Source organism: Pelodiscus sinensis, chromosome 2 (assembly GCF_052426305.1).
Source record: "Pelodiscus sinensis isolate ZL-2025 chromosome 2, ASM5242630v1, whole genome shotgun sequence".
NCBI lineage: Eukaryota > Metazoa > Chordata > Testudines > Trionychidae > Pelodiscus > Pelodiscus sinensis.
The window spans coordinates 84,696,030-84,768,118 of NC_143053.1; the positions used below are offsets into that span (position 1 = coordinate 84,696,030).

The 72,089-nt window shown below is 42.1% G+C and overlaps 1 protein-coding gene across 2 annotated transcripts; it reads left to right on the forward strand.

The window, feature by feature from the left end:
* The first annotated feature begins 5,932 nt into the window (after window positions 1–5,932).
* On the forward strand, window positions 5,933–56,426 carry LOC142827113 (uncharacterized). 2 transcript variants are annotated; one of them, XM_075920942.2, is made up of 7 exons: window positions 5,933–6,099; window positions 23,195–23,272; window positions 26,876–27,891; window positions 34,288–34,424; window positions 41,226–41,383; window positions 46,502–46,614; window positions 53,302–56,426. In XM_075920942.2, exons 1-7 carry the CDS (start codon window positions 6,009–6,011, stop codon window positions 53,869–53,871), a joined length of 2,163 nt encoding a protein of 720 aa, XP_075777057.2. In that variant the 5' UTR covers window positions 5,933–6,008; the 3' UTR covers window positions 53,872–56,426. The 2 variants fall into 2 exon arrangements, with proteins under 2 accessions (XP_075777057.2, XP_075777058.2); XM_075920943.2 differs by lacking the exon at window positions 23,195–23,272.
* The last annotated feature ends 15,663 nt before the right edge of the window (window positions 56,427–72,089 follow it).

Consider the following 72,089-nt stretch of genomic DNA (forward strand, 5'->3'; position numbering starts at 1 on the left):
AGAAAGGGCTGGGTCAGTGCTGACCGGATCATGCCATATCCCCCTCTGGCCCAGGGCTCTAGTTGCCATAGTATCAGTGGCAGCCTGGAGCCCTGGGCCTTTTTCAATTGCTGGGCCCCAGGGAAGTTGCCTCTTCTCTCATTGGCAGGCTTGGTTCTAAGCCCACAGATGCCTATTTCCTGTCTAAGACCCAGAGCAATGTGTGAAGCAGGGGAACATGAGCTGTTCAGCCACCTGAGTTCTAGGTGGGGCTTGATCTAGTTGATATGCACAGAGGCCGCCTAGCTTGACACAATTAGCTGGGAAGGAGGAGACCATGGCAGTTCACCCCCCTTGTAACTTTAGCCAAGTGGCTAGGGCATTCATCTAAGATCTGGGAAACCTCCTTGCTTCAAAGCCCCCACCCCTTCTATGGAAGAAAAGGAATATGAATGGGGATTTTCTACTTCTTAGGTTACTGCCCAGGCTATGGTAGGAGTTTTTAAACTGGAGATTGGACCACTCCTCCAATGGGATTACCAGGGCAATTATTAGACCTGCTGGGGCTGAAGCCAAAGCCCAAACCGCATGACCCAAGGCTAAAGCTGAAATCAGAGGCTGTGTCTACATTGGCACCCTTTTCCGGAAAAGGGATGCTAATGAGACACTTTGGAATTGCAAATGCCGCGGGGGATTTAAATATCCCCTGTGGCATTTGCATGAACATGGCTGCTGCTTTTTTCTGGCTCGGGGTTTTGCCGGAGAAAAGCGCCAGTCTAGACGGGATCTTTCGGAAAATAAAGCCTTTTCCGGAGGATCCCTTATTCCTGATTTTGAGAGGAATAAGGGATCTTCAGGAAAAGGCTTTATTTTCCGAAAGATCCCGTCTAGACTGGCGCTTTTCTCCGGCAAAACCCCGAGCTGGAAAAAAGCAGCAGCCATGTTCATGCAAATTCCGTGGGGGATATTTAAATCCCCCGCGGCATTTGCAATTCCGAAGTGTCTCATTAGCATCCCTTTTCCGGAAAAGGGTGCCAATGTAGACACAGCCAGAGAGTTTCTGCTTTGATTGGAAAGGCTCAGATTACACTCCCCTTGCTTGAGATTGAAGCCCTAGAGCTTCATCTCCCCCCTGAGGGCAATGGGGCTCCAGCAGGCTCAAGCTTTGGTTCCCCTCCTGGGGTCATGTAGCAATTTTTATTATGAGAAGGTGATAGTGTAATGCCAACAGGCAGACTCAAACCAGGCATCTCTAGAGCTTAGGGCATGAGCCTCTATTACATGAATTGAAAACCAGCTTACTACCAGCGAAAGCTGTAGAGCAGACTCATTATTCTTTCTCTCTGTAAGTGGTTTGGGTGCCACACCCGGAAGGTGCATGCATTACAGTTGCAATGCACCAAAGCTTGAGAACCCCTGGGCTAAGTCATATTCTGAGGTGGGGCTCCCTCAACCTCGGATACAGAAGTAGTTCCATATTAACTGGGCCAGAGACAATTGGAAGGACACCCTAGGCTAAAGCGCTTGCCTATGAGGCGGCAGATCCCAGTTCAAATCTCTTCTTGTCAGGCAGAAGTGGGGGTTTCTCATAGATCAGGTGAGTAGCCAAACTGCTGAGCTAAAGGAGGATGAGCTCACCTTTCACCCCAGGGCTATGTCTACACTCACGGCTTCTTGCACGAGTAATATGCAAATGAGGCTAAGCATGGAATATCGCCGAGCCTCATTTGCATACCTAATGAGCCACCATTTTTTTCAGAAGAGGCTCTTGCGCGAGAAGGAGCGTCTACACTGCCCCTTCTTGTGCAAGAAAAACCCTCTTGGGCAGTGCCATTCTTCCTGAAAAGTAATAGGTGTAACGGCATTGCGCAAGAGGGTTTTTCTTGTGCAAGAAAGGGCAGTGTAGATACTCCTTCTCGCGCAAGAGCCTCTTCTGAAAAAAATGGTGGCTCATTAGGTATGCAAATGAGGCTTGGAGATATTCCATGCTTAGCCTCATTTGCATATTACTCGCACAAGAAGCCGCGAGTGTAGACATAGCCCAGCTGTTTTGTGTGGGGTTAGATGGCCACTGATTAAGCCCCACATGTGACTCAGGCAGCCAGATGCCTCTCCTCCCAGTTTGTGAATTACAAAAAAGAAATAAGGTTCTCTCTACAAACCAGTCACCATACTTCAAGAGAGAGTCAAAGTTTAGCATACACCCCTCTTTCTGGCATCTCCCATTGGCTATGCTAAGCAGTACAACCATTCCCCCTGTAACCCCCCCCCCACATGTAATCTTGCATGTTGGCTTTGTAGATCATGCTCTGAGGTGCTTCTCTCTCTGTCCATTAATTGCATAGAGGTCTAGGCACCTTATTCGGGCTTTGTGAATTGCAGTGTTCCCTCTGTGATTTTCTAGATATTTTTAATGGCATTGTGACTCTCAGTGATGCAATAATTAAGCCCTTTTAGGGAGGGTGTACCATTATATTTTAACTTTTGTCTAAAAACCAGCACAGATATTTTGTAAATAAGTTATTTACCTCTTAAATGTTTAATAACACTGTATGTGTTTGAAAAGTTAATATGCCTGAAACTAAATGTCTGTTATGGTATTTGTAAGGACATTTATAAAGAGAACATAGTAGTCATACACAGAGAGAAACAAGAAATGCTTTGAAAACATATCACTGAGGTGAGGATTATTCACACAAAAAACTCTGAATCTCAGTTTGGGTTTCCAGAGGAAATTCTGCACAACCAGTTAAAGTTTGAGACAGAGCAGTCATATTTTTTTTCAAACACTAGTACATTGTTTTTTTTTAAATCCTACATTTTTGCAAATGTCATTGAGTCAGCTGTTTAAATGGCAGCATTCAAGATGGAGGAGCAGATGAGGCATTAGTGACTGATTAAATTCTGGAGCAATGCATTTGGATAGCCACAAATAATTTACTGAGACCATTCCAAAGCAGGAATATTGTTCCTATTACAGGAGAAGACAAAAGAAGCCACAATTAACCTCAGCTTTTGTAAGGAATGTTGTTTTTCGTGCCTTGTGAAAGAGTTGGGCTACTGCTTTCTGAGACTTTTTGTTGATATCACATTGGCTATAAAATGATTTTTGAAAGGTGGAACCTAGGAAGAAACCATATTGTCACAGGACATGCTCGCATCTCCCCCTGATTTCCTTGTGTTTGGGACTAGTTCTCCATTCTTCTGTGCTAGTTCTATATTATATAAATTCTGTAAGTCAGTGGAGTCATACTAGTGTAAAATGATGTCATAGAGGGGAGACTCAGGCCTATGGACTCCAGTGGAGTTACTTTTGCTTAATACCAGTGCAGCTGAGATCAGTACCATGTTCCTAGCATCAGTAAGTATTTTCATATGAGAACGTTTCAGGATCTTTCCTGTGTTATGAGGCAGTCCTTTCAGGAAGTCTTCCTGTAATGATAATTTTAATGTGATACTTTTGATGCAATGGCTCCCACTGGTATCACATAGAAACATTATGGCTACATCTACACTGGTAGCTTCTTGTGGAAGAACAGCCGTTCTGCAAAAACTTGCCGGCTGTCTACACTGCACGAGCGTTCTTCCAGAAGTAAATTTACAGTATAGCGTTGTAAAACAGGGCTTCTTCCAGAAGAGTTATTCCTCTCCCCACAAGGAATAAGCCCTCTTGTACAAGAGTTCTTTCAGAAGAGGGCAGTGTAGACAGGCAACATGAATTTCTTGAGCAAGAAGCCCCCATGGTTAAAATGGCCATCAGAGCTTTCTTGCGGAAGAGAGTGTCTACACTGCCATAGATGCTCTTGAGCAAAAGCACATCTCTTATGCAAAAACACATGGAAGTGTAGACACTATCTTGTGGAAGAGTTTTTGCACAAGAACTCTTCCGCAAAAGAGTTCTTCTGCAAGAAGCTGCCAGTGTAGATGTAGCCTACTACATTAAAATATGCTAGTGCATCATCACAACAAAAAAATTATAACCCTTCTTGATACACTGGCCACAGCAGCTTGCTATAATGTTTGATTTTTCTGGGACCAGTCATCTGTATTCCATCTCTTGTGGTATACTTAGAGTAAGGACACAACCCAACCAACTGTGAAATGTCATAATGCAATGCATCATCTTTACTATGCTGCTTTCCTTCCCAAAAGGTCAATCTACTTGTGTAGTAATTGTTGCCCAGACCCTCTTTGCTTTGGCCAGTCATGTGGCTGGCTGAGGGAAAGATGTTGTACTGCCAATATGCTAACCTCTCAAAATGCTGGGAAAGTCTTATAAACCATTCTGATCTGCTGTGATAATTTTCTCCCTTTTGAAAAAAAAATCCCAAAACAAACCCTAAATACCACTAACCTTTTTCCTGTATTTTTCTACAGCATCTGTTTTCTCCTGACATCTCTTTGCTCAGTTCCACTTCACATCCAAAGGCTGCTTGAGCCTTTTCTAGGACATTAAACAAATGAGTATCAAGTAAAAAAAATCAGTGTGGGAGAGATTTTTCTGGAAGTGGATCAAAACTGGCCCAAAGCACCACTGCATTAACACTTGTCTGACAATAGGGTTGTGAGCCCAAAGCTTCCATTCAATGACTATTATCAGACTATATCCAGTAGTGTTTGCAAGATCTGATCAAGAGAGCAAAACAGAGTGTCTACGTCTAGACTGGCATGATTTTCCGCAAATGCTTTTAATGGAAAAGTTTGCGGAAAAGAGCGTCTAGATTGGCATGGATGCTTTTCCGCAAAAGCACTTTTTGCGGAAAAGCGTCCGTGCCAATCTAGATGCGCTTTTGCGCAAAAAAAGCCCCGATCGCCATTTTCGCATTTTCTGAGTTGTCTACACTGGCCCTTTTGCGCAAAAGCTTTTGCTCAAAAGGACTTTTGCCCGAACGGGAGCAGCATAGTATTTCCGCAAGAAGCATTGATTTCTTACATGAGATTGTCAGTGTTCTTGCGGAAATTCAAGTGGCCAGTGTAGACAGCTGGCAGGTTTTTCAGCAAAAGCAGTTGCTTTTGCAGAAAAACTTGCAGTCTAGACACAGCCAATGGGAACTGCTTTGTAATGAGAGCTTGTATATAAATTGATAGAGATGCAGCTGTGTTAGTCTGGTGTAGCTGAAACAAAAGACAGAACTATGTAGCACTTTAAAGACTAACAAGATGGTTTATTAGGTGATGAGCTTTCATGGGCCAGACCCACTTCCTCAGATCAATATGTAGAAGAAAATCAGCACAACCATATATACCAAAGTGATACAATCAAAAAAAAGGTGAACGCATGTGAAATTGACAAATCAAATTTTAGAACAGAGTGGGGGTGAGAGAGGAAGGTAAGTTTCTGTGAGGTAGTGACATAGGGGTGATAATAGAACAGAGTGGGGGTGAGAGAGGAAAGTAAGTTTCTGTGAGGTAGTGACATAGGGGTGATAATAGGGGAAGTTTCTGTGAGGTAATGACATTAGGGGTGATAACATTAGGGGTGATAATTGGGGATAACTTCCCCAATTATCACCCCTAATGTCATTACCTCACAGAAACTTACCTTCCCCCCTCACCCCTACTCTGTTCTAAAATTTGATTTGTCAATTTCACATGCGTTCACTTTTTTTTGATTGTATCACTTTGGTATATATGGTTGTACCGATTTTCTTCCACATATTGATCTGAGGAAGTGGGTCTGGCCCACGAAAGCTCATCACCTAATAAACCATTTTGTTAGTCTTTAAAGTGCTACATAGTTCTGTCTTTTGTATATAAATTGGTGCAGGGCGTTCTGAATGCTATAGCCTTCAGAGTGATCCAGATGTGTCAATCAGTAATTTGTGCTCTCCCTCAGTATCCAAATAGAGGATAGCCTGCTCAGTTCTAGAATCTTTCCCTGACTGAGTGGTTCATTCCTTACAGGTGCAGATAGGTTATGATTACTGAAGGATGAGATCATCTGTGGGAATGTGCTTGGTATAAAATTTACCTCCTGGCACCCACTCTTCCTGTTTGTGACTGTAAGAGTCATCTGCCAACTTGAGGCAATGTTTGTGTGCCCTGCTGGGGTGATTGACAGAAATGTTCACATCAGTGCAAAGACTTCCTGCAGTGAAAACATAACACCACTACTAGCAGGTAGGTAGTTAAGCAAACACTTAGCTAGCTTTATAATCTCTGTGTTATGCCCTTATCCCTAGAGAATTGCTGTGTGGTTTTACAAACATACTGTAGAAAAAAACCTGTAACTTGCAACATGAGTTACTTTTTTCATTATTTGGGAAAGGGTCAAGATTGCTACCATTTCATTGAAAAAATGGTGTGGTCTAATAATTGACATGCTATCTAGAAGCGAGTGGACCTTTTATACCTGAAAGCTCTTATAATTTGGTCAGTGGTTGGTTTTGAGTTCAGCAGTGTGAGCTATGCTAAATGATGTGGTGTGCTTCTCCAGATCCCCTGAGAGCTGAAATACATAGTAATGCTGGCCTTTAGTGTTAAACTAGATTGGAATAATCAGTGTTTGTATTACCAATGTAGATTTTTATAGAGCTTAATTCTGCTGAGGTTAAGCACTCCATTCAACTGGAATACACAGAGCTAAGGCAGTGCCTCTTTTTGAAGAGGGCTGCAATGTAGAAATAGGTGTTTTAGTTAAACAGTAATTGTTCCTCAGCAAATAGGAAAGCAGATATTATAGGAGTTGTGCAAGTAGCTTGGAAAAGTGGCTATAAAGGGGTCTAGAACCTTGATTTATACTTGCAAACAGAGATTGGTCAATGCTCTTAAACTTTGAAATGCTCACTGAAAAATAAGTCATCATTTTTTGCCATCACTTCTTTTACCAGCTCTAATAACAAATCTTGTACTCAGTGTATCAAAACATACTGCAAGTGAGTTGTTTGAAAAGATACTTTGTGCTGAGCTCCTGATAATGTAGATGAAAGTGCTCTTTATTTTGGGACACTTCATGTGATAAATCTACCTTTGGTCAAATCATGGTCTGCTATACACATGCAAGCCCTGCACTAAATTGGATCACCATTCCTGCTAAGACCATCACAGGAGAAAGCAAGGGTGATCAGACAATTACCAGCACTTTATTTAGTCTTGAATAATTTCTCGTAAACTGTCAACTGTAGCCCCTGCAATAGAGTGTCAATGAAGTTGGCATTAAGCAGATTCCAAACCAAGATATAAAATCTATCACTGATAACAATGAATGGGGAAATCTCAGGAAGGACTCTACCTTCAAAAAGCAATGATTTAACTGAAGCCTCTGATATAAAGTATACTTATAGTTTCTAGAACAATTTTAATGAAATTAATATTTTAAGTAACCTTTAATGTCATACAAACTGGGAAAAGAAAGAGTATCTCTACAGTACAATATTAACAGAATAGCAATATAAGAACATAAGAACAGCCGTACTGGGTCAGACCAAAGGTCCATCTAGCCCAGTAGCTTGTCTGCTGACAGTGGCCAGCAACAGGTGCCCCAGAGAGGGTGGACCGAAGACAATGATCAAGCAATTTGTCTCCTGCCATCCTTCTCCAGCCTCTGACAAACTGAGACCAGAGACACCATTTCTATCCCCTTGCTAATAGCCTTTTATGGAACTAACTTCCATGAAATTATCTAGCTTCTCTTTAAACTTTGTTATAGTCCTAGCCTTCACAGGCTTCTCTGGCAAGGAGTTCCACAGGTTGACTACACGCTGTGTGAAGAAGTTTATTTTATTCGTTTTAAACCTGCTACCCATTAATATAGCAAACTACAGCCCAGATCTATGGTTGGAAATGTGCAAAGATTGTTTTAGGCTACTTCTGCCTTACACTGTCCTGCCCCTGGGGTAAAGTGGATACCAAAATATATCCTGTGTTGAATGTTCAAAGACCATTCCATTAATGATGATATATTTTTCTTAAGGGTAACTTTCTGGTTATCACCACATGGTAAAAGGTGAGTTCAGGATATATGTTGAAGTCATTCAATTAAATATATTATAGCAGTCTTCATTCACAGAGGAAGAGCAGCAGCAGCATGAACCTCCCCATATTGTCCTTAATATTTTTGCTAGATTGAAAATACATTTTAGGGAAAACTAGCAGGCTGTGCCTTGGGCTCGCTACACTTGCCAACTCCCCTCTCTGGCCACTTTCACAGCCAGAGAGCTGAGAGTATGATGATGATATTCTGTCGCCTGTCAGGAAAAACTTTTTTTATTTATAGAGGGAGATAAGAGACATAGCAAAACAGAAGAAGACAGTAAATAGAGTTACTTAAATCCATCTGCAAAAATTAAGCAGAGGTTACTGCTTATGCTGAGTTGTCCCAAAACTCTCCAATAGTTTTGTGGTCTGCACATACAATTGTGTTCTCATCTGATCTTGCTTCATATAAGGTTTACTCAGGAAAGCTCATCTCAAATAACTAAATGTGTGAATTTAAAGTGGATTAGTTGAACAGCATTACATCGCTGAGTGGATGTTCTGCTCCAGAATTCAAGTGGCTAGTTCTAAAATGTCACTGAAGTAAGGCAACTTCAATTTTGAATGACTTCTCACAAACAGATTTATTGTGGTTTAACGAATCCACTTTGAATTCACTCCTTGTTTTCACTCATTTATTTTCTTGAGTTTCTCGATGTAGACGTGCCCGTAGTTTTATAGAGTTGAAGGACTAATGCACTAAATCCCTTTGTTTTCTTGGCTGTTCTTCAAATGTTTAGGAGTATAGTGGTTGTGCGATGTATGCCAGTGTATTGTTTCTGAAAGTTTTGACTGTTAAAAAGTTGCTATCCTAATGATAGTAGAAAGCTTTAAATTGGTCTGTCTCACTCCCATGCCCTTTGCTAGATTTAATTTGAGTGTTCTGCTCTTTGGTTATTGCAAATGAAACCTCTACTCTCACCTTAGCTTTTCACCATCTCAGTGACTATTCGTCATATGATCTTTTTGGGGTTCATATTCAATCAGTTCTAGAACACAGTCCTAGTCAATGCCAATGTCTTTTCTTCAGTCTCTTCCAACAGCAGTAGCAGAAGCTGTTTATAATTTAATTATGATTGGGTGCTTCATTTTTCTTACAACTGCCAGCTGCTCTTCCCTTGTACTATATCATTCTGATTAGAGAGATTTCAGAAGATCTTATGTGTGGAAAAATGTATTAATCTTTGTATATGGCTTTAAAACTTTTGCCTTGTTGGTAGTCTTTGTGCATTTTCTACTAAAATTCATGTAAGAGATAATGTGTGAGGAATTCTCTGACCATTATCAGAACCAGTGAATTTAGTGTACTATGGAAAAGTTTGGCTCACATCAGCTGATGGATGTAAATAATATTTACTATGAATCTCTTTTGAGGCCTGCACTTATAATTTTTGAACCATACTCTTATTACGAGTCAAGTTGTCTTTATTTCAACATATCTGTTGTTCAAGTGTTAGTTGAAATGCAGTTTTTACTTTTCTTCCACGAATTACTTAAGGTTTCCTTATTAAATGTTAGGTTAATTAAAACATTATGATCCCTTTGCATTGGACTGGTTGGTTGTATACACAGAGGTATCAAAACATTGCCTTGAAATGTTGAATACAGAACACATGCCACACATGACTCACCCAGTTTTTTCAATGTAACAAATTCGTATTCTTGTATTTTTAGTTTTCCATGTCTCCCAGTCCTATCACACACGTTAAAAATTCAGCTCAAGGTGATGAATGCCTCTGTCGTAGATCTCTTGTGGGGGCTACTGAAACTGCTGATCCTTTGTAGTTCTGCCCTTCATCTGGGTTTGCGTGATTATTCCATGCCCATAATCTGTTGAATTCATGCTTCAGTTGCATCAAAAATCAATGGAGGTTTCTTTAGAGCTCAGATCTAATCCAGGGTAGGCTGTTGATGGAAAGGTTTAATTTTCCGATCTCAATAAATTTACACAAATTAATAATTGTCACAACGGAGACAGGATGGGTTATTCCTTTTAATCCCATATTCTTCAATTAATAACACAAATAGCCTTATGTGACCATGCTATTGTGTCCCAGATAAATTCTCTCAGAAAGCTGAATTCTACCTACCATATCCTAAAGCATGCACTGCCTTTAAAAAAAAATCTTCTAATAAGGCCATATAAATTTTTGTAAGTAACTGTTTTTGTCATGCATTTGAGTGACTTGTTGAGAGCATTCTATTCAAAACTTCACTTCAATTGGACACTTCGGAAGTATTGCTAGAATTTTTATTAAAAAAACCCTGGCTTTCTATTTCAAAGATCTAGGCCATTGTCAGGCACACGTCCAAAGGGAGAGGTCAAAATACCCAAAATAGATGACTCTCATAGCCCACTGGTTATCCCTACACTGCAATCACTTCTGCAAGTAGGGTGGAGCTTCCCATATTTTCCTTTTGATAGCATTCTCATTTGTGTACCCAACAGTGTATGTGGATGGAAGTTCATATCAGATGGGGAGGAGCTGGCTGAGGTGCAAATGGATTTTTCTTATGCGGCTCTCTGATCTGCCTCTTCAACTGCATTAGGAGGATTTTAGGCATAGTAAACGGAAAAAGAACTCTATGATGTCTTTCTTTTATTATCTAAGCTTATCCAGGCCAATGCCTCTGAGCATTCTAGAAGTACATTGTAAGCCAAAACATGTATGAATTGCTTGTATAAACAGACACAAAAGAACTTTTTCCATAGCTGAAATTGACCTGAACTTACCTTTGAACTGCACTCAACTAACTTTGTCAACGTCACAGTTATCCTGAGTGGAAAATATTTCCCATACTATGACTGTTACCAATGGTGGAGAAAAAATATATAAATATTGTCCTTTGGCCAAGTGCTGTACCTCCTCCTCCCCCCCCGAGCATCTTCTCTGATTCTGGTTGTGGTGAAGTCCTTTTGACAACTTTTCAGAAAGAGACCTGCTTTCGTCTAATGGTGAACAAATAATAATAAATGAACAAAGACATCAGCCAGATGCCCGTCAGCCTAAATCCACTTGGCATCCTTTTCATTGCTGAGCTCCTGTACAGATCTTTCGTGGCCTTCCTCTCATAGATTTAAAGAAAGTGCACACGTGTTATACTTAAATGAAGCACATGAGATCTTTTATAGGGGAAAAGACAGTATGCCGCATTTATTGAGAATACAACAGTTGTATATGCTTTACACACACACACCCCCACACACCCTCTCCAGACGATGTTATAGTTACCAGTCCAGCATCTGAATCAATTTAGTGGCCAGCTAGATCGAATACAGGGGGAGGGCAGGGCCTTTTGTCGGCTGCAATCCGATGCTCTCCTGGAGTTGGTGGCAGGACGAATCCAAAGTTCCATAGCAAGGCACCCTGCTGTAATAATCCTCTCTTCTATGGATTTCACTGTGTCAGTCTGTGACCGGTTACTGTTATCTTGTTGATGTCCCAAAACATCTCCAAGAGGCTCATCCTGTCCTGGATTGTTAATCAGTTGTTTTTAGGGATGCCTTCATCTTTAGAGTTGTCAATCTGCCAATCTGCTCAATTCTTGACTGTGGGTACACGCTGATGGTTTCTCTGATGCCGATATGTTTCTTCACAGTCTGTCTTTTACAGTTTGTCTTCTGCCACATTCTCCCCCTTTTCTCTTGACCATCTGGCTCTAACAATGACCTTCACGCTGTATCTCATTCATACAAAGTCTTTCACAGAGTTACAAACAGCAAAGTTTTATATTGAACACAAGAAAACCCATTGTAAATTGCCTTACTAAATTTTGTAATTGAAAAAATTCACATTGAAGGCTCGGGCTTTCAACACTCCTCTAATCTCATTGACATAGTCACAATATGAGATCCTGTCTCTCTACTTACTACATTTTAAATATCTTTATATATCTTACTAAAGGGATTAGTTTAATAAAATATTAAATGTGATGTTACCTTACATTGCTATAGTATTAATCCTAAAATATGAATATAAAAATAAAACTTTCAATTCCAACACACATCCATAATGATTATAAAGGAAATAAGCTTCACCGAAGGCAGAATTTGTATGGACTATAGCTTAATATGGCTAATGAGGACAACAATGAGCAATACTGTGGGGCCATATTTTAAAATGATCTCATCACTAGGGCTGTTTGCCATCAGAAATTTTTCAGTCACATCTAACAAGGGCAATTAGTTGAATCAAAAGTTTCTCCTGAAAGTGAGTTGGTTTGATGAACTTTTACCCAATCAAAGGCAGGATTCCACCTGCCAGAGTTCTGTGGGAACCCTGCCAGTTCAGCTGGCAAGCTGCTGGTGAGTGTGTTGTGGTCTTTGCCTGGCCAAGGACTTAACTGCTAGAGCCCGTGACTTGGGGCATTCCTGCCATGGAGCTAGGAGACCAACAATCCAGGTTAGAGGTGGAGTTCACAAGGCTTCCAGCTCCTCAGCATGGAACCTGGGAGCCCTGACTCTGAGGTTCAGCTCCTGAGGTTATAGCAGGTAGCCCAGTTCCCCCTGGCTTCTTGGTACACTGCTGCAGACCTGGAATACTGGAAGTCTTAGGCTGGTTTCCAGGACCGGGTGCTCTGGGGCAGCCCCACCATGTGAATTGTGGCAGGGCAGCCAGTTGGCCCATGAGTCTGGAAGCCTGGAGGTCCTGAGTCTTGGAGCAGACATCATGGCAGGACCCCCAGAAACTGCTGGCTGACTCCACATTCTTTCAAAGACAAGATGGGTGAAGTAATATCTTTTTTTGGACCATCTTCTATTATAATTGGGAGTGGTGTTGTGAAAGAATTCTTTGCAATGACATTAGTGGAAGAATTCATCTAACTCTTGGAATACTAGGGTATCAGGTTCTATGGTGGACCAGAAGTTCAGTCATTTAGGGAGTACAGGTAATCCAACTCTAGTTATGAGTAGTCTTGAGACATGGATGATGATAGATTCTCATGTAGTAATCATGTGGTGGATACAGGTGCCAAGGGTTTCTCCCAGAGATGGTATTCCATGGGTTGTGGAGTAGTTGTAGCTGGATAGATGTCATGAGATTTGGTTTTTTTGTTCTTTGGATTTCTTGCATGTTTTCCAGACAGCTTTCCACATTTTTTCCCTTCTAGTATGTGGGAGCACATAATGATGGTCCCTTCTGGAATTTGAGGAGCAGTAAGTAATTCTTCATTTTTTTCCTGAAGCCTGGCTGCAGAGCTTTTCAGCATATTTAGGGTTGTATGTAGTGGTCAGAGGGTTATGGGTGTGAGACCTCTGAAGATTTGTTTCTTGCATTTGTTCAGGGAGTCGCTGCTGCTGCTAAATTTTGCTTCTCTTTTCTTCATTTTGTGGAGTTTCCATTTCAGATGGCAAAATTCAGTATCTCATATGGTTGTATTTAATATGGTTACAGCTGTGTTGATCCTAGGATATTAGACACACAAAGTAGGTGAGGTACTGTCTCTTATTGGATGGACTTCTGGTGTGTTTCTAGTGTTCTGGGACCAACATAGCTAGACCACCACCTTGGACATTAGTGACTGTATCATAGATGCAATGAGACTGCCAATTACTGTCAGCTGGAGCACATTTTGTTTAGGAAATGCCATGCAAATTTCTGAAACTATTTTTTTTTGGTAGAGAGGTGGGGCGGGGAGAAGAGAAGTTCTGGTTGTAAGAAACTGGTTACATTTTCAAAATAGCTCAGTGCCCAATGTGTGTTGATTCTCCTGGAAAAAAATCTAACAATTTAGGTGTCTCAGTAAGAGCTGAGCTCTTCCTGAAAACCTGGCCCAGTGTTCAGAGCACTCATGTACATATACACACATACCAGTCTCCCTATGTCCATATTTTGGTTATGTAGTAAAACTATTTGTATCTGAATAAAAAAATTATATGCAACAAATTCTAAATAAGATATGGATCATTTCCCATTATGTAAACACATGCAATTCTGCACTGCTGTCATTTTGAACAGTTCAATATCTTCTGTGTAGATTGTGGGGGCTACTACTTTTCAATAGATAAGCCCACACTCACTCTTCTTTTCCCCCAAGCTAATGCTGCTCATATGAGAAATATTGATACAAAGTTTTCAGATGGATTATTGAAGTGTAACTGCTTCTGTTTTGATAAAGAGGGGTAGATAGTTTTTTGTGTCTTTTATCTTGCTTTTTCCAAAGTAATAGTCTTGCTTTTTCCAAATAAAAGCAGATAAAACCCCCATAACAGACAGTGTAATGGAAACATGATGTGCACAGAATCAGTGGGGAAATAAGAACAATGAATCTTAACCTTTTCAGCCATAGTTACTGGCAAACTTCATGTGTAAATACATACTCTCCAAATCTCTTGCAGGAAACCACACAGGAAGGTCTGACAAATGTTCTAAGCAGCTTTCCACAGTTAAGCAAAGAGAAAGTAGCTTTAGGGATAATGCTGTTTTCCTTATTTCTGCTAACATTACTTGTTTGGTGTCAGAAGAAACTCACTTTATTTTTTGTATCCATTGTCAAAAAACACTTTTATTTGCTCACTTCCCCATTTATATGATCATGGGGCACAAAGACTACATTGAAATTGAACATCAAAGCTTCTAATTTACACTTATGGTGTTCTACAATTGTAGTACATAATCATGTACTTTCATTGCAGTCTGGAGTCTTTTGTCACTTGTTTTGGCTTTGCACCAAAAATGGAAAGGTTTATTTTTAGTTTACTATAGAAAACCGTTCATTGTGTTGCACAGTCTTTAAAAGATACTACTATAATAACATCACATTGTAGAGGAGAATAAAACAGTAGCTTTTGGTGTTTAATTTTAGTTGTATTCTTTGTACCCTGATAGATACAAATGTGAAATTGAACAAAGCAAAGTTTCCCAGTTGCTTTTGCTGATGGTTAGAGACCAATTGTTTTTTTTTGCCTCACCTGCATTTGTCTTTCGCATGATATATCCATCACTCTCTGCTCATAGTGCAGATATTTTTATTTGGAAAAAGAGCTCTGTTCCTTTAATAATAACACAACCCATGAATACTGAGCCGTGTCTACAGTATTCCTGTTTCTCAAACCAGAAGCAATTACTTGAATCATAAATTTGAAATAAGAAATCTTTGCATTAATTTCTCTAGTCTCTATTAGCAGCACAGGGCATGGGTGATGGCATATGAAGGTTGGGGAGATTGTCAGTTTCTGTAGGAAAGCAGTAACTTACATAATTGCCACTGGAGAGACATTGGCCTGGTCAGGATGAGTTGCAGCAGAAGTGTGGCACTGTGGAAGCTTTTGTTTACATGGTGTGGAAAAAATGTCCAAGTAGTGACTTAAATTTGTGTCTATGTTCTACACTGCTACAAACTAATATCTCTCTATACACGTCTAAAACATTCACAAGGAAGTGTGTGTGTGTGTGTGTGTGTGTGTGTGTGTGTGTGTGTGTGTGTGTGTAATGCATACACAGTGCTGATGAAACATGTCTTTATGAATGTTTGCTTTAGTTGATGCATATTCTGCCCTGTTTAGATTACTGACTGTGGAATGCAAAGTTTCTAAAGGGTTGCATCCATTGATGTATATTTAATCTTCCTTTTGTGCTCTCTGCAAAAAAAAAAAAAAAAAAAATCTGAGGTACAGACTTTTTTTTTTTTTTTTTTTTTTTTTTTTAATAAACATTATCCCTTGGCTACCTTGATATCTCATGTCTAATCTAACTTCTTAAATTCAGCATGATTAATTTTTATCTGGGATTATTTTTATTTTTGGTTAGGCAAATAGTTAACATGTCTTTGATTATCTGATGAGAAAATGCCTAATACCTCAAACAAACAATTCTTACTTTGTAGGATTTATTTAAGAAACATACAGGTTTCAAAATTGGACTTGAGTTGGCCGAAGGGATAATTCTTTTTTAGGTATGCGTAAGATAGTGAGGTAATTCTGCAGAAATAAAATTGCAGTTACCAGCATAAATAAAGACAAACAAGCTGATCAAGAAATTGGCCCATCCTGAGACTCATTTGGCACCTGGCTAGGGAGCACAGCTGTCTACCACATCAGGAGTTTTCCCTTTTCTGTGTGTCGATCTGCCTTCATCACAACTCTTCCCTTGAGTACATGTACAAAGGGAGATGAAAGTGAAGCTTCAGTGAACCCCTAGGGCCCTAAGGATCAGCTACACTCCATGCAGTTTCACTGTTATCTGTAAAGCTCTCGGGATTGGCTGAAGAGAGATGCTTTAAAAAGAAAATCCTTTTAGTCACCATGTGTAAATTTAAACATGTATATAAAGCTTTGCAAGATTAGAACCTAAGACTGTGAACTTTTTTTTAGAGTGAGGATTGACTTCTATTGTGTTTGTACAACACTCAGCATGTTGAGGTCCCGATGCAACATAGTTTATGTGCTACTTTAATACAAAGTAATAAAATAAGTAAAAAAAATCTTGTCTCTACGAAAATAATGTATGCTAATCATTGGGCAAGAGTCCCCCTTCTGTTTACTTCTCACTTGTTTTAATTGTGCCCATAGATCACAAGTTGTAAGTTATTTTCTTTGCTTGCAAGTTCCTCCCTTTGCCAGATACGACCCAAGAATAAGATTTGAAATGTTCACTTGCATTTTGTTAGAAGTGGCAGATATTAATCTAGAGAAATGTTGCACATTTTAGCTCTCTCCCCAAAACAAGATTAAATACTGTATCCAAATTGGGAAATTCATTTTATCTGGTGCATCAACCAGAGGACACTGAGGGCAGGAGGCAGTTCTGCAAGCCCCTGGAATAAGGACAGGAGAGAGAAATTCTGTCAGTGCAGAAGATGTAAGGGCAAGAGGTGACAGCTTCCTGTCAATTTGCTCTGTGATGGCCCTGGTGGACAACGCCCATGATCTACCAAGGGGGGAATGTGATGCCAGCAGCGGAGACCAGGGCAGGAGTGGTATCCAGGCGTGCAGACTCACTTGCTTCCTGGAGACTAGGCAGATGAACCTAGTGAGCAAGTATATGTGACATGGTGTGGCTTGGTGATACTGGTGTGGATCTCGCTGCTCTGGTGTATGCTCTTTTAATGGCAGCCGGGCAAGCTGCTCCAGGATAGCCAGGGCCACTTCTTCCTCAATCACAACAGCTCGCCAAAGGGTTTTAGTGGATTGTTTCGTCCTCTGCTGCCTGTGAGTTGCCCATCTCTGCAGTAGGTTAATGGACTAGATGTATCAGCTGGATTGACTGTAAGCAATGCATGCTTTTTGAGGCACAGATAATTGCAGACACACATGCTAGAAATCAGAATTCTACCTGTTGGTTCTTGTAAGTCAAAAGTTAAACTAATACATTTTAATATTTATACCTACCTGAATCGGAGGCCAGTTTGAGGGCCTCTTAGGAAATTTTGCCTAATAAATCTTTTCTATCTTTGTAGCCTTTTTGTTGACTTTTGAGTATGTACATATCGAGGAAAATTATCCAAGGAAAACTTCATCAGCCTTTTTTCTGTTGGCAGCTGATAATGATATCCTTTAACCAGTTAAGTACACATTTAGGGAAATATTTTCAAAAGTGTCCATGTCCTGTTTCAAAAGTAACTAGCACTTTGGCCCCTGAATTTCTTTATGCTTAATTCCAAATCCTTCAATGAGATTAGTGTGGGTGGACCCTGAATGAAATTAATGAGTTTCCAGGCAGGTACAGTCTGTGAAGCAGTTTGCAATACATGGACCTTTGTATTTATGCTAGTTTTGGAAATACCTATTTATTAAATCATAGTGATTCCTTAGCTGTTACATGTTTAAATATACTGTGCATTCTAACATATGGCGATATGCACCCAGAGTAAATGGGGGATTCTTAGACATTTTTATAACATATGAAGAATTAAATATATAAAATGAACAAGTAATCCTTTGCAGAGAGGATATTTGGTACTTATGAGGAACCATTAGAGTAAATCCTTTAGATTGCAGATTACTGTTGCAGCCAGTTAAAAAAATAGACCATAAATGTGTCACTTCAATTACTACTCAAGCTTTATTTCTGCTTTAAGGTCATGTCTTTAAAAGACAGCATGAAATGAAGCACCTATAGCAGTAATAATATTGGTTTGAAAAACTACAAACATAATGGAATCCTTAAAATTGTAAGAGTATGTGTCTGAAATAGAGCATCTAGCAGATGTTGTCTGGATTATACCATTGCCTGCTTAAAAAAGACAGGCTTTCTATGGTGTGGAACTATGTGCTGGGCTCGCTTTTATCTTCAAGTATAAAATAAAGGCAGAAATCTCTGAAGAATGTATCCTCTGTACAGTGGATCACATTTCCATTTTCTGGCAATTTCTGAATTTTGAATTTGTTTTCATTTAGCATTGGAACAAAATCCAAGTCTTTCACATCTCGTGAAAATGGGGATTTTTCAAGTGAGAGGTGTGTGTCAGTCAGTTATGTTTTATAGCCTGGGATTAAAATACTGACCTGGGATGTAGCACACTCAGTTTCAAGTCTCTGCTCTGCCCTATTCAGAACAGTTTTTCATCTCTGATGACACCAAATCAGACAGGGCAGGACTGTTCATCTGTGTTTTCCACTTCTCAGGCAAGTACCCTAACCAAACAGCTATCTTGTGTGTGTGTCTTTTTCCCCTGGGCCCAGAAATGTTCTTGATAAAAGTTTTCTGGAAACCAGTACAATGCTGTAAAGCTTTTTGACTCTGAGGAAAGAGCATTCTGTTCTGTTGACTTCTAATCATATGAGCTCGGTAGCTGATTTTTAAATCTCCAGAATGTAGTTATTGTTTTAATTCCTTAAAATATCAGAAGTGTTCAAATCTCAATGTGTCTTTCTCGGAATAATGCTGAGTTACATAATTGTCTTTAAATATAGAATATTAGTGTCATCTCAAGTGTGCATAAGCTGACTTATGCAAATAGTCCTAAATATCTCTTGGGCTAAGACTGTCCTCTTAGAGCATGTCTAAAGATATTTCTAAAACTCAGATGAACAATAGTATATCAGTTATAACTGTAACCAAGGAGTGCCATTTTATTTTTAAAATGCAATAACAAAGGAATAGATGGTTCATAGGATCAGTGATGAAATATAGAGTCTTTGCCTTAGTCATGCCTTAAAGTCCAGCCTAGTTCCAAAGATAATTGCTGTGTAATAGCTGTTCAGTGGCCTGTATGAAGGGAGCTAGTGCCTACACTGCACTATGCTTTTCAGTGGAAAGGGGTACCACTTTTACTAAAAGAGAAACACAATAGGCATTGGGTTATATGATTTAATTTGTAGAAAGAAACTCTGACAAAAACCATATAATTAAACTACATAGTTGTACTGTAAGTCAAAAAGGAGTATGAACAGGCTGAGTCAAGACAAGTGTTCTGGTATAGCCAACAACTCTTTGTGTTGAAAAAATCGTTGACAAACTAAGTTGCCATCTCTTAAAAGCTAATAATTGAATTGCTCATCCAGCTTCAAGAGGATATGGATTTTCTTCACATCATGTCATAAAATGTTCTGCTTTATTATAATAATGACAACAGGTTTTTTATGTTCACTGTATCAACATAAAACTGCTAAAATTCTGCCCACCTAATATGTTACATGGTCCATTATTGAATACAAGTCAAGCTTTGTATATCTTTAAAATGCACTCAGTGATCAGCTCATTCAGTGTGGTCTAATAATGCATTGCATTATAGCATGTCACTGAGGAAAAAATGGCTTTGTAAAGTACTTGTTGCCCTTGCAGTGGGCCATGTATTTGATTTTAATACTTTTTGACCAAGCATAATTAATTACTGTACAGAATCTTCATTCTGTATCACTTCTATTTCTTTATATTAAAAAACACATTTTCATTTGGGCTCCTATTAAACAGGAGACAACAAACTTTATAAATTGGCTGTCATTGTAATGAATTGGTGGCCTTACATTAAATAGACACCTAGAACACATTACGCATTTATGAGTCCAAGTAACAATCTGGCAAATATAGATGTTCTCCAGTACAATATAGATTTGAGAATAAGAGTAAGTCAGTATGTGTTACTATTCCTCTTACAGTGAGATGAAACTAAACTTAAAATGAAAATGTCAAGAACCTCTTTGCAGTATCTCCTGATTATCACATAACTGTACATAGAGAAGACATTGGATGGAATGTCTTTGTACTGAAATGGTTTGGCTTAGACCTTGAATACATCTCTTTATTAGATACAAATTTGGGAGCTTGAGTTTTACATAGATTGAGCTGGATTCTTTCATTGTGGTTATTTGTCAGGGACAAAGGACTAGAAAGCATTAGGAGTGGCAAAACAAATTTTAAATTTCCATTATGTATAAATGACTTGCTAGCTTATTTTGGTAAACTTAATTCCCTAGTTCCTCTCTCCTATACCATCTCTTATTTATCAGTGACATATTCTCACTCTTTGCAGGATGCAATAAACTAGTAAATATTAACAGCTGTCACAAATGTTCTACATTCACATCTGCTGATGGACCTTCTATTTAGTTTTAAATAGAAACCAAATGGAAGATATTTTGTACCTACTGTGGTGATTTAGAGAAGACTACAGAACTCTATCCTGAATACATGCAATTTAAAAAACCTTTAACAATTGGTTCTGTTAACCTTTCCCCTCCCCCACCTCACCTTTTTAGTACAGGAGGATATGATCATCAAAATTGTAATATTATGTGGGTGCTACTAGACTCCCAATCTAATGTAAAACTGTACAATTCTTTGAAAAACTACAGCCTATCTATACAAATACAGAAAAAAGTATTTTAAATTAATTGGTGTTAATGTCCCTAACATCTGTAAGTACCATATGATTCATACCAACGCTACATGATTTGGACCATCCACAAGGGACACAGTGTAGCAAAGATGGCTTATTTTCCTGCATTCCATGATTTCATTATCTCCTGTCCTGGGCTTTGCTAAGAGTCCTCAAATTGTTTTCACTATTTCAGCTCCACTAGTGGTGGCTATTACTACTTGGCTACGTCTAGACTGGCATGATTTTCTGGAAATGCTTTTAACGGAAAAGTTTTCCATTAAAAGCATTTTCGGAAAAGAGCATCTAGATTGGCAGGACGCTTTTCCACAAAAGCACTTTTTGCGGAAAAGCGTCTGTGGCCAATCTAGACGCGCTTTTCCGCAAAAAAGCCCCGATCGCCGTTTTCGCGATCGGGGCTTTTTTGCGGAAAACAAATCTCTGTTGTCTACACTGGCCCATTTGTGCAAAAGTTTTTCGGAAAAAGACTTTTGCCTGAACGGGAGCAGTATAGTATTTCCGCAAAAGCACTGACAATCTTACATGAGATCGTCAGTGCTTTTGCGGAAATTCAAGCGGCCAGTGTAGACAGCTGGCAAGTTTTTTCCGGAAAAGCGGCCAGTCTAGACACAGCCGCTAGCATGTTTAGTATAGCAGTGCTTAAGGACAAACCAAAAATGAGGCCCTATTGTGTTAGGCGCTGTATAAACACAGACTAGCAGACAGTCCCTGCCTTTCTTACATTCTAAATGGACAATACAAATGCAGAAAGGAGCGTAATAAGCAAACAGAGAACAATGCAATGGTGGCAGATATCATGTTGATGCTGTAACTTTTTTGACGGGGGGAAGGGTCTTAGTTGACCACTGGCTGAACCCCTCAGGAGGGTGTCAGTGTGCACATTGCCTTCTTTCTTGGAGATGACTTCCCTCCTACATGTCGTCATTACTGGCACAGTGGATGTAGTTAATCAGCCAAAAGTATGGGGATGAATTTAGCACTAAACAAACTTAAGCTCAGAGTGGCAAAGTTTAATAGTCTATGTATTTAACCTACATGATTTATACTGAAGCACTGGATTATTTTCAAGCCCAAAGAAATGGGGAGCAACAGTAGGGAGGAGAGAGACTTTTTTTAGTTAATAGTCAGTGTCTGTGCACACAAACATGGTGGCTTGGCTGGAAGGGCCCAGAAGCAGAAGTAGAATGTGTAGCAGTTTCTGAAGTTAAGCAAGGGATTACATTGAGGGCAAGCAGTCCCACTCATGCACCCCCTGAGAGAAGAACCTATCAAAATGAAGTGTGGGGGAGGTTTAAGAATTAAAGGCAGCCTTAGGGACTGAGCAGCTGGATTGTTGTGAAGGCTGGGTAGCAGTACCTACAGCCTGTTGGATACAAGTGAGTGCTATTCCAGCTTTACTTACTGGGGAAGCTCTCCATTGGTCTGTTTGATCCACTGTGGTGAATTTGATGGAACTAGAGGAAGATCCAAGACATAAACATGTGTTTTCACTAAAGGCTGCTGAGCCTATAGAACTTGAAGAGCTGACAGGGAACAGGAAGTGTTCAGAAAAGAATTGAGGTGCTGTCTTTCTTCTGAAGCTCTAGCGAGTCCAGATGATGCACGCAACAAATTATGGTCACTCTACAGAGACTGAGAAATGATCTCTGAAGGAAGGTTCCAGGGAAATGCTTTTTATACATATGCTAACATACAGAATTGTAAATTTTATATTGGAACTACAGTGGCAGCTTTGTTATACAGCACTCGAGGGGAGTGGGGCTTATTGATTAATTGAATGTGCTGGATAGCAAAGCTCATTGCTCTGCTCCTGCCACCCCTAACAGAAGATCAGGTTCCCAGCAGCCCAAGGCAGGCTGAGGGGAAAGGAAGTGCCTGTTGATGATATCAGCTGGCAGTGTTAGCTGTCAGAAGCCCAGCAATAGCTGGCCTGACAGGTGAGAGTCAGGCATGCACACCTGAAGACATCGCGATATTGTGGCTGGGGGCAATGCTGGTTAACAAAATTTTCTAATTAACAGAGTGCCAGATAACAAAGTTTTCACTGTACATATAAAATATATGTATGTAAAACAACAACAAAGTGGGAAAATTTGTATAAGAAGATGTTTCTACTGGCGTGGTAAATCTGTTACCTAATAGCTTTATTTAGTTTTATTTAAGAAGTTATTCATAAAAGAATTTGGAATGTTTACAAAATATTTGTATGTACATCATGTGTATTTATTCTCCCTGAAACTGACTTACACAAAAACTCAGGGCTGAACTCTGTTTTTTTAAGATAGAACTGTGGCTTGTTGAGCAGAGGTACAGGAAGAAAAGGGGTGTAATAGTTTGACATAGTTCACCATTTCCTTGCCCTGTTACATGGCTGCATATGTGTATTATACAGCAGTTGCATGCACATAACTGGCAGGTTTCTGGCTTTGTAGGCTGTAATATTGTTTTGTGTCTCTTCCAGTTAATCACATAAATGAGGAGTGTATTCTAATGGCAGAGCTTCCCTTTTCTAAAGTTGACATCAGAGAAATATTTGAAAGTAAGTAAACAGGTTTCTTTAGCTCTGAGATACCATGCTAGTTCTTTGCCTTTTCATTATAAGCAATCTACTATCCAGCTTAGCACATCTTTGATTTAATACTCTTTTAGAAAGCCTTACTGTTTGATAAAGACCGGACACAAATGTCATTGGTAAAACCTGACTTGAAATGAGTTTATGGTCACAATATGTCCTCTCTCTGAAAGCACCATTATTCTTTTATTCCTGGAAGAATGTGTTGTCTTGCATTTTTAAATATCTGCTAGAAGGGTTAAGGAATACATTTTTCTCAGGCTGCTAGTTTTAACATTTAAACTATATAAACACACTTCTGGAAAGTATAGTTATCTGTATGAGCTTTTGCTCTTTTATCCATCTTCATTCAAAGTGAAAAGGAATTATGTTCCTCTTGCAAATAAATCAGAATAGTTGATGTCTGTGACCTCTCAATTCGCTTCCATTAAGGAATGAAGCCATTCTATGGAACAACTCCTCCACTTCTTGAACTCTTGGAAATTAGGACAATATTTTCATATCCAACCAGGGCAAATTTAATGTGTCTCACTTGTGGAACAGTGTAACACATAGATACTAGTAAATGCTGTTTTTTTTTCTTATTTATAGCAAGAGTTGGCCAGAATGTCATACAATTCAGGCATATCTTTGCCAAACTTTTACCATTCAGGTTGAAATATTCTATTCTAGGTGTCTTTCTCAGGCTGATTTGTTTTAAACATCTCTTCCCTCCTCAGGAAAAAAAAAACATCCATTTTGGAGAAAGAGGTTGGAAGAAAAAATACATTGTTCTGCTAAGGTTAATTTTTTGAATATTCTATTGAGAAGCTCCAGCATCTTAATGTACTGAAGCAAATGCTTGAAATTGGGATAGGGAAAATGCCAGAGTGACAGAGGCCACAGGGACAGAGAGCAGTTTTTTTTTTTTTTTTTACTGTCCCCATGAAAGTACAACCAAATGCAGCCAAGATATAAGCCTCTGGAAATTTCTATTTAATGAGAAGCAGATTTAGAAACTGGTAGCTAACTCTTAGAATCATAGAATCCTAGGGCTGGAAGAGACCTCAGGAGGTCATCGAGTCTAGCCCCCTACCCAAAACAGAACCAACCCTAATTAAATCATCACAGCCAGGGCTTTGTCAAGTGGGGATTAAAAAAACCTCTAGGGATGAAGATTCCTCCATCTCCCTAGGTAACCCATTCCAGTACTTGGCCACCTCCTAGTGAAATAGTTTTCCCTAATATCCAACCTAGACCTACCCCACAGTAACTTGAGACCATTGCTCCTCGTTCTGCCATCCATCACTACTGAGAACCATCTCGCTCCATTCTCTTTGGAACCTTCAGGAAGTTGAAGGCTGCTATCAAATTCCTCCTCACTCTTGTCTTCTGCAGATTAAATAAGCCCAGATCCTCAGCCTTTCCTCATAGGTCCTGTGCTTTAGCCCCCTAATCATTTTAGTTGCCTTCCACTGGACCCTCTCTAATGTGTTCACATCCTTTCTATAGTGGGGAGTGGCAGAGGCAGAACTGTATGCAGTATCCTAGATGTGGCCTCACCAGTGCCAAATAAAAGGGAATAATCACTTCTCTAGATCTGCTGGAAATGCTCCTCCTAATGCACCTTAATATTCCATTAGCCTTCTTGGCTACAAGGGCACGCTGTTGACTCGTATCAGTTTCTCATCCCTTGTAATCCCCAGAACATTCCTTCTGCATTGAGTATGATACATTTTGAAGATCCCATTACTGAACGGGACTTTTCCTAAAATTGCTCTTAATGACTGCTGTGGTTGTCACTTGAACGTAAAGCAGAGAGACGATCTCTCTTGTGCTGTCAATTCTGAGCCTTCTGGTGTCCAGGCGCAGGAGAGAGGAAAGAATGCAGAGGGATGGGTGAAAGAGGGGTAGGTAAGATGAGGAAGGGATAAAAGACAGGAGATGGTACTAGTGAGGGGAATGATAAAGGAGGGCTACGTAGAAAAGAGAGTTATGATCAAGTCGCTAAAGGCGATCATAATGCACACAAGGGGCAGAATTAAGGCTGCACAGACAACCGTAATTCTGGTATTTCCCTGTTTGAGTATTTTACAACCAAAACCTTCTTTTAAGGTTCCCCCCCCATATAGTCATTTATACTACTGTGTTTACAGGCCTCAAATTAAATTTGGCTGCCATCACATTGCGTACACGTGCTGTAGGAGACCATCCCTGTCCTGCAGAAATTGTAGTCTAAGTAGACAAAACAGGCAAAATATGGGAGGAGAAACTGGCAGAAAACAAATGACTTGCCCAAGGCTACACAGCAGATCGGTGGCAGAGCTGGATGTAGAATTTGTCTCCTGCCTCCTAGCCCAGTACCCTACCCACCAGAGCTGGATTAACTCTTCTCAGGGCCCAGGGCTATTAGATTTCATGGGGGCTTCCTACTTTCCAGGGTGGTGCCAAAATGAGGGGTTCTGTGTGTGGGAGGGGGCTGCAGGTTGAGGCAGGAGAGTGGGTGTGGAAGGGGGAGAGGGCTCCAACTGGGTGTGTGGGCTCTGGGGAGAGGCTGAGGAAGAGACATGGGAGTTCCGGAAGCATCTCCAGGTTGGGGACAGGAGGTTTGGAGTGCAGGATGGAGCTGGAGAGGAGGTTGGGTGGTGGTGCAGGGACTGGAGGGAGTTATGGTGCTGAAACAGGCTCAGTAGTGGGGTGTGGGGTCTGGAAGGCAGGTGAGGGATATAGGGTATAGGAGAGGGCTCAGGGCTGGGGACTGGGCTGTGGAGTCTGTGAGGGTCTCAGGGCAGGGGATTGGAATCTGGGGAGCTTACCTGATCAGCTCCCATATGATTGGGGGAAGGGAGGGGGGAAAACAGGTGGCTCCATGTGGCCCAGGCAGCCTTGCACTCACCAGCAATCACTGGCCCCTGCAGCTCCCATTGGCTACAATTTCCAGCCAGTAGGAGCTGTGGGTTTGGAGCCTTCAGGCCAGGGCAGCACGGGGACAGGACTACCTGGAACTCATTTTTTCATCAAACACAGAAAAAAATCCCCTTTGCCACATTGCTCTGAGTTGAGGACAATGTGAGACAATTGTGCTGTAGTTGTCAGTCTACAGACCCCAACTGAGGGGTGACAGAGGAACGGCAATGCGCAGACTGGAAGAGACACCCACCAGGGAGGGCTGGCCAGGAAGACAAGGGCTTTTTTGGCTGCAGCCAAGTGCTCTGGGCTAAGGGGCCCTGGACTGCAGCTCCAAAAACTCCTTTCTAAATCCAGCCCTGCTACTCATACTAAACCAAGCTGCTTCTTGTATATGTGACATCAAATATTACATCTCTGGGTAAAAAAGATAAAATTCATGCTTGGTGTCTCTCCATTGGCAGAAGCGGTAATACACCATTGGTGAAACAGGCCTTTTGTTTCTCTCCTCTCCCATGACAACTTCATCCATGGCACGGGGGTGGCATGGGAGTCATCCCATTAACACCATGGAGTTCTGCTCAGTGGGAGTCAGGTTTATAGAACTCGGCCCATAGCGCACGACTGGCACGTAACTATCTCTGTGTCTTGCAGCTGATGGACGTGTTCTGCATTCTCTTTCAGTTCCTTTAAAAAATGATTTCAAGCCCCGGAAGAGGAGGCAGCAATTTTGGAGGAGGAGCCAACTTGGGAGAAGAAAACTCTGGTGCCGTAGGCCGAAGGTGATGGAGCAGCAGCAGGGCAGAGAGGAGAATCAAGAAGTGGTGCAGGAGCAGACCCCTGCTGATAAAGGTCAAAAGGTGACTGTGCGGGTGCAGCCGCAGCAGCAGAACCAAGCACAGATGGCCCCACAGGTGACTGTGCAGGTTCAGCAGCAGGACCAAGGAGGGGTGGTCCCCCAGGTGACTGTGCAAGTGCAGCCACAGGGCCCAGGAGGCACATCCCTACAGGTAACTGTGCAGGTGCAGCAACAGGATCCAGGACAGATGGCCCCACAGGTGACTGTGCTTGTGCAGCCGCAGCAGCAGAGCCAAGGAGGAACAGCCTTGCAGGTGACTGTGGAGGTGCAGCCACAGAGGGGCCATGACTGGCAAGAGTCGCAGGTAACACAAACCCATCACCAGGGCCAAGATGAGGAAGGGTCAAAGGCCATGCAACAGCAGCTGAACCAAGATGAGAGTGAGCCACAAGTAGTGGCCAAAGATGAGAGAGAGCCAAAGGAGCTGGAGCTGGAAGGGAAACATGGCCAAGACAAGGAAGGGGCAGAAGCAGTGGAGCAGCAGTGGGACCAGAGGCAACTTGTGGAAGGGCCAAAGGTGGAACAGCAGCTGAACCAAGATGAGAGCGAGCCACAGGTGATGACCAAAGATGAGAGAGAACCAATGGAGCTGGAGCTGGAAGGGAAGCAAGGCCAAGATAAGAAAGGGACAGAAGTGATAGAGCAGCCACAGAATCAGAGCCAAGATGAGGAAGGGTCAAAGGCAGTAAGTCTGCAAAAGCTAAGCCAAGAAGAAGAAGAACTCAAGATTGTGGAGACGGAGCAGCAGGAGGGCCAGAGGCAAGATAAACAAGCCATGTGTAAGAAACAACTGAGAGAGATGCCAAATTATTTTGTCTCTATCCCAATAACAAATGACCAGGTATTTTCAACTTGCTGATTCAGTTAAGTAGAAGTGTTATATACGCATAACTGACAATTCTAAAATTTCAGTAAAGGCATGCCTGTTGGCATCACAGGATTTTTTTTAAAGTCTACTACTGCCCTGATTTTGTTTTTTTTGTATTGGTAAATGTGGAGGGTTTTTAAAAATCTGTTGTTCCCTTTTGATCAGGTATGATGCCAGCAAGTATCTGCAATTCTTATGACAGAATTTGCTATTTATAGCCTGTGAAGAGGTAGAGGTAGTTTGCTCAGCCTGTGTATATGTGTTTGTACTAAAAAGTGGTTTGGAAAACACCGTATGCACCACAGTGCTTTTATTTTTTGAGGGGGATATCCTAGATAACTTTGTAATAATTTTGGGTTTGGTCAAGAGTTGGATTTGAACCTTTTGTAAGTTTAAGAAAACACTATTGCCTGAACTTCCTTTCTGTTTTAAGGAAACTGGTAGGATTTTTTTTACTATCAATCCTCTTTAGATGATGCGTCAAGGACAGGATTTATTTCAACTGCCAGTGGTGGAGGAATTATTTGCACATCATTATCAATTGAACAGGATTAGTAAAAGCATGCGCTGTTCCCAATTCCTGTATTTTTCCTCAGAGATAGTTGGTGCAGTTCTGCTTTTTTTTTTTTTTAAATTAACATTAGTTCGTATGTTCTGTGCTCAATGGTGGGTAAAAAAACACTAAGACACAGACATTATATTATGATTCAATGTGGAAGACACAACTTCATTAAAACTTATGAAAGTTATAATTTTATAAGTTAAAACTTATTACAATTTAGAAGTTATTACATGACTGGGTGTGATGGGGACAGATCCCTCCCCCCAGCAGGAGCTAGTGCCACTTGGCTATATCTGCAGCCATGCCTGTAGAGGGAATAAAGGAGAGAATCTGGCTTAGTTCTTGGCTGACTGGCCAGGGCGGAGCTCTGTTTCTTTGCCTAAAGGGACTTTTGCCTTCAGAGTTAAGGAAAGATAGGCCTGATATTCGGAGAAGACAATTGGAAGAAAGTTAGATGCCCAGCAGCAAGTGATACCTGAGTAAAGACTGCTTGGGAACCAAGCCTGCAGCTAAAGGCAGGGACATCCTATGCAAAGACAGGTGGGCACCCCAGCATTACATTGATTTTTAATTTTGCTAAACTCCTTTAGTCACCCAGAAAGGGATAGGACCAAAGGGGCAGTTTGCCAGTAGTCCACAGTCTACCTCAATGGACCCTGGAGACTGAGACTTCTTCCCATTGGGAGACCTGTGGTTGAGCTGAGGCACCAGGAAGATGCACAGGGAGGAGCTGCTCTAGCCACACCATTGCACTAGTGTAAACCATTCCAAAATACCTTGCAGGGTAATTCCGAATATGGAGCGTCACTGGCCTCGGTATACTCTGAAATTGAGGGTGAATGTGAAGATGGTGTCCCCTGTCCAATCTCAGGCCTGCCACTGGATCCTGACCTACTTCCTTCCTCAAAACCAGAGATAGTAAAAATGAGGGGGAGCCACAAGCTGGCAGAGCCACTGTGCTCAGAAACACTTTCCAAGCAGCCTGCTACGTTACAAGTACTCGCTAGACCATGTACACCTCAAACCACAGTGGAAACAGTGGCAATCAATTTAGAGGTCCTCCTCTATCCTGCTGGCCACCTGGAAAGGAATCCACTTAGCAATGAGCTCCTCCCACAAATTGTCTGACCCGAATAAAAATGTTCCATCCTCTCAAAACAGTGCTGGAGAGGCATACTTAATTCCCACATAGAAATCATCTCTCTCCCTGTTATTTTAAAGTCCATAGGAATTTTCCAATGAATTATTTTTCTGGCCTGATTGATTATTTTTGGCAAGTCTGGTGGCCCTCATAACACCTAATGTAGGAAGAATCTCTGACCAGATCAAGGGAAATGATATTTCAATAGAACTAGAATTTCTCTTCATTTCGATCATCAAAATAACCCCTTTTGCTAGGCTTAAATCATTCTGCTTCTGGGTGACTATTGTTCACTTGCAGGGAATAAAAACAGTCTGCCATAGAATGGCAGAAGGGCACTATCTGGTTCTCCTCACGCACAGGTCCCTCCTTCCCTGCTACCTCAGAAAATGGGGAAACCTAGCTGACAGGCTCCAGGCTAGACAGATGCCTTTTTGCTGAACCAGTGCCCTCTACTACATCCACAGTTTAAATCCTGTAATATAAAGCAGTAACTGGTTTTCTGCAGTCAGCCCAGTGGCCATTTTAAACTTGGTTGTTTTGGAAACTGAAATCCCAAATAGTGATGGCCAGTAGGGCAAAAGGCAGAGGGGGGGCAGAGGGAATATAATGTGCTTCAGGATTTGAACACTCCTTAAGTAGGTTAGCCCTGATTTAAAAAAACAACAACAGCCTCTTATCTAACCTTAGTGATGCTGTCAGTACTGCTCAGACTTGTAAAGAACCTAAATTATGGTAGTATGTTTTTGTTTTTTGTTGAAGATAATGATATTGATAGGAATGATTTCAGTTCTGAGTCTGGGTTATCTGATGTCCTATCAGTCAATCTGTTTATTAATCAAAGATAAATCAGCGCAATACAGAGGGTAGTATGTTACCAATCTCTGTGAAACAGTCCAGCAGCATCCAGTCTGTCCTACAATGATTAAAGAAACTGCCTGTTTTATACTCTGCTTGTTTAGGAAAAGATGGACTATCCCCAAATTTCACTATATTACCACACAGCTCTTTCATCCTCTCTCTTATCTGGTTGGATACATGTAGTACAAGACCCAGGTGTCTGTACCCACCTAAACCAACACAGATAATTTTCCATTCCTGGCAGATGACGCATATCTCACAAGCCTCACCAAAACCTATATCTTGGTTTCTGACAGACTGTACACATGCAAAGAACAGAGCTACTTCTACAAAGACAGAGATTGCAACAGCTTCGTTACTGGCATTTTCCCACAATAAACTTAACCTGAGAGCAATTCTTAGTTCGACAATTCAGCAAAAATACAAAGCATTTTAATAATATATGACATACTTTACTTGTCTACTAATAGTTTCTTATTTTAGTTGCATGATAAAGCCTCATCCAGTCACCCTCTTGAAGCTACAGCAATAAAGCAAATTACATATTTTAGTTAGCTTTCACAGTCCTGAGTATAATTCCATATCTTATGGTCAAACTTCCACTTCAGTATCAACACTATAATTTGTTAGGCTGTAGCTTTCCACTTCACCTTGGGTTCAATTGAGCCACCAATGATATGACGTGTCTTTTGTGGTGATAAATCAGCTTTAAAGTTTTCTATTATCATCTTAAATTCTTTTATCTCCATGTAATTTTTGGAAGGGTGGTAAGACCTCAGTTTCTGATATTGCACTGGGATCCTGAAAACCTCTGTGGTCCAGAGGGAAAGAGATAAAAATTAATCTCCACCTATTAAAGACAGAGTGGCTGTTTGTTGAGAGGTGTGTGCAAGATTATGGAAAATTGCCTTAACTGTTACTAGTTGAGATGTCTCAGCTTACAGGGTTATCATTTTTAAAGCCACAGGCCAAAGCTGTGTATATTTCTTGTGCATTAACACATATAATTGTGTATTAACATCTAAAAAGCAGCATGTACATTTAGGTTTGATGCAACACATCCTCTTACCTCTGTCTGTACTTTTTTAGGTGTGTATATGAAAATGCATCCCCCTCTTTGCACTTAATTTTCATGGTTGCTCGTGATGTTTTTTATGACTCATTTAGATCACTGCTTATTTGAAATGTATCCTCTTATTGGATTACTGTTTTTAACCGAGATTGATTAGAAAAATCTTTGGAGGTGATCAAGAGAGCTGGTAGAAGGTCTCCATATAAGTTTGTGGCTGCTGAAAACTGATTGATTGTGTGTGGCCCTTGAATGGGTGAATACAAGTGCAGAAGGAACACAAAGAACTTCCTTTTCCCCATCCATCTGTATACTTGCACAATTATTTCCTGAACAGAAGTTCTCCTTACTAATATCCTTAGTGAGATATTCAGTCTGGGGCTAGCCAAACATCCTTCCTCTCTCTGGACAGATAAAACATAGAAGGTATTGCATATTGTAGTATGGTGGAGCAGGCATACATCTCTGTATGAAGGAAAGATCCAGAAACCATTGTATCTATGGGAGGCAATTACGCAGTTACAAACCCAGACTTGACTTGAGCCTTGCAGTATGTTGTCATTACTTTCAATTTCAAAACCAAGAATAGGTTCATAAAAATTAGCTTTCACTCTCAGCTTGCTTTGGAAAGATTGCTGATGATGTTGGAAAGATACTGATATTGAGTAAGACTGGACACACTCTCTTTGAGGAAGAAAGCTCCAAAGTTTGTTTTTTGTTTTTATTTCTGTTTTGGGTTGTTGTTTTTTTTAAATGGAGCTTCTTCCCATCATTCTGGCAATGGGCAGAGATTTGAAGTCCATTTCATAAAGGAGAAGGGGCCTGCACCAGAAAATGGCATCATAACTAGCCTCCTTGACAGTCTCACAGAGACTGGAATAGCATGGATGGAATGATTTGTCTACTCTCTCATCTCAAGAATATTCTTGAAACACATTGTTTGGACTGTGTAAAGGAGTCTTATACAACCGCTATCTACATGTACCCTTTTATATGGAATTCACTCAGTGTGGTTTGACATTCTTCATACCACTGAAGTTCTCTTTGAAGGAAAACCATTCCCTTGTAAATATTTGATTTTTATTGGTATTTTTGAAAATATGCTACAAGTAATGGGCCACTTTAAGGTATCTGCAGGAATGATTCCAGAGGTGTCATTGAAAGGGTGGCAGAAGGTGGCCATAAAATTGTGATTCAAGTGATTCAATATTTTGTTCATAGTTATAAAGTATGTTGTCTTTAGTTATATGTGGGTTTTTCTCAGGATGTTCTGTAAATATCCATTAGACCAGGAATGGGCAATAAAATGGCAGTGGATCACCAAGATTAGCCCCCATATTTATCTGTGCTTCTGCACATAGGGGTCAGTATTCCCACTAAGCTGATGGGCAGCACCGCTTCACAGGTAATTAATCAGCCCTACCCAGTCAGAGGCTCTGTGCAGGGAACTGACTTGGTGGGGCTAATAATCACCTGTGAAGCTGTGCTGCCAGGCACCTTAGAGGGAACCCTAGTAGGGGTTTTTGCAGCTCCCATTGGCCACAGATCCCTGTTCCTGACCAATCAGAGCTGCGGGAAGTGGCGCAAACTGGGACATCACTTCCCACAGCTTCTATTGGCTGGGAACGGTGATCTGCTGCAAATGAGAGCTACAAGTGTCAGTACTTGTGAAGGCATAGGTAGATACAGAGGTGGCAGCCTGCCAGGGTCTAACCCTGGTGAACCAGGTCTGGCATACAGGCTAATATTTGCCTACTGCTACATAGCACCCAGATTTCAAAATTAACATGGCTGGTAACTAAATTGTACAATAAGCAAAGCTGCTCCACCATCCAAGATTAAAGTGGAGTCCTTACAAGTGTTCTTTCTTTCTCTTTCTGACGGACCCATTTGGAAATTTAAAAATTTACCAAGATTTTCTTTATAATATGGCTCCATTATGTGCTATATTTTCTATGTACTAGAATCCCCCTTTCTTTTTTTTCTCATTCATCTTGCTTATTCCTAACCCTTTACCAAAATTGTTTCAAAAGAACTCCAACTTTTCATTAATACAAATAGACCCAAAAGAGCTAGACATTGGCCATGCATCTCTACCAAATGCTATCTCAAAGAAGAACACATTTAGTCAGATGCACTATTTTGTTTGCTGTTAGTTTCCTTTTGGTAAGAGACATCAATTTCATCTGTGATAAAACTTGCAATCAGAAAGTAGCATAAGATTAATTATGGAAATGCTATTCAATTTCCACAGTCTATTAAAACTGACAACTGCATGATGATCACATTAATATTTGCACTGTGCTGTGACTTTATTCCAGAGCACATAAGGTCAAATTCAGAGGTGTTATAAAGCCCATGAAATTGGCTCCTGCTTACACCGGTACTGAATTTAGCCCACATGACTGTAAAGAAAAGTAGTTTGACCTTTGAATTGATTTTGATATTAAAATCTTTGGTACAAATTCTACTATTACATCTGCAATTTCATGAAGTTAATGGCCCGCACAAATATATTGGAAGACAGAATTTTGCCCTTTGAGTGATATCATGCATTTACTTGGGCTTTTGAACTGTAAGTTAATATTTTCTAAAACTGGAGAAAACTGGCCCTTGCCAAGTTCAGCATTAATCTGAATTAAACCGCCAACTACAGTTTTATGGAAATTCTTACAGTAAGCTGTAAGCCTTTTTTAAATGTAAAATGTTTTATCCTTTTTATTTATTGCATTGCAGATTTTGGACAAAATTGAAGATGTCCAAGAACTAATATTCACTAAAGAACCTGACTTGTTGAGAGCTCTAATTCCTGTCCAAACAATGCATCTCACCATTATTGTAGCCCATCTGAGAACAGAAGAGGAAGTGAAAAAGTAAGAATTCTTGTAAAATAAGTGATTGTAAGGCTGACTTTTAAGATGATACTGTCTTAATTCAGGACTGTAGCTGGGGAAAACTACTTTTAGATAAGCTTTGACATTTCCACTTTTTTTTGGAACAATATCTAACTTGCTATCTCATTGAATGCATGGTCAAGAGCTTCTTAGATGAACTCTAGGTGCAAAGAGAATTTGGACTAGATTTTTTAAAATTAATGATAGTTAATATGCACAGTCATCAAGAGGTAGAAAGTGAGCCGCATCAGTATTAACCATACTATTTTTTTTATCCTTTCCTATAGAGTTAAATTAAGGAAGAATGTAGATTTATTTGTACAGAAAAACTCATGGAAGTTGTATAGCAACCACAGACTGTTGAAAAGAGGTGTATACTTGTAGTAACTGGAAAGCCTTGACAACTAGGATATCTTGGTATTTTATAAAACATTGGAAAAGGAAGAGAAAAAATTGAAATGTGGTTATTGCAGCTTAAAAGGGACTAACTTTATATATTTACTAGCTGTAAGACAACTTTGAACATTCATTGTTGGGGAAAATAACTAATTGTAGGTTAAAAGCTATGCGGGGGCAAGCTCCCAGGTATCTAAGGCCTAGCTGAAAGATTTGAGCTTGGTGGAAGTAGGAACTGGTCTAAAGGGAAGTCCTTACCTGTTTGCTTCCTGAGGGAAGCCAAGGTTAATTACTCTAATCTGAACATTAGGGCTTTGATATAACTAACTCTTATGAACCAGAAGGTGTTAAACAGGATCTACATTGGCATAAGGGAGGATGTTCAGTCTAGTTAAGCTAACTCAGTTGACAAAACAAGATTGGAAGCAAATCTATTGGGCCTGAAAACCCAGTGTTGTGTTCCGGGGTATAATCTAATCCAAACCAAACCAGTGACAGGTGGTATCGCTACCTGCTTTCTTATCCTACGAAGTGGACATAGGCAGTATCCTCATGGGCATGTGCGATGCAGCTTTCATTCACCTCCCTGACCACAGCAGCCTGACTACAACACAGCAGTCCCTCTCTATTATCCAGTGAACTTTTGCAGTGGTGACCCTAACATACTCATAGCCCTGGTCTGCACTGGGGCATTATTTGAAATAACCCCCCTGAGGTAGAATTTATAAGCAGAGCATTCACACTACCAAGCCCATGATTTTGAAATAATGGGCTGCTTATTTTGAAATCTTTACTCCTGCTTCCCTTGGGGAATAACGCTAATTTCAAAATAGCTATTTTGAAATCACGTAGGCAGCACCAGAGCATCCACACTATTTCGAAATAACCACTTGTGACGGGGTGAGGCAACCCCGCACTAAAGGTGCCCCCCCCCCAGTGAGGCAGAGAAAAGCGGCGCGGCTTTTCTCGCTGCTGCCGAGGACGCGGTCGGCGGGGTAGCCGGGACGCGCCACTCAGCAGGCGGTTTAGCCAGCGCTGCCCCGAGCAGCGTGGGGGGGGGGGGGGTGACGAGGTGAGGCAACCCCGCACCGAGGGTGCCCCCCCCCGCGGGGCAGAAAGGAGTGCCGCGGCTTGCCCCGCCGCCGCCGGGGATGTGGTCGGCGGGGTAGCCGGGACGCGCCACCTGGCCGGCAGCTCCACGAACGCGGTCCCGAGCACCGCGGGAGAAGGACCCCCCACGCTAAAGTCGGCAGGGGTAACGGGGGAGGAACGCCACCCTACCAGCCTCGGGGCAGGCGGCCCCGCAGATGCTCCCAGCCTGCCCGATTCCCCACTGCTGCTGGAGGCAAGGAGGATGCCGGGGGTGAGTGGAAACAGCTGGGGAGGAGAAGCTGGAACTGCGGGTGAATGCAGGTGTGGATGCTCTGGATGGGCGGGGGCGGCACCCTCCCCAGGTATAAAACCAGCAGAGGCAGAGGAAGAGGGGGAGGGGAGGAGGAGGACGTCGGAGGAAGGGACTGAGAGGCACGAGGAGGCAGCGGGACAAGCCGGCCGGTGAGCGGATGAGTGAGGGCGTGAGGAAGCAGCCCAGGGCGGGTGTACTGGAGCCTGAGGGCTGATGCGTTGCGGCTCCGTGCCCCATCAGCCAGGTTGGGGGAGAGAGGAGCATCTCTCCCGCCTTGGGGCCCTGGGCTGGGGTCTGGAGAGAGGGAGGGCCCGGACCCCCCTCACCTCCTCACTCGAGGGATCGTCTGGGTGAACGAAGGGAGGGTTGACCAGGCGCCGCGTCACGGAGACTGGGACCGTCCGGGATGGCAACTGGGGCAACGGGGCTGCCCAGGGCGGGGTGGGCCTGTGGACCCCGTAGCACCACTCCCCAGCGTAATTCAAGTTAATTCCTCTCCAGTGCTTCCTGAGTCAAGGTAGCGTGTCCACATTAACAAGGCCTGCCTTGGAATAATTTCAAGGCTTTCCCATAGTGGGGGAACACTATTTCAATTTTATTTCAGGAGTTATTACATTGTTTCAATTCTTTTGAAATAGTTTCCTAGTGTAGACATGCCTATAATCCTGAATTTCCCCAAAATCATCTGACCTGAAGTGTGCAGCTTTTTCTTGGTGCACTCAAAGAAATAATAAAGCCCATTTTTCTCAGCGTGCAAAACCTCTGGCTCCTGTGTGTCTAGCAATAGATGCCAAGATGGCTTCTCTCTCCCCATGTCTTCCCAAACTTAATTAATCTACCTAGAAAACAGTTTGATCTCATGCTGCTGTTCTCTTCCCATGGACTGCCCATCCACCTTTTGATTTGTATGTAAAGGGGCCTTCTATTGTTTTTGGTCATGTTTTGCTTAATTTGACTGGAGAGACAGCTGCCTTCCCTCCTTCTCTTAGAGAAAATCTGTTTTTCCCTATGTTTGGCCACAGACTTTAAAGCAGAGTAACATTAAGCATTCATATTTCCTTGTACATACATTGTGCAAAGATGTTAGCTACCACTCTGTCACTAGCATTCAGAAAAGACCTTACTTGATACATATTTAGAATACAGTAATATTTTATACAATCAGTTGATTCAATTGCTTATAATCTAAGGTTCAGTCTCCCTGTTTTTCTAATCCACATAAAGTTTGTCCTACAGGAAAGAAGATGCTTTCTGACTTCTCCAAGCTTAATGGCTCTGTTTACCTTATATGTAAATGGACCATCATTGTCACTGCCTGATGACACAGACAGACATTCCTTTGTTTATGGCAGATTGTGCATATTGCATTGCTTGCCAAGATCATTTTGAAAGCCTAATTCTAGCACTATCTTGCTAACTCTTTGCAACCACCCTGTGCATACATCATGCAAGAATGTTAATGACAAATGAGTTATTAGTTTTCCAGTGAAATCTTGCATGCCACCTTTTATATACAGATTAAGACAACAATATATTAGGTATAGTATGTCTGGCCTGACAAGGGCTGCTGACACAGAGTAGTGAATCACCAATGGTCTTCTGTATCAAACCAGTCTTTTTGTCTATTTATATGTAGCATATTAGGCTTTTTATGCTTCCCCAAGGTGTATCAGACCCAAAGGCACATCATGCATCTATTTCACTGAAATGAGCTTCTTAATTAGTATTGTTTGTTTGTTTTTTTGGCAGAGTGGGAAAGGAGGGAGACTGAGAGGAGAGATGTGAATGCTCCTCTATTATTGCAAGGGAATAGATTACATAGTATATATCAGTAATAACAAGTTTCTGCTATTGCTGCTGTCAGGGCAGGCTGTTCTCCAAGAAGATAAGAGGGTTGTGGAAAGAGATAATGAAAATATGAATCAGACAGTTCCAGAAGTGATTGGAGTTAAGTAGTACTAATGAACCTTAGAATAGAATGGACATGTGCCCATAATATAAATATAACATGCATTGCTATTGAAAAGCTTATCTTTCTTGCCTAGTTCCCTCCATCCTTTGTCTGTTTGTCTATAAAGATGGACTAAGCAGGTCCAATTCCTGCAGCAAATATTCTGCATTCGTTGCACAAAAGACTGTTTAATTTGCTAGGTTTAGTATTTCACTCCTCATGCCAAATGATGTATTTGAAGCAGCAAACCCAGTCCTTGGGAGAGGACATGTCTTGCTCTGTTGCAGAAATCTCACTAGCAAATCCCATTGTATTGCTAGTGAAGGGCAGATCATGTAATCTGAAGGATGGGTCACTGCAATACTGGTGGTTGATAAGGGTGCAGAATCTTCTGCAAAGGGCTTTTGCTGCTTCCCTGTAAAAGATCTGCTGGATCCTAATGAGCCACAGAGAAGCAGCTTTTATGCCATTATGATTGGGGAAAATAGACTTCATGTAATATTGAAGACTGTCTATAATATGGATTAGTGGCTTTTGAGATTCATAAAGTAATACTGAAGTAGCCTTTATATAGGCACAGAAAATGCTTTCCTAATGGGCTTAGTGTGCACACAGACACACTGTACGATGGATTGCACAACCTATCCTAGCTTTGTATAATGTTACTTAACTAATTTTTATTCAATAAAATGAATTTGGTTGACGTGGTGTTTGCATATGGTGCAGTGTCCCATAATATTAATATTAAGTGGGGCTATAATAAGTCACCGTAAACAATAATTAAATGTTCCTCAGAAATCATAATGTAAGTATGTAATGCTTTGTCTTGGCTGACACATCAGGAATTGAACCAGGGATCACCAGAGTTAAAAACCTGATTCTATCCAGCAGTGGTCTCCAACCTTTTTAACCACATGATCACTTTTTCAATTTAAGTGCAATGTAAGATCTACCTCAAACCCAAATACTCTTGCCCCACTTCCTTCCCGTCCTTTCTTTTAGGCCCTGCCTCTGCTCTACTTCTTCTCTGAGGCCTCACCCTGCTCACTCCATCCCCCTTCCTCCCTGAACCTCACTCACTTTCTCCAGGCTGGTGTAGGGAGTAGGGATACAGGCTCTGGTCTTGGGCCAAAGGCTTCAGAGTGTGGGAGGGGCTCCGGGCTTAGCCCAGGATGGGGAATTGGGTCCAGGAGTGGTTTTAGGGTGCAAACTCTGGGAAGGGGTACTCACATCTGGTGCAGGAGATTGGGGGTTCAGGACTGGGACAGGGGTTCAGAAAGCAGGCTCTGGTTGGGCACTACTTAATTGAGATGGCTTCTGGGTGGTGGAGCAGTGAGGTTAAGGCAGGCTTACTCCTGCCCTGGCCCTGCACCACTCCTGAAAGCAGCTGGCATGAACAGCAATGGCTGCATGGCACCATGTGCTGCCCCTCATCTACAGGCACTGAGCCCACAGCTTCTACTGGCCATAGTTCCCCAGTATTGATCAATGGAAGCTGCAGGAGTAGTGTCTGCAGACAAGGACAGTGAGTGGAAACCCCCCTCCTCCCTGCTCTGCCTTTCTCAGGGGCTTTAGGGACATGCCAGCCACTTCCAGGAGCAGCAATTACTGCAAGGGAAATTGCTCCAGCCACAGCAGGTTAGGCATTTTAGAACTCACTACTCAAATAATTAAATTTAAGAGCAAGCGAGAAAGGAAATCTATGAAATGCACAGACCAGTCATATATAAAAAATAAAACACTTTGCAAGCAGTAAGAGGAGTAACAACAACCACCCATGGATGTATTGGCTCAGGAGATGAGAGTGAAGGACAATGTGTGTTTGTGAGAATGACAGACACACACACACGGTGTGAGAGTGAGAGATTTGAATTGCCAAGCTCCCTCCCTTCCCTTTCTGTCTGTATGGTGATAGGGTACAGAAGTGGGGGGAGGAGGGGCACCCTGACATCCGCATCCCCCTCTTCTCCCTCCCACAGCCTGCACAGCAAGCAGGAGGCTCCCAGAGGGGCATCAAGTCAGAGGGCAGGAGGAGCAATGGGTGGACGGGCAACTGAAGTGCCAGCGCTCGATAACTTCCTGACCAAACTAGTCAGGATCACCTGTTAGAGGCTCCAAGATCTACTGGTTGGTGACCACTGCTTTACAGCTGAGTTAGAGCCAGGCTTCATAGTTAGGGCCAGTCACAGAAGCACATTTTGATTTCAAGCACAGAGAAGGGAATGTTTAAGACACCCTCTTCCCCCCCCACCCCCCGCCAAATAATATGAAAGCCAATTATTTTATTATTTTAAAAAGATGTATCATGTAAACTGTGTGTTGGTTTCTCAGTGCAAGGTACCTAGGCATGTGCAAAATTTTAAATAATTAGGTAATCTAATTTGGATGGTGCTGCGAATGCTTAGGTGCTTGAACCTGGCTGAATCAGGTTGTAAAATCTCCCACAATTGTACTGACTGGACTTTGTAGCAGTTTAAGAATGCCTTCCTGGATTTTTAGAATGTTGGGCCAATGTTCAAAAAATGCACTTCATGTGAGAGAATGGATTTGTTTTGGTTTAACAAAAGAAAGAAAGGAAACAGACTAAGTCAAAACTTTGTAACAGTATGGATCTACCTTCATACCACAAAAAGTTGACATTTATTCTTTTGTGGGGTTTCCAGCTCTTGAGCAGCAATTTAGTAGAGGTTTGACATATTAACTTGATCACTATAGAGCACTCTCAACAAAGTCAGACAATTTTAGAATAGGATCAATCAGTAAATATTTGAAAAAGTAATTTATTCTGTAATGTATCATGTGGTGCACAAACCACTTGCATGTCTCCTAGTTGTAATCCATGATTGTATCCAAATTTACAGTAAAAATACGTTGTGCTTTCATGCTTTGTGCAATTCTGTGAAATGATCTCCATGTCCAAAATCAATGCATTGTAACAATCAATCACATTTCCAATGTCATACCCACCAGATGATTATTTAGGTGTCAGATGATCTCCCTTTTTGAGTCACTTTATTTTATTTTTAAGGGCTATTTTGGCACTCGAGCAAAGCAAAACTAAAGTGGAAGCCATTTTGCAGGGTAAACTTTTTAACATGACCTTTCACGGGATTGGGCAATTTAACAACCAAGTGATCTATGTGAAAATGTCAGAGGATCAACAGCACATATTCAACAAAATTGCAGGTGGGTATCTAAACAGATTTACTCTTTGTTTAAAATAGCTGGTTTAAATGACCAGGATGGTTATGACCCACTTCTGTGCTTCAGGTTTCTTCACAAGGTGGGTGGCAAAATGTACCCTGCAGAGGCTTTTCTTAAGAACCTAAGCATAAAATTTGGAATTTCCAGTCTGCATAGAAATGGCTGGATAGACTGGGTTTTTTTCAGTCCAGTACTATTGGGAAACTGAGTCATGGAGAAGTTAACTTTTCAAGGTCACATAGCAAGCCCAAGGAACAACAGGGAACAGAAACGGTTCTCCTGACTATAGTGACTTTTGGATCATTCTGCTCTATCATCTGTGGCCCTCCAATATATCCACTCTATCCACTTTAACAGACCTTAAACATCACATGACAATTCTTTTTTAAGAGTGGATGTTTGCCCCTGTGGAGTACACTGATATTTTCCTTCCAAGTAGTGCAGCGTGCTTGTAAGAGTTGTTCACCATTCATTAGGTGGATGTATTTCAGTGGCTGTGTATGGGTGGAGTTTGTGAAGAAATGTAGTATCTAGGTGCTTTAGGCTAAGATCAAGTGTAATACTCATAATAGTAATTTGTTTACAGCCGATCATATACAATGTACACATTTGAATACATTTTCTGTCTAAAAATTGGCTAGAATTTTTTTGTCAAACTAGTAAACTGTATAAAATCTTTATTTTCGGGGTTGTAATATGATGCACTTAAACAGTATCGTTTGCTAAACTCAGAATGACCTCAATCTTTCCTTAAGTTTCTTAAGTTCAATGCAGAGTCTAGTCTAAGTATCCCATGTTTCCAATTCTAAAAGAATGAAAAACAACTTATGATGGCATTCTTTTATTTTAATTTTGGCCACCTTGTACTTAGCCTCCCCTTCCCCCCCCATTCCCCAAAAAACCCGCTTCTTTCAACAAATTATTTCTAATGTGTGCAACAGAATTAATCCTGGTGCTCAAATGATTGTCAAAATATTCCCCCTTTAGGAGAGAAGTAAAATTCCACAATTAGCGAAGAATTAGAGGATACAAGTCCACTAACCTAAATGTCAGCTGTATGTGCTTTGAAAAGTTCTTTTCTATGTTGTTGAGGCAACCAAGTTAGCAACACAGTACATTTCTTATGATATTCTTTGGAGCAAATGATATGCCCTGATTCTTTTGACACTCTGAAATCTTGGATGGTAGTAATTCTGCTTACCCCTTTTAATTATTTTTCTCTTCTGACTGAAATGAGTGGACAGTATTGCATACATGTGGGAAATGCCTGTATCTGTTAAGCAGCCTGGCTTCTCTGTCTTTATGCAGTTCTGCTGAATGAAATTAGCCACTTTATTTTCCATTACCTTTTGCCTGACTCTGTAGTCTTCATCTTTCTTGATTATCTGCAATAGAGCCGTAGCTGAGGATAATTTTGAACCAAACCAGCTGTGCTTTTGTTAAAAATATGACACTGTCTCACTCATTTGGATTAGAACTTCAGTGAATTTCACCATATCTAAACTGTTTCTTTTGTAATGCTCTTTCTGGCACATTCATCTGTGACAAAATTATCCTGATTGGGGTTCAACAAATCCTCATCATGTGCCCCTTTTACTTAATCATCCACCAATCTGGGCACCATCTAAATTAATGCTCCTTTGCTTCCCCAGAGCACATAGCATATTCTTGAAATGTCACTGGAAAAGGGACTGCATATATTGTTCTATGCAAAGTCCTCCTGACTTATATCCCCTTCTGATTTTAGATTAATACATGTGTATCCGGGAAAGGGCTTCCTGTGGTGAAATCATATGTACCAGTCTGTCCAGTCCCCACTTTTTTCAAAGGAATGACTAACTCGCTGATCCTGAGTACCTCAAAATACAAAAAGCCAAAAATAAATATCCAAAAATGCTCTGTTCCCTTTCCCATCAGTTGTCCAGTAAGTCCTTTTCCTTGCCCACATGCTCTTTCAGCTTTTCCCCCAAAACCACTCAAAGGGGTTTTTTCCTCCCCGGTCAAGTGTTATTTATGGTGCCAATCAAGACTTCTACACAAGACTAACCTCCAGCATATAGCTCTAGCACAGGAAAAAATGTACTGAATTTGGTCTGCTCCAAGTGAATGTTTTGTGGAACTTCTCCCTTTTAATGATAAAGATTGTAAAGACTTTAACAATTACTAAAATAGCACACTTAGCAGGCCTGTATGCAGGGGAGGCACAAAGGGTTGCGAAAGGTCCTCTGAGTAAACATGCTCCGGATGGGCAGGGGAAGGGCAGGAGTGGCGCGCTGCATAAGCCTGTCTTCCTTCCCCATGCTCTGGCCAGCTGGGAAGACTGGGGCTGATTTCCCAGCTTATTTGGGGGCCATGGGAGGTGCATTCACACCCTTGCAGTCCACATTTACAAAAAAAGCATCCTTCCCTGAAATTTCCCGCCTATGGGCCTGCTTAAAGACTCCTGCATTTAGCCTCTGCCTGGGTCACTTAGTATTTTCAGAGATTCTAGAAATTTGGCACCTAGTCCCAGCTATATGAAATCTTCCTCTACCCCCTTGATAAGAGAATATTTTTGATTGCAAACCCCAGGCATGTGCTTTCAGTGCTTGCTTTTTACAAATATCTGATTGCACTTTGATTGTCTGCACTACTTCAAAACTGTCTGACCATGAGACAGCCTGCCAGGTTTTGTACTATTCACTCCCTACTGATGTTCTTGCTACTGAGAAAATACTCAAGAAATGTAATATTTTGTGTTATCTTTTTTTATCCACAATTTTGAGCATCTTGCAGATAGTGGTTTTGGGGAAAAGCAGGAAGAGCATCTGGGCAAAGGAAAAGAGTCAAAGGACTGACTGAACAACTGATGGAAGAGGAAACAGCGTTTTTGGATATTTATTTTTGGCTTTTGTATTTTGAATACTCAGGGTTAGTGAGCTAGTTGTGTATCTGTATATTCTTTCAGAAATACTACCAAAAACTGGTATTTGGCTGGACTACTTTGGTTGGTCAATTTGTTGTAGAAATGAAAAACAAGATGTTCCCTTCTTTGCATAGTTACACCTGTTTAAAAAAAAATATACTGCCTTTGAATGTGGCCAGTCTGCATGAGGGAAAACTTGCTCTGTGGGAAAGTTCAAATACAAAGTTCAAATGACTTTTTACCAGCAATAGCTGCTTCAATGTGTCCTTGTTGACGCCACGTTTCTTTAAGAATGTTTTCACGGGAGTTGCTCAATATTTTGAATTTTGAACTTTCAATGAAATTTTCATTGGAATTCAGTCATAGGAACTTGATTTCACAAATCCTTTCCTATTTGTTTTACCCTGCTCTCATTCTACTATGCTAGAGTTTGCCTCTAGGGAGGCATTACTCTGTCTCCTGGCATGAAATTTGAAGCCCTAAAAATCTGTAATCATAGACCTCTGGTTCTGTTAAGGAAATTTTTATCACTGGTACTTGTTCTGTCCAGACTTCACAAGTAATTTGTAATACTCAAGAGTGAAACTATCAAGATTAATTGGTAATAAATTAGAAAAGTGTTCAGTTTTGTCACGATTAAGCCACTACTTAAACAAGTTATAATTCTCTTCCATGTATCAAGGGAAAATAAAATTGAGTGGAGCTAAGGTTCTGTAACTACTGACTCCTCCTACTTCAAAGTAGGTTAAGTGGAGTTGTCTAAATTTGTCAGAAATCTTGATTATTCCCCAGAAGTGGAATCGACATGTGCTTTGTCACACTTTAAAATTGAACCTAGAGTTTGTGAAATTCAGTGTTAGAATGACTTATAGATGATAGCAATGGTCTAGCCTGATCAATTAGCCCCAACCAGCAGGGCTCTGGGCTGTCAGCCACTGAGCGCTGACAGTCGGAACAGTCAATACAATGTTTACACTGACACCATGTCAACCTAAGCACTACGCTTCTCACAGAGGTGCCATTATTACATTGGTTTAGTGATCGACTTGCATTGACTGGATTGTGGTAAAGATGCTTAAAAAGTTAGACTGATGTAAGGCAACTTATGTTGACCTAATTGCGTAGCACAGCCTGGGCCTCAGTCTCAATATCCAGTCATTCGGTCACGGACCTTCATGATGAAATTAGCAACAAGGTGATCAGACTTGAAGAACCCTTTGTGATGTAGCTGCACAAAGCCCAATCCATAAGCCACCAAATAAACCTGAAAGACAATGCTGTGGCAGTTGCAACATACTAGGTGGAAGAACTGGTTTTTGGTTGAAAAGTGGAGGAAACTATTTGCTAACATGTTCACAAACTGCATTTCTGTTTGGGCCTGTTTCATGTTCTCATATCCATTTCCACGTGCATCTCTTGAGAACAGGTTTTGTTCCTATGAAAATTTGGAGAGGGGCTTCAGTGAACATGACCCTGCATATTCTCCTGCACTTGAGCGTGTTCGCGCTGGAAGTGTTTGCCCAGCCACTCCTTACATGTTCATTTTATGGTTTGTGAGTAAGAGGCAAAAGGAAACTTAGCAGTGGGGGGGGGGGAACAAGTGTTTTTATAAGAATAAAATTAAATACAGGCAGTCCCCGGGTTACATGGATCCAACTTGCATCGGATCCCTACTTACAAACGGGGTGAGGCAACCCCGCACTAGCTGCTTCCCCCCCAGCAGACCAGGGAGATGCGGAGCGGCTTTCCTCAGCAGACACCTCAGCTTGAGAATAAAGGACTGAGGGAAGTGAGGTGTGGGAGAATAAAACTGAGCTCTGGAGAAATGTTTGGCTAGAGTTTCCCCTACAATATGTACCAGTTCCGACTTACATACAAATTCAACTTAAGAACAAACCTACAGTCCCTATCTTGTACGTAACCCGGGGACTGCCTGTACTGCTCAGCACGCAGGAGGAGGAGGAGAGGAAATAGGGTTGCTTGGACTTAGGGAAAGTTTGGCTCCAGAGCTAAGCTTTTATCTCAGGCTCATTTCTAATTTACCATTTCATTTTTATTTTGAATACTGAGACAAAAGAAGAAATGTAAACCCAGGCAGTTTGGCTAGCAGGGCCCATATTTGGTGTTTTATATAAGAGAACAATAATATTTGATTATTTCTTCTGCAGATAACTGTCTCTTTTTACTCTTTCCAGAGGCTGTGGAGGGATCTTTCAATGATATGGGTCTTGATATTACAGGGAGTAAGGACTTCAAACCACACCTTACATTTTTGAAGCTATCCAAAGCACCAGCATTAAGAAGGAAGGTAAGTAAGCTGATTGAAATTCTTCCCATTAAGCTTCGTTTTAAAGCGTCTCCTGGATTTTTCTTCTGGAAAAATAGTCTTCATTGTAACTCATGAAATACATTATTTCCTAGATATGAGTAAGCTTTTGAAAATTGGCCAAAAGAGTAATATTGGATGCATTTATGTTAATAACCAACTGAGACAGTTCGTCTGTCCTTCCTTCATTGTGGAGGGATGTAGTTTGTGGAAGGTATAGTTTGCTTTTGCTGCCATGGCCAATATCACTGTTTGAACTGCACCCATGCCAACAGAATGGCTTATGAATAACATTTGTCTGGGATGGGTAATGTCAAATTGGAAGCAAGCAAATATATGATGTGCTGATCAATCTTTACTGCAACATGGCATATTTTTTCACTAGTTACAATTAAAGTGAAAAATAACTGATTATTTTATTCTCCCCCCCACCCCCATGGAATATTGTCCTGCTAATTCCAAGGAAAAGTTTTCATATTTATGAGGTCTATATAAACCCAAACCAATATACTAAAAGTACATGGGCAAAGAAAACAGAAAAAGCTATATGGCACAAAAAAGTGGCCATGTATTTGTCTGCATCAGGTATGTCAGATTGACTTGATATTTTCCTTTTGTGTATGAAATACTCTCAAGGCTTGATAGAAAATATCAGAAGCTAGCACAGATGGTTGTGTGCTGGAAATATTGTTTTTTTTAATTTTCTATGGGAAATTATACAAATACAGGCACTATTGATGTCTAATACAAAAGAAAAATAGAATATATATGAAGTCATCATATTGGACTTCAATCTCAAAACTGAAATTTGCTTAGCAGCACCTTTAGCTTTGAAGTAAGGAAAAGAATTCTAATAAATATACATGTCATTGTAAAGGATTAGTGTTCAATAACTTAATAAGCATACAATATTTTTTTCTACTACATACTTCTCATTTTTTGACACAGAATTTCTCAGGATTTTTTTAAGTCTTCTAGAAATAGAACATTTATTTTGGCAGTCATGAATGTTAGTGCATCCATCTGTGTTGACATTCCTGTAGTAATGCGACAGAAAAAAAATTCAAGACAATTGTAGGATGAATGTTTTGAAAGTCTATTAAGGGTCTAATCCCCTGAGGTGCTGAGAAGAGTTCATGGTATTCAGCATGTGGTAGGACACATCTAAGGCCTTGATCCTATAATCTGATCTATCTGAATGGTCCCTTTTTCAGGGTCTGATTAAGACCTAGTCACAGTAGTTCTATGCTTGAGGGTCCTAGCTCCTCACAAGCAGAGATCAGAATTTCAGATTTCATTTACAGAAGTGTTCCTAATGGATTAAAAGAAAAGATTGAAAATGTGACCAGTGTAAATGCTGCCCATCTAAGCCTTAAACACAGGAAGTCTGAGAGTTGTGAACTGTCCCATTTACTAGAACTCTGAAACCAAAACGGAGACCATGGCACCAGGTCTTGGCCACAGGAACACCATGTAGAGTGTACCTGGGACCTATATGATGGCCTCCGTTCAGTCCTGCTGTTATAGAATCATTGCAAGGTAGAGCTGGAAGGAACCTGGAGAAATCATCAAGTTCAGTCCCCTGTCCTGAAGTTAGACCAATATTTTCAGTGGATATGGGTGGTGGGTGAAGGTAGGGGGAGGGGAAGGCAAGCCCCCAACCCCACCTCTTCTGACGAGGTTCTGCCCCTGAGGACCATGGGGAAAGTGGAACGCTGCCTCTCCCCGCCCCACACACCATGGGGAGGGAGGAAGGCCTGTGGCCCTGGAGCACCAGGGAAGGCAGGCGCTAGGGGCAGCAACACTCTGCCTCCAATATGCCTACAGTACACATGCTGGGGCGACGTGGATGTAGCCATGCCTGGCAGTTTGGGAAGGCAATGCCTTCCCCTGCCTATCATACCCGCAGCCACTGTCGGTGGGCATGGAGAACAACTTATCCCCATCGTCTTTATGCCTAAACATAGTCCCAATTAAGCCAATAAGTCTCTGCAAGAAAATATTTGCATAGGCAGCTCAAACTGGAGGATCAGGGCCTCTATATGTGAAATATCTCTGATCTGAGAACTGAGAAAGAGAATGTTCAGAATTAACCTGATTTTTAGAACCTTTTTTGAATGAAAATGTAACGGTACAGCAGGGCCTGAGAGAAGAATATCTTGAACTGATCCATTACTAATGACTGAAGGAAAGAAATCAACCTTTATATTTATATATATATATATATATATCAAAGTCAAGAAATAAAGGACAAAAGTTTGTTTTAGCTATTATGATGCCATCTACTGGTTACAATTACAATTTTCATATAATAAACCACCACTTTGCTATCACACCAAATGATTCTTACGTGCTTCTTAGGTATAGTTGGAAAAATAATTATAACCAGTTCTGTCTCTAGTATACATATAAACTAAGAATATTTATATTACCAGTGGCTAGAAAGATTTGTGGCATAGGCAGTTGTCAAAGGTTTTGTCACTGAAAGAGGATCAAAAAGTTATCCTTTCTAAATTGAACACTTTTGCAGGCAAATAGCCCTCGTCTTGTGGAAATAGTATGTTGTGTAACTAAAGACTGAAGACACAGGCTGAGTGTGTTGGCTGCATGCTATTCAACCCAACTCTTACCAAATGAGTGGCTGTCAACTGAGCAAATTTGTTTGGCAGCATTTTTGTGCTAATGTAAATTACGGAGATATCTCTCATTTTCTCATCACAATCCCTTTAACTGTAGATAGGAAATGAGTCAATGGGACACCTCACATGTTAAAGGCTGATGTAATTTCTGCTGAAGAAAATGAGTCTTGCTATTGATTTAGTACATTCAGTACATATTGAGCAATCCAGCAAGTGCCTCCATTACTGTGGGTCTGTTTTGGTTTTTTTTAACAGTGCCTAGCACCTTATGTAGTGATTGATGTGGGAGCAAAGTTGATGTTAGGTGCTACCATTCTGATTTGGTAGCATTTCACGCCTACTTTGTAAAGGGTTAAGTGGATTCACAAAGGGCAGAGCAGTAAAGAATACATCCCAGGATATCTCAAGGCTTGTCTACTCTGCTGCTGTGGCATCACTGCAGCATTTTGTCATGATGCTACCTATGCTGATGGGAGGGTTTCTCCCATCTGTGCAGATACTCCCCCTTCTGAGCAATTCTCCCATCAACATAGTGCTGTTTTCCACTTTGAGTGAGGCAGTTAAACTGATGCTAGTTCCTAGTGTCTTAAGAGGCTGAAGTTTATAAAAGAAATTATAAAAGGGCTTTAATAAAGCAGGGACAAACACTTATAGTTCAGAAGAACGCAAAGCATGAGATTGCACTTTCAACCTTAACTCTGCTCTGATTGGGTATGCAATAAAGCAGTCTTTAACACCACAATCATATTTCTCAAATACAATCATCATGCCTAAAGACTCTGGTCGTTGGCAGGTGGGATTGAATCTCTGAAGCTAAATGCATGAGCTGCTACTGCATGAACATCTTACCCAAGGGTGTAGCAGACTCATGAATCTCTAGCTGGCTAAGTGCCTCTAGAGGGAACAGAATTTTTTTAGGGAGGGGAATACCCAATGTAAAAAAATATATTTTAAATACAGAAACTTAGAAGTCTGTCCATGCTACTGTACGCACACAAATACAAATTCTACTTGCAAATAGAATGCATGTCCAGTTATCAAGATTGCACGTGTATTTTTGGTAATTGAATGCACAGAGGAAAAGTCTTAAAATTTTACTAATCATGGTAACTGTGCACACTGATTTTATATCTTTTGAAGAGTTTGTTCATGCAAAATAGTCATACTTCATGATTACCTACAGATACCAAATTGTGCATAAGTAATCCTGCCTCTTAAATTATCTGAATGCACTGCTTTTTACACCAGAATATGATGAATGAAAGGGTTAAATAATTTTTTATTTTTTATTGAAAAAAGTCATGACTATTATTATTATTATTATTTTATTATAGTTCATAAAAAACATTTGCAAACAAAATTAAAATTGAGTCATCTATTCAACTATCATTTTAGTGCAAAGAAAAATGTTACTGTTACAAATCAAAATAATTAAAATTAGTTATGGAAAGAGTAATGGAAGCTTTATGAGTTTCTGATTCAAACTTACAATGGGTGGTTATTATTCAGTAAAATGAATAATCTTTGAAGTGAAATCCTACAAATTTAAAACTGTTCTATTACGTCTCTCTTGCCAGGCACTTTAATAAAAAATTCTATTACATATATTTAATTTCTTGAACTTTCCTATAAGTATAATCTACACTAAATGACTTGATGGGCCTCGCCTGCCCAGGCTTATGTGCCAGCAGTGAGCTCTTGGGGGCTCCCCTGCTACCAGTCTCTTGGGGAGCCAGAGTGCGGTGTCTGACCGTGCAGAGTCCAGCTGCCCTTGCAGAGACTCACCTCCTCCCCAGAGGCTGCACTTACGGTGGCTTACCAGAGCACTCCCAAGCTGCCCAGGGAAGCCCCTGTACCAACCTATCTGCTCCTTCCCTTCCATTCCTGGCAGGCGGGTGGCCCTGGGCTCTGTGGGCAGGGCTGGGATGGTGAGCAGCTCATGCAGGACCGCACGGGGGAGAGGTTGGGATAGCGGCCCTGTGCGCTGCTGCTTTCCCCACCTAAGCAGGCTATAGTGCCCCAGAGCAATGCATGAGCACGGCACTAGCTGCACCTTGCTGTGCCCCATGTGGGGCGGCCAGGCACTCCCACACCTCCCCAGCCTCCAGGGTTAGAGCCAAGCCTAGCATGCACCACAGCTGGTTAAAGGGAGAGAAGGGGTCCAGGCTGGTGAGGCGGAGAGAGGAGGGGGGACTGGGCTGATGCAGTGGGGGAGAGTGAAGGGGCCTGGCTTGGCTCGGTGGGTGGGAGAGAAGGGACCTGGGTTGGTGTGGCTTCAGCCGAACCCTCCCCAGTCGCTGGGGGGCGGAGGGGGGAGAAGAGAGCTGGGATTGCCTTCCTCCTGTGAGAAGGGGGTTGGTGAGTGCAGCGAGCAGGGGCACAGCCCCCTAGTGCATATATAATCTCCTTATTTGTAATGTCTGGCCTGTAATGTCCAAATTTTTAACATAAGCTCTCTTTCTAATTCCTGCTCTGGTATCAAAGTGACTTTGAGACTGTTATTACAATTCTCATGACACTCCTATGCTGCATGCGATGCAAATTTTCTGCACCAGAGCTACCATTTGCGGTAGATTTAGAAAATAAACTGAAGAATTCTTTATTTTCATACATGTTGCACTCTCTTAATCTTAAGCATTTTCAGACTGCTAGGCTGTACAATATTGGTAAGTGGAATTCTCTGGTGTTCTGCAAAGGGGTCCCAGGAACCCTATTAAAGTTTCCCCATTAGGCTGAAGAGACAGTTGGGATGATCTCACTGCTTTATACCAGTTCATCCAGCCTTCATGTCTGTCAGCTCATGAATCCCTGATGCATATGGTTTGATACAGGCTGAGGCACAAACTTTTGTGGGAGATCCTGGTTAAAATATTGGAAGCTTATTACTAACTGAATTGGAACCTTTAAGGAGAACTTAGCTGTGTAATTGTTCAAACACTCTTAAGTAGTTTCTGTAAAGGGGAGCTAGCATCATGATACTTGAATCCATTCATGAAGAGAATTTCAATGAAATTACTCAGACCATATTTTTGCCAGTGGGGCTATAGGGACACTGGTGAAAATGTGTGGTGTTTTTTTTTAAATGTTTACAACTTTTAATTTCTCAAAGATCATTGAGATGCCCCTAGCTCATGATGGAATGTCAGTTATTAGTATGTATCTGAGGAGAACACGTTTGTTCTTTGAAGTGTTTTCATATATTGACATTTCCATTTATACTACAATAGAACTTGGCTGCCAAGATAACAACAGCGATAAGTAGCTCTCCGAGAGCTGATACTTCTGGGGCTTTTCCTTTCCTTTCTTTTAGTGTGCTGAAATAAGCTTGTTTTCACAATAGGCCACTGAGTTGAGTCTTTTTACTACTTTTTGCCTTTAAATAAAGGAGAAAGAAACTGTCTGAGCTCTGTTTGTAACCTGTCTCTAGTGTACAATTTACTTTCCATTGTAAAGTGTAAACACCAAGGAGGGAGATGAATTATTCAGTGTGTACAAGGTGGTAATGGGATGAAATTGACCAAAGGAACTTTATGGAGAATGAGAGAAACCTTCCTGAATGTGATAATGGAGATTGTGAAATAGTCTCTTAGTAAATGTGGTGGTTGCAATATTGCTTGATAAATATTTAAAGGGTACAGAGCATTTAAAACTTATCGGTAGGTTGGATTTCATCTAATTTCTCTGCTTTTTTTGATTGTCCTAATGAAAATGACCCCATAATAAATCTGTTTGAAAAAGTATGCATTTTTTGCTCAGCCAAAAATATAAAAAAATTAAAAATAGTGGTATACGTATTTATTTTACTCTTGGCAACCATCTCTTTATGGTTTGACACTGAAAACCAGAATAGTTCTACACTCTGCCCTTTTGTTTAGTATCATATAAACATTGCACTGTGGGGGGAAGGGGAAATATCTCAATTTTTATATTGTATCAAAGTTTTTAATGTTTTTACTAAACTTTAAAAGTCTAGGAAGCATTTTAATCTTTTAATAAATGTATAATGCAAAAATCCTTCCTTAATGTTTAGGGCTACAGAAAGATTAGTTCCGATCTATATAAGGAATATGAAGATAGTCCTTTTGGCACGGAGATCTTCAGTCAAATTGATCTTTGTGCCATGCATAAAAAGAAGCAGGAGTCCGGTTACTATTACTGTGAGTGTTCAGTTAATGTAGATTGTAGCAGTGCAGAGGAGAATAAGGAGCAAACCATGAATACACAATATTTGGGCGAGAGGGTCACTGAGGTTCTTCCAAATGATGCTGCAAAGGTGAAAATTGGGGACATTACTGCAGGCTGTAATTGTGCACCATATGTAGCAAAAGATGACAACCCATCTGAAAATATTGCTGAAGCTTCAGTCACAAGTAAAGAGACAGAAATCGATGAGAAGGATGTACAGCCCGAAGCTAAGGATGAGACTTTTACTGCAGATGGAGAAGTCTGCTCACAGCCAGCTCCTGATCTCTTGCCAGTAATCCCAGATGCATTAAAAGGTGTAGATGAGAGTCAAGCAAAAGCAAAGCTTTCAGATGGTAATTTGCAAAGAGTTGAGGTAACAGAAGTGGCATTCAAGGAGCTAAACATTATAACATAAAGGACAAAATGTTCTAGTCCACAGCAAGATGTCATTGTAACCATTATCGATGATCAGTGACGGAAAGCCACTGGGTTATAAAGTATCCAGTTATATTTGGATACTTCACAGAGATGGAGAAATGTCACTTATTTTGGATGCCGTTTGGATGGTTAATTACTTTTCAGGAGAAATTGAAGCTCTTTTCTAAAGTCACAAGTGGGACAGATTTCTACATGGGGGAAAATGTCTGAATAAAACAGATTCTGATGTGAACCCAGAGCTCAATCCTGTAAATACTTATGCTCCCTAAACATGTGCACTTTCAAGAGACTAATGATCTGTGTACTCGTGAACTTGTGTCTGAGGGGTTGGGTCCTTAAAAGTTGACTCCTTTATGACTCCAAAAGAACCATTACACAAAAAATCTTTACTTTCATGCCCATACTTGGTGGATGATGATAGTTAAGTCTGACATTTCTTTTGAATGACAGCTATTTAATGACAAAATATTTTTGCTTGAATAGTAGAAACAAGTCACTTTAAATTGAGACTGAAATGAAGTAGTTGATCTTTGGCTTTAAACTAACATAGTGTCACACAAAGGAGTAATGCATTGAACAGAACAAAATCCATACTATATTTTGTACAATGCCTAACTTATGGAGCTGAGGCATAGCAACCTTTTAAATCTGGAGTTTGAGTCTGAACTAAAATATAAATAAAGAATGCAAAAAAAAGTATTGAGAATTACTTTCTTCCTTGTAGAGAGGAAGTGTTTTGTGATGCTACAGAAAGTTGGTTTACCTAAATCCTGCTTGTTACTCAAGCAAGTTGTCTATTCAAACAATAATAACTTACATGAATAAGGCAATCACTGTTTTGCCCATAGAAAACCTATTTGTTAGCTTACATGAACACAGAGACTTTAGAAGCTTGTGGCAATGTCACACCAGTAGATGGCACTCATGGAAAAACTGATGTAAGGAGTGAAACATCATGAAAATGAATAGGGGCAAAATTTGCAAGTGAAGGAGTGTTACCCTGCAGATCTTTCTCTCCTACTTACAGGAGGATTAAAAATCCAGAAAGGACTAAAGTAAATGTTGAAAGGAAGGATAGCTGCAATATGTAAAAACTAGCATGCTTCCCCAACCTGCTTTGAATGGTCATTAAATAATCTCTAAATGTCATTAAAATTCAAAATATTTAGATACTATTTAAAAGCTCTATTGTTACCATTAACTGTATGCTTATTTCAAGTGAATGAACAGTGGGTGCAGGCTTTGAAAAAATTGTTTAAAGCTACAGTGCTGGGAATTCATATGTGGTACAGAAATAATACTCTTGAGGCAGTTCAATGCTTCTGACCAGATACATCAAATTTGCACAATGCTGTTTGAAAATCTGTAAAACTCATTACAAGACTTTCTTACCGATCACCCTCTACATTTCTTGTGAGAGGAGGTCTGTTGGAAGAGAAGATAGCTTTGGTCTGAAAAGTAGCCATTTTGCGCTTTCTCATTTTAGATGCACTGTGCTGAGTAAAGAACAGGTCCTATATCTTGAAGCAGATTGGACCAGCTTCATCCCTGGTGAAATTCCACTGGAGCTAATGGAGTAAATATCCAGGATGAATTTGGTTTAAGCTTTAGGGATTTTTAGCTGTTTCATTCACACCATCTGCCAGTAGGTGTCTCAGAAACCTGTGCACTACTAGTAGGAATACAGATGAAAAGTTTTGTGTTTTTTTTTTTTTTTAAGTAAAAGTGTAAGAAAAGGATTATTATTTTCATGAGCTTTAAGTTCTGGGTGTCTTAAACTCTTAAGTTTAACTCTTGTATATAAAAGCCACATACATAGTTTGTGTCTTGGATAACCCTTTTCAGAACTATTTGCACTAAATATGATGCAGACAGATTCATAAGTGAAAAGAGAAATATTACATCTTATTATGAAATTAAGGGGAAATTAAGGGCACTTTGGCAAATTGTTAAATACTATTTATGTTGTACAGCTACTGTGATTCTTGATAATACAGAACCGCTTTTAAGTATATTTATTATGTTCAACTTTCAAGTCTATGTAATGCTGTTCAAATTTCTTCATTTTCTACAAATTGTGGCAGAAAATATGCTATTACAGGTGCTGGTGCTGATTGACTTTTTTGTTTTAGATGTGAGGATCCATGGTCTTGTTTCCATCTCTGTGTTTTCTATCCAAATTAACTGGAACCACATTTCGTTATTATACACTTACGATTTGGGCAAGGCAGGTGGGAGATGGCTTCTAAAATGAAAGTAATTGTGTACTGCAGAAACTGAGTTACTGTACCTTGCGGTAACTGTATGAAAGTTACATTGTGAAAGCTGTATCTTGAAGCAAGTTTGACTCATTCTTCATGATCCATGTGTTTACTCTTCTATCTGTACCCATAACATTCTGTTTTAGGTCTTTGATCACCTGTGTTTTCCCTTTATGGACAATTTCCTTTATAAATACTTGTTATATGGAGAATAAAAACTATCCTCTAATTTGTATTAAAAGAATTTAGCATGACTTAAGGAGAAAAAGAAGGCTTGCGTGACATCTTTTTGCTTTGTTTTCTGTTGAGGAAAAATGTTATGTGCTGAATTATGCTAAAACGATAAGCAATCCCCTGATGAGCTGAGAGACTGCTTCTAATACAGTGGTTGTTGCATCTTCCCTTTTCTGGTCTTTGAGCTAGACGTTTTCTTATTTTAAATACATTCAACTAACTGGTCTTCTAACAAAGAGGAGTGGAAGAGACAAGAAAACATTTCTAAACCCTTATAACTGGATTTAAATGAGGGATCATAATTGGGAATAGCTTTAGTAACGTGAGCAATCCAAAATGGACTGAAAGGGGGAGATTGTGTACTTCCCTACCCTTTGTGCCATGCAGCCACTGCAGAAGGAACAGAGCATAGGGACAAAACGCTGGCTTGGGGATTGGATTAGAATTCTAGCTAGAAGCCTGACTGAAATGACATGGAAGCTTCAAAATGCTATTACTGTGTTTTTGCAAAGCTATTGTCCTAAAAAGGTAAACCCTGGGCTCCCTTCCCAGACCGAGGGTACATCTACACTGAAATAAAAGACCCATGGCACAGCAACAGTGGCCCAGTCAGCTGACTTGAGCTCATGAGTCTAGGGCTGTGGGGCTGAAAACTTCAATGTAGAAATTCAGGCTCATCTTGAAGCCAGAGCTCGGGGACCTAAAGCCTGAATATCTACACAGCAATTTTATAACCCCACAAGCCTGAGTCAGCTGAGTTCAGCTGCTGGATAGGCAGACGGTAAATCAGGCTCCGGGCCATGGCCAAAATAAGGGGTTGAGTGCATGGGAGGGGACTGCCAGGAAGCAGGATTGTGGTGTGGGGTCTGAGTGGGGGGACTGGAAGGGTAGTAGGGCGCAGGAGTGGGAAGGTTGGGAGGGAGCGGTTGAAGGAGCAAAGGGAGGGTGTGAGGTCTGGGTGGGACGGGGTGCAGGAGCAGGCTGGGGGTGGGAGTGTTGGGTGGAGCTAAAGTGCAGCTAGGGGGGTGCAGTAGTGGGCTGGAGGTGCAGAGTCTGAATAAGGGGGAGCAGTTACCTGTGCAGCTTTCCTGAGACTCACATGGAGAGTAATAGTCTGACTAGGGACCTTGGTGGATAGAGGGAAAAATTGAGTTCTGCAAACTGCAATTCCCATGAGACACTACAGCAGCATTTCAACTCAGAGTATTTTGGTATTCTAGTTTCTGCCCAAAATCTAAACTTTCTATGGAGAACTTTTTTACCAGCTCTACTGTAAAATAGGTATTACTAATAATGACATAGGAACCAGAAACAATCCAACCTGAGTGGGGAAAGCTGCTAGTTAAAGCAATTCTGTTAAATAAATGTACAAGTCTGCCACCTGTAAGCTGACCAAAGTTCAATCGATGGTCACTTGGAAACCATAAATATGCAGTAAGATTCTGGCAAGAGTATCTGCAAGACAATTTGGGTTTTTTTGCTGATGGACTTAGTAAAGCAGTTTTCTCTTTCTTGAAGTGTGCTACAGAATCAGCACACCATAGAGCTGAAAAATTAGGTAAACCTCCAAAAATTGAGAGTGCCTTCAAAATCATGACATTTAAAATGGATATCTTTGGAGGGTTTTTTTATTTTTCTTCTGAGTTTTAATCCTTGCTGGTTCACACTGTAAGGTTTTCCTTTGCAAGTCTGAGAGCCAGAAACTTTATCTAAAAACCAACCAATCAAAAAAAGCTGAAATTTTCTCACCTAATACCAGGACTCCAGGAGCTGAGAGTCAAAGAAAAAAAACCTATAGGGTGAGGCTTGGCAACACCATTGCTAGTGGTTGGGGAATCCACTAAGGGTAAGATCCAGAAGATTCTAGTGTTTGGAGCATCTGTGAGCTTGTGGTGGACCTGTGCTGCTCACCTGTGACCTGGTGGTAGACACAGTATACTACTAAGCATCTAATTGACATCCTGTAGAGTGGTTGGTTATACTTGTAAGTAAAGAACCAGTAAAGAATATGATCAGTAAGATCTATGCACTGCTGAGAGTAGGCAATGGTGACTAGGTATTCAAAGCTGTGCCTAGGGAGTTGACATGAAGTTGATGGGTGTGTCACTGGTGTATCAGCGAATAAAAGAGCCACCACAAAGAAGGGTTGTGACAAAATGTATGCTATGCATGCATCTGGTGTCAGACTAGAGCTAAAATTATAAAAGTTGTGCAGTAAAGAAACTCGCACTACACAGCCTAGTTGCTCTTACACCTAATGTGTGGCATGAATAAAAGGACATGGGTATCCAGCAACTATGCAGATTATACAGAAGCAGCAGCAAGATTGTGTTATGTTCTTTCCTTCTAGGCCAGGCTAGCCCTGATATCACAGACATTACAGAAGGAAGGGCTAGTAAGAATTTGGTGCGACAGACACAAAACATGAGCCACTGATAATTCTGCAACATATTTGTTATTCCAACGTGGCAGGCTCATGCTGCTTACAAGCAAAGTGAAATCTGTATAGTGCGGTTAGGCAAAGGAGCATGCCAGTCACACTTTGCAGCCTGCTTAAAAGTTGACTTAGTGCCTGCATCCTATGCGTGTGTCATGTGCTGCCCCATAACGTTGACTGGCAATCCCTCTTGTACAACCTCAATGCAGTGGTCTTGATGCTTGCTATGACAGACTTTTACTTCAGGTGCTTGGGGTCTCCCTTCTTCTGAGCACTGCCACTGCTTTTATGAATTCTGGAGTTGTGGGCATTCTTTATTTTGACTTTAGTGTTACTGCTTTTTCTGTAATTCTTGCCAAGTTCACCATACACCACTATTTCTGTCCTGTTTCCTAATTGCCATGCTTATGCTTTTAAAGCATTGCTATAATGGGAGCAGCCATTGCCTCATTACATATTCCAGGATGCCTGTTTTATATTCTTCTGCATATGTTACACCATATGTTATGCTGCAGTTTTGTATGTTTCTCAGGATTTGGCTCAGTGGCTGGTTGTGTGCAAAAACTCCATAGCACTTGTGCATAAACATGATGATTTACACACACGCTTTCCCTTAGCATGCACATTTCAGCACAAATTGTTTTTTCCTCTTGTAAGTTAGTGTGGGAGAATGCATTCACCATTATTAAAATCACACCTCTGCACCTACACAGGGGGCGAGATCTCTGAAAATTTGGCCCCTGATGTTTTCTGACCTTGTATTCCCTGGGGCTACATCTACACTGGCAAGATTTTGTGCAAATACTTTTAAGACAAGAGTTTTTGCGTTAAAGTATTTGCACAAGAGAGCGTCTACACGGGCATGTGCTTTTGCGCAAAAGCATGCATGCCAGTGTAGACGCTCTCTTGCACAAGAAAGCTCCGATGGCCATTTTAGCCATCAGGCTTTCTTGCGCAAGAAATTCATGTTGCCTGTCTGCACTGGCCTCTTGCACAAGAACAGTTGCACAAGAGGGCTTTTTCCTGAGCAGGAGCATCATAATTCTTGCGCAAGAAGCCCTGATTTTACACATTAGAACGTCAGTGTTCTTGCGCAAGAACTCCCCGCCAGTGTAGACAGGCAGCATGTTTTTGCGCAAAATTGGCCGCTTTGGCGCAAGATCGCGCCAATGTAGACACAGCCTGGGTGTTTGTACATCTCCTGGCACGATGGGGTCCTACATGTGGTTGAGGCCTTTGGACACTTCTGTAATGCTACTACCCTGTACTAATGAGGTGGGATCAGGCAGGGCTGGCCCTGGGGTGAGGGGTCTGGGACAACCCTTCTTCTGTCCTAAACCTCGCCCTGTTCTGCCACTGCCCTACCGCCATCCCCTCCTGCCACCACTGAACACCATCCATAAACCTCCTCCCCCGAGTGCCATGCCCTAGGCTATTACTGGGGGAGGGGGGCTGGCACCAGCAGCAGGGGTCCCCACTCTGTAATCTCCATGGTGGTGGGAAGCAGAGTAATCTGACCCCATCCTGCTGCACTACCATGAGCCCAGCTCCCAGCTGCGTTGCACAGGGAAGCAGAGCAGGCTGAAGCCGGTCATTTTGTCTTCCCCTGCTGCAGTGAAGTGGAGCGACCTAGCTGGGAGATGTCAGAGTGGAGTAGGTTGCGGCTAGGTTGTTCCACTTCTGTCACCCCTGGTGTGGGCAGGGGCAGGCCTGACTCCTGCTGCCAGCACCAGGCTCCCCAGTAATCTAAAAGGCCACTCTGGACCCCTCCCCCCTCAAAGCATGGGCCCTGTTGCGATTGCCCCGAACTATCCAGTAGATGGGAGAGCTGTGGAATCAGGCGCTAATGACTTTTAACCATTAGCACTATTGCAGGCATAAAAAGGGTATTTTAATCAAACAATTCCATGCAGGTTCTGTCACTGACAAAATTTACTAGTCTCATTATGCATGCGCTGTCAAAAGTGTGTAGGGGTTTTAAGAGGGTGAAAATATTCTTCCTGCCGAGAGGTTTAGTTCAAAATTGTTAAAAAGGACTCATTTGTATATTTTGCGAAACAAATGTTGGAGCCTTTAGTACTGAATAAGCGCCCTGACCTGCTTAGTTGTAAGTCAGACAGGATTTGATTACCCAATTAGCAAAATGTATTCCATAAATGGGCAGATGAGTAAACATGCAATAAATGATATGGGGTAGGGCACAGAGGTTTTATCAGCTTGGGTACATTGCCACAAATGTCAAAGTCTTGATTGAGTGGCACAGGGCATTCCAAACTCATGCTGGTAGTACAGTCAAAAGCAATTAGCAAGTACTCTCTTTGCTCACTGTGTTAAAGAGAAACTATTTTTAGAATGTTTAAAAACTCCCTTTTTATGTGCTGCCATGGAGTGTGATCCACCTCTGATCTTTACACAGGCTTCTGTGGAATGTCTCCCGCTTGAATAGGTTGCTGCCTTTGTCAAAGGGAGCCCCATGGCTCTGCTAGTCGGTTCTGTGGCTTCACCCCCTCTTCCTCACTTTGCAAATGAGTCTGTATTCCTCTGGCGGCTTCCCCTCTTGGAGCTACGCAACCAGCAGCTGTTTGCAGTGATCCAGGACAGGACATCATTAGGCAACAGGAATACAGTATTTAGGGGCATTCAGTTAAAAAGGGGGGAAAAGCGCCCAAAATGCATAACTGTCACCCCGACCTTAGAAGGCAGACACCTGCTAGGCTTGCCAACTCTTTAGTTGCACAAAACTGAACACCTCTGCTCCATTCCCAAGGCCCTGCCCTTTCCACAAAGTCCCATGCTGTCTCTGACTCACCCCACACCCCATTGCTCACTCTCCCCCATCCTCACGTTCATGGGGCTGGAGCAGTGTGTTGGAATGTTTAGGGGCTCTGGGATGGGGTCAGGGATGAGAGGTGTGGTCAGGCTGGGGTTCCAGGTTGGGGAGGTGGAAGGGTGAAGGCTCCATCTGGGAATGTGGGCTTTGGGGAGCTGGGGATGAGGCATTTAGGGATCTGCGCTGATGCAGGAGGGATTGTACTTACTATCGCTCTCAGGAAGCAGCTGCTAGGTAGGTCTCTGCGACCCAGGAAGCTCCGCCCACATGCCTGCAGGCAGCGCCTCTACAGCTCCCATTGGTCACAGTTCCTGGACAATGGGAGCTGTGGGAGCCAGCATTGAGGGTGGGGGCAGTGCACAAATCCTCTCTGGACATAGGAGCTGCAGAGACCTGGTGCCTACTTCCAGGAGCTACGGAGAGCCAGGGCTAGCAGGGAACTAGCCTTAGCCTCTGGCCCTTACTATGCAACCATCTGGACTGCTAAAGACCCAGTCAGCAGTGACAACCGGAGCCAACAGGGTTCTTTTTTTGACTGGGTTTCCAGTTGAAAACTGGGTGCCTGGCAATCTTAAAACCTTCTTCTGTCAGTGTCAGCCCCAGCCTATCAGCTTTTCCCTGTCTTGCCTGAGCAGCTTCTCACAGCTTGCAGTCTTGTAATGATTTATTGCTCTGTCTGATTTCCCTCTCTCCCAACACAGCTATAGGCCTTGCTCATATTTCTGAGGCCTATTTCTACACTAAAGGGAAAGGTCAAATTGAGATACACAACTCCAGCCATGTTAATTACATAGCTGCAGATGATGTACCTTGATTCAAGTTTCCCCACTGTCCCCACAATGGGAGGCGAACAGATCAGGAGCAGGAGTAGCGGCCACTGGCTAGGGTGCCCTCTGAGTTTGATTTAGCGGGTCTTAACTAGACCTGCTAAATCAAACTCCAGAAGCTCAATTGTGAGAGCGTCAATCTTCAGAAGAGTGAGAAATGGCCTGATTGTTTGCAGAGATGCTCTTTACCTGGGCTCTTGTTTTACCACTCCAGCTTGACTTCTTTAACAATCCCTTTTGATCAAATTCAGAGCAAATAACCCACCATAAACAAACACAGGGGCATATACCATATTCATAAAATATATATTTTGCAGTTACTCACGTACTTTATTTCTGTTTTCCTCCTTCTGCAAAACCAGATGCCTTAATTACCAAGAGTCCAACTGTATAAAACCCAAAGGAATCCATAAAAACTTAATATAGCTTTTCTGTACCTTAAATTCATCATGCTTTTAAATTGAAAATCTCAAATCCCTCCAAATCAATCTGGTAATCTCAAATCCCAGTAGGGTAAATCGTCTAGCCCCTGCAAAAATGAGGGATATAGGATTTTAAAACAATTACACATTTAGAGAAATATTATTGAGCAAAACTGGGTCAGGGTTGAATCCTACCCTTCCTATACTTTAGGCTGCGGTAGTTTTGAGGGAGAGAAGGCAATGTTTTTTTTTTTTCCCTATTGGGTTCATTCTCCTAGAGGCAGATGTTTCAAACTAATCAGGGGGTTATAGTATTAGAATAAGTCTTGAGGAGATGCATTAAAGGGCAGCCAAATGTATGAGAGAAATGTATTTATCAGATAGAGATGATATCCAGGCTATGCATCTATGTGAGAGACTCGTGAATACCTCTTTCTCCCTACCCCCAAAAAATGAGCACCTGCAACCTTACTCCATGAGATAGCTTTGGTAAGCCAGCCCAAACCTTAAATACACCCTTAAATACTGTTAGTTAAACTTTGCAGCCACTGTAAAATTAAAAAATGATTAAGAAAACCCTAAAGATTAGAATTTTAGAAGTACAGCTTGGACCTCTCTGGTCCAGCACCCTTAGGACCTGATTTGTCCCAAATGAGGGATTTTACTGGACCAGGAGTGGTCATTTCTGGCCCTCTTGCCACCAGCCCTACCTGCCCTGGCCCAACCACTGCCCTCCTTTTCCTGGCCCTGCTACCCTGCCAGCTCCCGGAGCCCTAATGGGCAGCCCCACCACCGTTATGCACTGGGGTCCTACTGTTGCACTCAGCACCTGCTGCTCTGCTCAGGGGGCCCCTACTGCTGTGCCAGGCAGCCCTGCTGCCCAAGCACATACCAGGCTCCTGCTGTAGCACCTGGCAGTCCAACTGCCTTTGCGCACTGGGCTCTCAGGGCCGCGCTGTGCAGCCCCACAGTCGGGTTCCCGCTACACAGCCCAGCTCCTTCTGCCACTCCAGGCAGCCCTGCAGCCTCTGGGCTGGGCTCCTGCAGCCCTGCTGCCCTGCCAGCTTGCAGGGTTCCCTGGTGCTAGCCCTCCACTGGGACTCTCTGGTCCTGGAATATCCGCTGTCCTGAAGTTGCTAGACCAGAGTCCCAGTTAAGAGCGTTTCAACCTGTACTAAATGTACTGGTGTCCTTCATTACTTGTCTGACAACAATGAAACCTTTCCAGTAGTGTTAATTGTGTATCATTTCAGTTTTGGAGGTGTATACACCTTTGTTCAGCAGGGATTAGCAATGGACAGCTTAGGTTAGTTTTTTTTTCTATTTGAAAACGTGGGAAGGTGGGTGGGCGATGCCCGCCCACGTTCTAAAAGCCCCTCCCCAGCCTTTCGGGAGGGACAGCTGGACCCATGCTCAACTAATTCTGGGGGACAAATAATGACAAAAGGGGGAAGGAGCGTGGGTCACAGGTTTAAAATAAGGGAACCTAAAGGGGACACCGAGCAGAGAACCCCGGACAGCGCCCACTGCTCCTCAAAGCTGTCGATGGAGCCAGTGGACGCCGCCCAGAGGAACTTTGCCCGGATACGTGAAGCTAGGGAGGAACGGAAATAGACCCCACAGTCTCAGAGAACCCCCTCGTCCAGCATCCTCCTACTGGTGTTATAGGCAGCAGCTTTCGCCAAAGCCAGGAGGAGGTTGACGAGGAGGTCTCGCGACTTTGTGGGGCCACGGATTGGGTGTGCATAAATGAAAAGGTGAGGGGAAAAGTGCAGCCAGAACCTCAGTAAGAGGCTCTGAAGGAGCCGGAATAGGGGCTGCAACCTGGCGCATTCAAGATATGCGTGCGCCAGGTTTTCCCTCACGCCGCAAAAGGGGCAGGCTTCTGGGATGGGGGTGAACTGGTGGGGTGAGCTTAGGTTATTGAGTGGACCGTGTGAGTGGTCCTCCTTCATGTCAGTGGGCTGCAAGACTGTTGGAACCAAGGCAGTCTCCCATGGTAGGGTAATTTTTGCTAACTGCATTTGTGTCCCTAGAATTTACAGGGAGTGCCGCTTGAACCACAGCAGTGCTTTGACTGGATGCAGAGGTGCCGCACTGCTCCCCCATATTGTGTGCAATGAGCATGTGCCTTTGCTTTACATGCATGTCAATTTAGTAATACCAGTAGTGATAAAACCTACATGGACAGAAACCAGCAGAATCCAACTCTGTGTGTGGCCAACTGCAAACAAAATGTCTTGTGGGCCACATATAGAACCCCAATGAGTTGCAGGTTGCCCACCAGTAATTCATAGCTTTAATTGATCTCGGGCATAGAGAGTCAACTAACAGCCACTTATAATGGTTCCTCACCTTTCAATGGAGAAGTGTGCTCAACCATTTCCACTCTCCCCCCTTCCAGGCCTTGAAGAAGCCTCTCTAGGGTGACCTGGATGTGTCCTGGTGGCAGCTCTGTGAGAAACTGCACCTAATCCTCTCGCTGGTCCCACGGAAATTTGACAAAAAAGATAGTGCAGCCCTTATTCATGGTAGCTGAATTATTTAAAACACATATTGGCTAAAATGCCAGTGTGATTTTTATCTACTACTGCAAAGTTAAACAAGACATTCCACTGAAGAGTTGGCTACATAGTTATAAGAGCTTGCCAGAAAATCTTGCCATTGAGAAATTTGTCTTTAAATATTGCCTATGTGAGAATTAACAGAATTGGCTGGTGAACCAATATCTTTGTATACGATACTTATTTGAACGGAGGCTAAACTAATTCAAGGCTGGAATGAAAAAAAAAATACAGCAAGCATTTGACCTTAGTATATATCTTCAGCTGTAATGATTTAATGTGTGTCAAATACTTTTAATTTTGGGCCACAAAGTCCCTTTGGATCCACTAATAAGGATAGGCAAAAGAGAAGTGTAGTAATAATCCTGAAGAAAATGCCTGTTTCAGCACACGAGGCGTTGATGTCTTGATGGCATTGCTTTCAGGGAAGGGGTAGGTATAATGTAAAATTATTCAAAGGTGGGTGGGGCTATGCATCTCTTCCTCTGCACTAGATTCACCAGAAAAAGGCCTCTGCCTGAAGAAGTATTATAATAATGGCTGTGTAGAATATATATAGCAAAGACAATGCACTGTGACAATGGAGATAGTGCTTGGCAACATTACCCTAAGTAGTTGATTGTAGATATGAAGGCATAATAAGGGGGATTTACCTGTGATCAGGAGTTTACAATCTAGGCAAAGACAAAGGATGGGGAGAGAAGTACCACATACAAAAATGCTTGCTGTATTTTTTTTTCATTCCAGCCCTGAATTAGTTTTAGGGTGAGAGATGATGGTGTTATTTGTCACATCATATTCAAATCCCATGACTGTAGTTCATGTGGTTTTAAAGAACAGGTGAGTGAGAAACTTGGTGGAAGTGCCAAGGAGGAAGGGATTGTTGGGATTGAATGTGAAGGTATTCAGGAAAGGGAGCCAGTCCGGGGAGCAGAGGCAAGAAGGATAGGGGAAGGAAGGAGGGTGAGATGCATAATGGGGAGAGACATTGAGGTTGGGCTGCTGAAAGATTGGTGAAGGTAGGGTTGGGGTGGGATAAATGGGGCCTGACCACTGATCTGTACAGAGCAAAAGAGAAAAAATAAAGCAGAGTCCACGTTTCAGAACTGAATGAAAATCAGAAGGCGGTGGAAGCCACTCCTGGCTGCTGCTGCTTCTCCTCATGGGTAGAGGAGGGAGATGCTACTGGGACAAGTATTTTGAGCAGATTGCTTTGGGCCCAGTTGGGTCACAGGAAGGGAGGCTAAAAATCCAGACTTATCCTCCCCCACCCATATACCCACTAAAATTGAAGCAGAGACCAGGTAGTTTGAGGAAGGATCCCCGAGCGTCTGGGATTTTAATAGTTTGCTCCCTGTTAGCTCCTCTTCACTGCTAGAGGGGTTGCTGTTGGATTCAGTGCCAGCACAAGATCCCTCTGGCTCTGGGAGGGCAGAGTGATCAGTGGGATGAGATTTGGAGTTTAGGAAAGCAACAATTGGGAAGCTTTAATAATATGTCAGAAGAAAAATGTTCATGCTGGAGCTGGAGGAAATTGCTTTTAATTAGGAAGTTTAGGTTTCAGTTGAAGAACTGGACAAGAGGTTGGTAGAATTAATTTCAGTGAAGTGTGTTCACTTCTGTGCTTTAGAAGAATTGTTTTAGAGTATCATAGTTAAGGGGTCTGCGTAGGGAATAAGAAGTGGAATGGGTTAACCATAAGTGAAAGTGTATCTGGAAGTTTCTGGGAACTGCCTCCGTTAGTAACAGAGGCATTTTGCAAGAGACCACATGTGGAGAAGCGATAATCTGGGAACTTCAGGGAGTTTCCTAGAGAAACTCTGGGGGTTGTGGTTCATATATGGAAGTGTTCCATGAGCCACTGCTTCAGAGGGTCATATTGGGAACTGTGGCCATACCATATGAGACTGGGTTGGCTAATTTACCCCATCTCTCCAAAATGATGTCATAAAGGGAACATGCCCATGATAAAGCACCACAATTTTCATTCAAACTTTCACACTTTCAAGCATTTCATTCATTAGTTCTTGTCATCCTTTTTAAAATGATGCTTACAGCTGCGAATATAATATTTAACCTATGTAGTGGCATTTGTGGCATTCAAGTGCACCCATCACCACAGTATCCAGGAATCATACTAGTCAAAACTCCCTCCAAAATGACTGTCATCTAAATAGGTTCATTTTCAGTCTCTTCCCTCCTCCCACACTACCAATGGCCCTTAGAATGCTCTGCCTTCCTGAGAACTGATTTTGGATTATGTAGAGATTTACTTGGCTATTTAGAAACATATATTACTAAGAGAAGGCCTATTTGAGAGGAGGGTGCTGAACTATGCTTTGAACACCGTATGATCTCAGTAGAGATGATAGGGTTGTTTGAAACTTGGGTCAGTTTGAGATTACAACTGGCATTTTGCCATTGATGCATGGTCAATGTTGTTATTCAAATCTACTTCTCCCCATTCTAGTCTGTGTTGCTGTAAAATGCCACATCTGTCTGTAATTTGCTGTGTTCAGCACAAAATGAACTGTAAAAATGGAATGCTGCTGCCACCTTAAATGTTTCTTCACTCTAGCATTCATGCTGTTTGCAGACTGAAGGGTTTCTAAATGTGTGCTTGTATTAATATTTCCTCCACCTATTTTTTCCCAAGGGAGCCATGCAACCAGCATTCTCTTCTGGCACATAATAAAAACCCAGAAGTACAGAGTTATCACATTGCTAGTGAAACACTCAAACAATTCTTTTTCTTTAAAGATCTTACATTTTTCTTATTAACACATGATATCCCTAAACCAATGTTAATTAACAGTGACAATAAATCAGGAGATTTTCTGCAGGATAAATTGAATTAAACTAGCAACAGAGAGATAAAGAACTGAGTAACCAAATGTGCAAGGATCCTCAGCACAGAATTTTCCAAACCATTCTAGCCTGAGACTTGTGTGGTTACATAAACAGAAGAGGGATTAGCATTTAGGTCACTGAATGAGCCTTTAGAATTCTATTGCTTTTCTGAAGCATTATGTTTTTTCTTCACTACAAGCCAAGCTAACAACAATTTGTCCTCATAAAGTGTCCAAGATTTAATCATCTGACAAATAATTATTTGCTTGCTGTATTATTACCATAGTACATTAATAAATAGTGTCAGGTATAGACTAAAAAGGAAAACACGATCCTCCACCAAAAGTTTGGAGTTAAACCAGAATGAATGTATAAATTCTCTGGTACCTTTAGTGTACCAAACAATTCTGTACCAGTGATTTCAGTAGAATTTAAGCAGCTAAATACCTTTGAGGATTTGGATTTTAGTATCTTTGTGACGTAGTTCTCTTTTTCTGTATGCCCCACTTTACAGCACATTCCTACCTCATTCGGATGTTTAGGAGATACATACATCGAAGACTGTCAGATGCTTGGGTATTGCATAATTGGAACTATAGAAGACTCATGGCTATTGACAGCTGCGATCAAAATGTCTTTTAAAATGCGCTGGGGTATAGAACTGAAACTGAAAACATACTATACTTTATATAGCCCTAATAGCATTAAAGCAGATTTTAAAAATAAGGTGCTCCTTATCTCTCCTACAGTCCCTGGAGGGCATCACACTGTGGTAAGTGGGTCACACAAACCCTGTAGTTGTCTAGAAGGGATTTCCTCAGTGCAGACACTGTGGAGTCTATCTCTGGCATCCTTGCGCATGCCAGGGTCACTGGGAACATCTTAGTCCTGGTCTACACTAGGGCCTTATTTTGAAATAACCCCCCTTAGGTCAAATTAATAAGCAGAACATCCAAACTACCAAGTCTGTTATGTCAAAATAACGGGCTGGTTATTTCAAAAATCTGTACTTCTGCTTTCCTCGGAGAATAACACTAACTTCAAAATAGTTATTTCGAAATAGCCTTAGTGTGGATGCTCCACTTCTGCTAATTCAAAATAATTGGTCTCCAGAGGTCTCTCATAGCTGCAGTCCTGGCTGCTCCCCTTCTCCTGTGGAGCTTTAAACTCCAGGCAACAGGAGAAGGGCTTCTTACACCTTGGAGAGCAGTGAGGGCCACATGTGAGACTGCAGCAAGGAAAGGAGCCATGATGGACCCAATACTCCCTCTGAGCCTCCCACGGCTGCCTGCTGCTCCCTTGGGTGCCACTGACCAGGGACACAGGAGAGCTCAGGCCTGGACTGGTGTGGAGATCCTGGACCTCATTGAAGAGTTGGGGAGGAGACCAATCTCTAGGATCTCCACACCAGAAAGAGGAATGCCAATGTCTTCAGCCAGATCGCCACCAGCCTGGCTGACACAGGCCACAACTGGACCCTCAACCAGGTCTGCAAGAAGAACAAGGAGCTTGGACAGGCCTACCACAATGCCAGGTAGCAGAGCAGGGGCTGGAGCGGGGCTGGTCACCTCCCCCCACATTGTTGGGGAATCTGGCCAGGATACGCCTGGCGTTAGCCTCCAAGAGAGCGGGATTGTGGATGAGGTGGAGCAGGAGGCCAGCCAGGTGACCATGCTCACCAGCCAGCCAGGACCTGCTCCTCACCCTGGAACAAGTTCCCCTACTCCACGATGTCTCCCAGGCTTCAGACAAACCTGGAGAGGGCACTTCAGGTGAGTTCTATAACTTTCTCTATCTACACATGGGCGCAGTTGAAGGGCTACGAGGGGCTGCACACACCATGCTTGGCCTACTCAGCCTGGGGGCTGCACAGCAGCCTGTGCAGGTGGGTGCACATTGAGTGCCAGCCTGAAACACTCAGCCCCATGATACTCTCACAGAAACCCATCAGTACTTCACACAATGTTCCTGGAGAGGTAGCCTCTGTGATGGGACACCTTCCCACGACAAGCCACCACTAAGGAGTCTGAGGTCATGGAACAACACACTCATGTTGCATATGGCACAGGCTCATGCCGGTACACAGGCAACATCCACTCCCAATCGAGCATGGCGATGAGGAGACTGATCCTGGGCATGGGAACCAGCTGGAGGAAAGAAGAGGAGGGGAACCTGTAGCATTCTCTCTGGCAAGTGGTGTTGCTGTTCCCCCAACAGCCTCTCCTCCTCCAGCAGGCAGGGATACACCTTCTCTCTCTGTGGGACGCTGGCAGCACTGGATCCAGCATGTGCAGGACACAGTAAGAAGCTGAGCTGCTCTGTTCCCACTCGCACCAGCAGGCTCCTGGCCTGGCACCTTCCCATGCCTGCTTGTCCCTGGGCCATGGGTATAGCAATGCTCCCTTGGGATATCTGTGCCCCTGCTGGAAAGTGCCCACTGTCTAGGCAAGAGGTGGCCTTGCTCAAAGCACATTGCCATCATCTGAGCTGAGACCTTTGGTGTCGGCTCAGAGGTTAGGGCTAGTTTTCATACACAGTGTCTCCTGGGATGACTGCCCCTGTAACTTTTCTTCACAGTTGGGTCAGCTGGGAGGGTGGCACGTCCACCACCTCCCATGCTGTCTTTCTGGATCCATGGGATCCGCAGGAAGAAAAGAACTTGCAAGGACCTGATGTGGGAGCAGACGGCCTGCCTGCAGTCCCTCATCCAGGGACTCAATGAAGAGTGCCAGGACTGGACTGCCAACCGGGTGGAGCACTGGGCTGACCGGGAACAACAGAAGGCCACCTGGAACCAGCTTGTGTGCCAGCACGATGCCGTGTGCTCCTTTCTCACCTCGGTGATGGAGTGCATGGCATTGTCCATGGAGTGGGCCACCAGCCACCTCTCCAGCTCCCCTCAGAAACTGCGGGGGCCTCAGACCTGAGGCAGTGGGACCTCTCAGGCAGCTGAAGCTTGCCAACCACCTGGAGGCAGGCACCAGTCCCAGCCCCATCCCTGAGCCTCCTCCCCTCTCCTCCATTTTAGGTTCTTTTCCCAGTCCCTTCCCCGTTGTAAATCCCCTCCCACAATAAACAGTCCTGTTGTTTCAAAAAAGAAGGCTTTATTACAGAAGGCTCTTCAGGGGATGGGGGAAGGTGGGAAGGGAGGGCAGGGGAAGGGAGGGGTGTGGGAGGAAAGGCACACAGAGGGAATGCAGAGGCTCCTTGTGGAAAGGCACAGGGGACAGTCTCATAGTTGACCTTGCATGAAACTTTTCCTCAAGGCCTCCTTGATGAGTGCAGCCCCTTGATGTGTTCTGATGGCGCTGCTGTCCAGCTATTCAAATGCCCTTGCCAGCTGTTCAGCCTGTGCCCCCAACCTGGCAGGAAAGTCTCCCCCTTGCTCTCACCTAGGTTGTGGAGTACTTTGCAGACTGTACCATGAAATGGATGTTGAGCTCGCTGAGGTCTGAGCAGGTAAGGAGACTCCTGAACCTCCCTTTTATATGGCCTAATGCACACTCGACCACCACATGATACCTGCTCAGCCTGGTGTTGAAGTGCTCCTTACTGGGGTCCAGGCTGCATGTGTAGGGCTTCATAAGCCAGGAGAGCAAGAGGTAGGCTGAATTGCCCAGGATCACAATGGGCATGTCCAGCTCCCCAACCTGAAGGTGCTATCGGGGATGAAAGTGATGGCGCACATCTTTTAGAACAGGCATGAGTTCCAGAAGATGCGGTCATCATGCGCCTTTCTCTACCAGCTGACATTGATGTCAGTGAAATGT

Excerpts from the sequence above, each read along its gene's own strand:
- LOC142827113 (XM_075920942.2), top strand. The coding sequence starts at position 6,009 with ATGTTTGTGTGCCCTGCTGGGGTGATTGACAGAAATGTTCACATCAGT. Across the intron at positions 23,273-26,875 it reads CATCAGAGAAATATTTGAAA|TTCCTTTAAAAAATGATTTC; the intron begins GTAAGTAAACAG and ends ATTCTCTTTCAG. Across the intron at positions 34,425-41,225 it reads ACAGAAGAGGAAGTGAAAAA|GGCTATTTTGGCACTCGAGC; the intron begins GTAAGAATTCTT and ends TTTATTTTTAAG.